Source organism: Conger conger, chromosome 14 (genome assembly GCF_963514075.1).
Source record: "Conger conger chromosome 14, fConCon1.1, whole genome shotgun sequence".
NCBI lineage: Eukaryota > Metazoa > Chordata > Actinopteri > Anguilliformes > Congridae > Conger > Conger conger.
Window position 1 is genome coordinate 28,053,980 of NC_083773.1, and position 72,089 is coordinate 28,126,068.

The window sequence follows — 72,089 nt, forward strand, 5'->3', positions numbered from 1 at the left end:
AGGTACTACTGTTAAATCGTGTTACTATCTGTCCTCACAGGACACACTGGTGGCATTATAGAACGATTTTTATTATATTTTATTATATGATCTGCGGTCGGTTACAAATAAAAAAATAAAAAAATGTATATAAAAGCCTACGTGTGTACACAAATGTAATTAATAAACGTTTTATTAAAATCATTAATTAAATGCTTATGTGGGAGTGACATCAAATTCGCTGCACTAAATTTTTCATGTGAGGTAATACACAAAACAAGAAACGTTTCGTTAGTCTTGTTGTACATACATAGGACCGATAGGTAGCGCTGTCTACACAAAACAGATTCGGTTTGCTGGTCGTTTTGCCAGGACATCCTTAGAAAGGATCATGGTATTTGTAGTGTTATGACAGAACGACAAATCCCAGAATGCCCGTCACCATTTTGTTGCCATTTTGTCCAAGATGTCAAACAGAAATGAAGTCGCACGGTAAGCGGAGGAAAACACGATTTAGCTATTTCTGAATTGGCACTTTTACGATCTGGTGCGGTAGATCTAAACTGCGAGTTTATATGTCTTCACATGTTTTAACATGAAAGAGGTAGCTGCTTGCGTGTTTGCCAATTCACCTTTGCTCAGTCCCAGCTAATGGCTAGCTAACATTAACTGTCGAACCCCGAATGTAGCCCCACTATTCATTGATTGAAAAGCAGTTAAATGTATTAGTAAGTCAATTTAAAGTAACTTGCCGGTATAATTAACGTCAACTGGATCTACCAAAGTAATCTTAAGTAGGCTAGCATCAAGATGAACTGTCCCATGGGTCTGGCTAAACTTCTGTCTGCGTGCCATGCTATACGGCATTCACGTCTACTTGCACGTAGCGAATGACCACGACATATTTTTAATATTCAACAATACGTAAGATTTGATTGGTCTGCGAGGGTTTGAGACGCAAAACATATGCATGATTTTGTCAAAGTGAATAAAATTGACTCGGTATTCTCCCAACGCTGTATTTTTCTTTTGAGTTATGTGATATATCAAACAAGGGAAATTCTTGTCAAGCCGCTCCAATGATTATTTATTCAGCATTAATTATTACGAATGGCTCAGTGTTCAATCAAGTTGTGGTTATTCCATTCAAACTCGATATGTGCCGTTGCCTGACGCTGGAAAAATAACTGGGGGACTTTTGGTGCAATTAATATGAAAGCACTGTGCATCAGTAATTTTGTCAAACTCGGGGTATGGCCTATACTACAAGCAGAATACCGATTTTTGTATATTTCCTTTACAAAAATACCACTAACCCCTAATTATCTTTTTCCTGGTTGATAGGCAAGAGAAAGAGACTTTAGGTTGTTCTTTGCAAGGTGAAATTTTAAGTAATTAAATAAAACCTGTCTGAAAACCTGAGAGGGGCAGGGCATAAAGTCCCTATCCTAACCATTTTCCCGAACAATTTCAATGCAGGTTCATGAAGTCGATTTCAAAAGGGTTCTCTTCCCTTCATTTTAGTCACAGTGAATGCTCAGAGATTACTCATTCAAATGATACACAGCTCAAATGTACCTATGAACATTTCCCTTGACTTGAGTTGAGTTGAGGTGGGTGACTAAGGGCGTATGCCTCAGGGCAATGCAGAATGTCCTTCTGCAATGCTTTCCCCAGCAACTTCACCCAGCCAAACAAGCCCAATCCCTCCATTATCTGACCAGCATCCTTTTGAAAGTTTTTCAAGATGTCGTTCCATTTCCATCTCATCAATTGAAACTAAAATAGAATTATATTGAATATATAAATTACGATTAGATCAAGGTAAGGTGATTAGTGGGAGGCAGTCATTGAATTCTGTAAATTTGGTAAAATGCAGCAATTCATGATAGGTTCGAGCTGAAAGATAGCAGAAAACATGGTTATAGAAAGTGGAAAAATTTCATTGGTAATAATGGTTGTTATTAGTTGAATTAGCCATTACAGTTTTTAAATGAAGGTAATTATAATCGATGGGCCAATTTAAATGCCATGCTGCTCATCCTCCTGCTTTTATGAGGGAACATGGCCTAATCTTCGAAAAAGTATTTGGTAGGGCAGACAAATTGATTTGCTTATTAACTAATCCATAAAGAATAAAAATTCTACTTCATTTTAACAGACAGAACACACATTGGTATACAGTTAAATGCAAAGTGATAGACTTAAGGGGTTAAATGTGTTTTGTTTTTTTCTCAGACATCGAATTGTATTACCACAATCACTCTTCCTTAAACGTTTTAATATCAGGACCCGAATTTTGAGTGCCAACCCATAGTTTAAGAAATGCTGATGCCATTCATCTGGACAAATGGCCTACACATTAGGGATAGTTGCCCAACCATTCTTGGAATGTTATGGGAATAAAAAGTCCCACTGGTTGACAACAAGCAAGCCCAGCAGTGGTGTGTTGTTGCTGTTGTGAATCTGCAGGCCGGCGGCGCAGGGTGCAGTGGGGGACGCCGTCCAGCGGAACGGTTTGGGCGCAGCTGCGCAGTTCCTGCAGGCGGAGCAGTCGCTGAACGCGCTTCTGCGGCAGCTCTCCTTCGAAGGGCAGGTGCGCTACATCTACAACCCCCTGGAGTATGCCTGGGACCTGCACAGCCGCTTCGTCAACACCTACTGCCGTGACGGGCAGAGTGTGCTCTTCCTGGGCATGAACCCCGGGCCCTTCGGCATGGCGCAGACCGGGGTGAGGGGGCCACGGCCGTGCGCTTGCCCTTCATGTGCTTCACTGTCGTCTCATCTTCTGTCATGCCATTCCCCTTATGGACACAAATAAAGTATGTACCTGCACACACACACACACACACACACACACACACACACACACCTGCACATTTAACCAAACAGAGAAGCTCATAGGCAAGCCTGTTCATATTAGAAGTATGCACACATGCGTGCAAACACCCATTGCCATACGCAAACACACATGCATGCATGCACATGCTCACATACTCATCATGTCGCGCACACACACTGGCACTTTCCCAATCCCACTCAGGGAGTTCAAAGGTCGTTAGATCAGCAAAACAAACGGGTCAATAAGAGGGCCGCGATTGGTCCCTTGCGGCACATCCGTCTCGGCCCTGACTGGCAGGCCTGTCGAAGAGCACAGGTGAGGTAATACTGTGCATATGGGAGGTGGGGAAGGGGGGCCCGATGGAGGCATCGATGGGGGGGGTGGGGGGGGACTTATGTCAATGTTCCTTGCTCTGCATGCCGATCAAGACCAGCAGCAATTAGGGAAGCAATTAATAATGCAGGAGTTGACAAAAAATATTAAATTATTATATCAAGGCTAGACCTGCAATCTGCTGTCATCCAGGAATGAGTTGATGCCTTTGTCCTTGCTGGGGGCCTTTGTTTTTTTTCTTTTCATAGGAAGTTTATGGCATTTTCTTCATCTTTTGCTCCCTTCACACAATAGCTCTGAAGCCTGGAAATATTTGGCCAATCTGGTACAGGAAATGCAAAAATTCTAAAATCGTGTCAAAGGTAGATCTACACTGCTAAGTCTTAAGCTCCACATTTGTACAGTCACAATCTCTGAGCACCGTCCTACTGAGCGATCTTATCGTGAGCATATGAATCACGTTGAAGTTTTTGCGTCCTTGCAGATCAAAGATAGAGGTGTCGTGCCGGTGGCAGTGCTCAAAGTTTGCATGTAGTATAGATATAGCGATATTTGCCACAGCATATTTATTTGGTTGTCAAGCCCCAAAAAGCATGTTTTTGGAGGAAGTGCAATGAACCAGAAAGCTGTGTAATTATTGTGAACCCAGTAAAGGGCAGTTGACAGACACACCAGGAAAATGACTGAGGAGAACAGAAATGGGGAAATTAAATTAGATGAGATAAATGAAAATATCCATCTACTGCAGGAAACCAAACTATCAATGGGGAATATAGAGAATGGGAGCCTTCAAGTAGACAGAGACTTGGTGCCGGTGTTATACTCCAATTGAGTGTTAGAGAAAATATAAAAGTGGTAAGGGAGAGAAGGAGCGGAACAAGAGGTGGGCAGTACACAGACTCGGATGCAGCTTGGGATAACCTGTGCATGTGAAGCAAGATGGAACAAAAGGTGGTCAGAGTCTCTGCTGTTCTTACCTCCATGGGGAGGTTATTCCACCACCGTGGGGCCAGAAAAGACAGCTGTTGTGACAGGGAAGTGCAAGTGTAGAGAGGGGGTCGCGTCCTATAGTGGCAGAATGGAGAGGTCTGGCCGAAGTGTCTGATGATCGTCTGGAGGTAAGCTGGGGGCTCACCTCTTAACTGCCTGGGGAGCTAGCACCAATGTTTTGAATTTGATGTGAGCCATAACGGGTATCCAGTGGAGGAAAGTCAGCAGGGTGGTGACATGGGAGTAGCTGGGGAGGTTGAAGACCAGATGAGCTGCTGCATTCTGGATGAGTTTCACTGATCGCAATGTTCTCAGAGAGGGACAGTCTGTTGACAGTCTGGGTGTTGGTCTCACCGGGGTGTCCCCTAGGGAAATAGGGAATTCAAGGGGAGAGGTTAGAGCAGGAAGGTTAGTTCCGTCTTACCTGGAATGAGCTTTAGATGGTGGTTGTTCATGCAGCTCTGTGTGTCCCTCAGGTAAGCAGAGATGTGAGCTGAGACCTGTGTGTCAGTCGGTGGGAAGGGGAAAAATAGTTGGGTGTCATCTGCATAGCAGTCATAAGACAAACCACAACAGAGCCAAGGAATTTAGTGTAAAGGGAGAAAAGAAGGTCCGGTGACTGAGCCCTGAGGAACACTTGTGGCAAGGGGACAAGGCACCAATACTGTACCAGCCCAGGCAACCTGGAAGGAGCGACCGGCGAGAGGTAGGACTCAATCCAGTTTAGGGCTGTGCCGCAGATCCTCTTTGCTGACAAGGAGGATAGGAGTCATCCACAGTGTGAAAGGCAGCTGAGAGACCAAAAGAATCAGGACAGAGGAGAAGGAGGCTGTTTGTGCGCCATGAAGTGACTCGCTGAGGGACAGGAGTGCAGTCTCTGTCAAGGGGCCAGCTCTGATGTCATTCTAGTGGGAGTCTAGCAGGTTGTTAAGGGAAAAGAAAAGAGAGTTGGTTTGAAACTAGAAGCTCATGTTTTGGATAATAAATGAAGAAATACCGGGTAGTTCTGTATGATGGAGGGGTCCAGGGTGTTTTTTTCAGCTGCGGGGTGATGGGGGCCCCCTTGAAACATGAGGTGAAATATCTCAAAGACATTTACCCACTAGCAATGGCTGCTAATGATTAAATGCGCTTTGACCTGGCCAACGTACAAATATGGTCCGCTCAATCCGAGCAGCTCATCCTCTCCCACTTTAAATTGGCTTCAAAATGTCCCTCCACTCAATCTCTACGTTACTGCTAAATGACTACCTACTACAAATGACTCATTGCCTAAGTTTACATGTACACCAATAATCAGACAATTGGGAATAAATAGTTTATGCCAGATTGTTGTGTACACATTGATATACACTCAGTGAGCTCTTTATTAGGTATTTCTTACGTACTTTTTGGACTATTTTTTAAATCTTCTGCTGCTGTAGCCTATCCACTTAGATGTAACAGTGAAAAGCTGCCCATCGTAATACAGGGTGCTGCACATTGGTAGTTGAGGTTTCATTTACACTGCATTTACAATCCAAAGCGATTTACAGGTACATAGGTTCTTCCACAAGTTAAAGCATCACATCCATATCTAGTAAAATGCATGAAGTGCTGTTCTAAACTAAAAATACAGTCATCGTAAGTGTACTTTCTTTTTTTGGGGGGGGGGGGGGGGCTTAGACAAGAGGGTTATCGGAAGGGAGGGGGGATTCTGCTGTCCTGACAGTGGTAGGCAAGTCATTCCACCACTGAGGAACCAGAACGGAAAACAGGTGTGAATGTGCCGCTTGACCGCCAGGTGCTCGTAGTGAGGGAACCATAAGGCCACCAGAGCTGGCAGACAGGAGTGGTCTAGCTGGGGAGTAGGGAGTGATCAAGGATTGTATGTAAGGTGGGGCAGTCCCCTTAGCAGCCTGAAATGCCAACACTAGGGCCTTGAATCGGGTGCGTGCGGCAACCGGAAGCCAGTGGAGGCCAATGAGGAGTGGGGTGACATGAGCCGACCTGGGCTGACAGGTTTAGGTGGGCTGCAGCATTCTGTACCAGCTGGAGGGGCTTGATAGCACAAGCTGGGAGACCGGCTAGGAGGGAGTTGCAGTAATCCAGGCGGGAAATGACGAGTGCCTGGACTAGGAGCTGGGTGGCTTTCTCTGTCAGGAGATGACGGATACAGTGTATATTGTAGAGGAAGAACCTGCAGGTTCTGGCAGTGGAGGATACATGTGGAGCCAGGCTGAGGCAGTTATCAAGAGTCATCCCTTCACCTCCTTCACTGCAATGCTTTGAAATCTTGGTATAACTGGTATATAAATGCAATATATTGTCCTCATTAGCATCACAATACTTTGCAGGTCACACTACCACTGCCAACATACATTTTGACTATACAATGGACTGACATTGTGTGCAAGGCTCAGATTCTGAAGGCTATTCCATATGTGTATTCCACAGGCTATTCCACTTCATGTGTATTTTACTAGTTATGGATGTGTTGCTTTAACTTGTGGAAGAACCTATGCACGTGTAAATCGCTTTGGATTAAAAGCGTCTGCCATATGACTAAAATTTAATTGTAAAAATGTAATTCCAGCATTCCAGAACAATCAAATTGCCAGCCCCTTGTGTACGAAACAAACTCTTCACAAACTGTGGGACTGGGACTAGTCATTAATTACCAGGTACAAGTTCTTTTAAAGACTTGTAGGTTAAGAACAATCAGCCTGGTATTTTATTGGTTGCCAGTGCAGAGACAATGAATCTGATGTGATTTTCAAAGATTTTGTTGTTTGACAGGGTTTCTTTTTCTGTGAAGACATTAACTGGATAAATGGATGCCATTTTCCCCCTTTTCCTCTCAATTTGGTGTGCCTAACTGTATTTATCAGCGCTTGTTGCTGCAACCTCTGCTATCAATTGGGGAGACAGACACACGGTCTCCTCTGAAGTAGCAGAGGTCAGCCTCCCATGGCAGTTTACAGGTCAGGCTCCAGGAATGCACTTCATGTGTAGCTCAGACTGCCAGTGCCCGATTGACCAGCAGGGGCCCAGCAATGTGTAATGAGACACTGGCGCTGTCACTCCCGCCAGCTCCCTCTCCGGGCAACGCAAGCAGCTATTGTGCCACGTCCACTTCTGTGGACAATAAAGTTCAGTTCACATCTGACCACAGTTGGCACTTAGGCATTCCGGATTCAATTGCAGGCCAGTCTGCTCTCTAGAATAGTGTTTAAACAGGATTAAATATCCGGAAGCCATGGGATACTCCCATTTTTTACTCTTGAGTGTTAGGCTTTGAATTAGACCAAGCACTGCTCCAAAGGGCAAACCCCTGTTCTGATTAAATTCTTTGCCTGCCATGGTGCTGTAAAGTGAGGAACACACAGGCCACAAAAATGGATTTAATATTTCATTAAATTCTTAATTGAAAATGAGTGGAGCAGCAAAATATTTATAATGCTGCCATATGGAGCATGTGCATTTGTTAAAACCATCTCATAACCCTTTTTAGGGACAAAATCCATGTCTTCCATTCATTCTGTTCTCTTTCTGTGTATTATTCTTTTTCCATATTCCTCTGTTATCCTCCATCCTCCCTCTGCATTCCTCTCTGTAAATTCCCTTGTTTAATTACTCCCTGTCACTCTGCATTCCCTACTTGATTACCACTCTTAATTGTTTTGCGGCACAGATCCCCTTCGGCGAGGTGAATGTTGTTCGTGATTGGCTGAAGATCAGTGGGGAGGTGGGCCATCCGCCCGAGGAGCACCCGAAGCGGCAGATCGTGGGCCTGAAGTGCACACGGAGCGAAGTTAGCGGCGCCCGCTTCTGGGGCTTCTTTCGTAAGCAGTGTGGCGAGCCGGACGTCTTCTTCAAACACTGCTTTGTGCACAACCTCTGCCCGCTCATCTTCATGAACGACAACGGCAAGAACCTGACCCCGGCCGACATCCCGGCGGCCGAGCGGAACGCCCTGCTGGCTGCGTGTGACCAGGGGCTGTGCCAGGTGGTGCGGGCGCTGGGCGTGTCTACCGTCATTGGGGTGGGCCAGTTGGTGGAGCAGAGGGCGCGTCGGGCCCTGGCGGCCGCGGGGCTGGAGGTGCGTGTGGAGGGCATCTTGCACCCCTCCCCCAGGAACCCTCAGGCCAACAAGGGCTGGGAGCCCATCGTCCAGGCCAAGCTGGTGGAGCTGGGCGTGCTGGAGCTCCTGAAGCCGTGACCGCCTTGCCTTTTCCCCCCGCGGCCTCGCCCCGGGTTCCACCGGCGTGCCCTGTGTGGCTTCTCACTGAGATCTCACGCAGGTACGGGCATAGCATTGTTGAGATGGTGGCTTGGTCGGATTATAGACGTTTGGACCCCTGCAGGGCCATGAAAAACAAAAAGCAAAGGCAACACTAGTACATATTTGAAGGTTTACATTCATAACCTTTGCCTTAGACTAACACTACATATCGTAATCTTGACTTGTGCAAGCTCATACTAACAATGAAAGTGAAGGGGGAAATCAAAGACTTCTTCACACTGCTCTCTTTTTCTGTTGTTCTACCTCTATTTGGCTGCTTGTGGGCTTCTGATTGCCTATCTTTTCCAGCCCATGAATGCACACATTAAAATGGTTCATTACAAACTCAGTTAAACTAAACAAAGAATATTGGTCCTGTAGTGATCAAATGTACTCTATCAGAGTAAAATGTACTCAGTGAGAGTAAGGATTTTTACTGTGCATGCTGAATCTAGACCACCAGGGTGTACTTAACATTTCAGATTGGATCCCATATATGCTAGCTGACCGTGACTGGGAGTCCACAGCTAGGCCAAAAGTTGACCTTGTGTTCTCTGGGGTGGGGAAGGTGTAAGTTGGGCAGTGTTCCCTCAGTTTGCCTCTACATTAGTTCCTCCTAGTGGTTTTCTTAGCACCCTCAGGCTTTGGATGTCATCCTTAGGGAGAGCTTGGCACTATCTCCCCCATTTTCTTGTGTTGTCTAGAATAGCCACAGTCTTCAAAGTGAGTGCATTTAGAGCTAACATTACTTAACCAAAAGGCTTGAGCCGTGTAGCCATTTACTAGACTGGCCTAGCTACTGCTAGCTATTTAGCAGTCACAGTTGTCAAATGGACAGTATGGTTGAAATACAGCAGTTTATATGCTGTAAGAAGCTTTCAAATGACCATTCAGCTCAGAATGACTGGTGTTCAATGGGAGGAGCTAATGTAGCTTTGACCTGAGAAACCCTGGCTGACCCACCTTTTATGCTAGTATATTTACTGATCTTTATGATGTGCATCATTTGGGGTTTTTCCCATTATTGCAGTGTATAAAGCTAAAATTTGAAGCTAGTTTTCAATATTTGCTATCATTGAAACTCATATGAGCTTCAAATAATGTATCCATCACAAGAAAAAATTCAGTCCATAGGAAACTACATATAATTTACCAAAAATCAGATAGCATGCAACACTTCACTATCCCATTTTCTAACTTGACAACCATCTCCTGATAAATAAACAGGATATACATATGTAATATTGATAGATGTAAAGTGACATCTTAAAATGTACCAGTCTGGCATGGTATGGTTCAGGAATAAATAAGCTAGGCCATTGGAAAGAAGACTTTTAAACTGCTGTTTTTATTATTTTATTATTATTATTACAAGAATAAATTAAGGATGGTTCTTATTTTTCATTGGTCATTTGTTTTCTTGAGTGGAGTAATACGACTACTGCTGTCATTACTTTTACAATGATTGTATGATTACTAATTCTATTACTAAAATTATTTTGGCTAATGATTTGAATTGCATGGTAGCCATTTTGTGCCACAACGCTCATCACACAGGTATGAAGAGGAGCTAATCTTGTAACAGCCAGTTAGTTTGGGTGAGTGGAATTGAATCAGGGCTGTTGTATACAGATAGAACCACTCTTTTTCTCACAGTATTCCTTTTTTTTGTCTGATCCCTAGTGAGCAAAGCAAACAGGAAATCATGCGCTTGGGTGCACAAGTCTGTGTAGACTTAATGGTTTGTCCTAATTACTGTTGAGTGGAAGCTGTAAATTTCAGCGGTGTTTGAATTGAGCTGCTGTTAGGGGATTCCACGAGATCCCCTCTGCTCCAGGATCCGAATTCTGCAGAGAACCATCGTCTAAACGTGTTTTTGTCTGCAAAACGTGTCTGGCAAGTGTGAAATGAAGCGGGACGTGGTGGCCCCCCTCCCGAAACGCACATCCACCCGCCCCACCCGACAGCACAGACCGAACACAGCCGTAGAGCCTTAATGACGCCCATTTCTCTCTGTGCCGCGTTATTAATTAGCTCAATGATCCTTGCTGACGGGACCCGGGCTGTTGCTCCCTGGCCCCCCCTCCGTCTCACCCCCCGCTCCCTCGCCCCCTCAGAAAAGCCTGCGGCAGCCAGACCGCGTTTGATCAAGGTGAGAGGCAGTGCCTCCACTTTGTTGGTGGGAGCCTGTGGTCGCTGAGCCAGAGATGTAGCCGACCTGCTGAGGCTTGAGAGAGAGCGTATGGCCATAGAGCGGACAGGCCCCAAAAGCACTCACCCCGTATCACACTGGGCTGTGTTCATCTAATAATGGGGGTTGTGTTTAGAGTCGTAAGTGCTGGTGATCGGTCAGGTGGGTGGGGGCTGAAAACGGGTGGGGCTATGCGTGGGCACCTGAATGCTCGAGGTGGGGTGTTTAATTGTAGTCAGATTATTATTTGGCCCACGGTTGGAAATGCTCAAAGATGCTAAAGAATGCTAAAAAACATGGAATATACTCAAAATTATTCATTGTGTAGCAGTGTTGCTTATCTTTTTGGCTTCAAATCTAATTATTGGAATCCCAACATTTGCATTTTAAAAGCCTGGGGACTGTGTCTTGGTTGCTTGTGTTTTTTCAGCTTAATCTAGTTTCATGGCCTCAGATTCTGTTTCAGTTTGGGAATAAACAAAACAAAGGAACTTGTTTTTTAACCACCGAAAAGCTTAATTTTGACATAATTCTGAATTCTGAAATCCTTTTAAATATGTGCCCCAATGACTCCGAGTCCAGGTTTTAGGTCATTTGACTGGGAAACTCTGTCTCCTGAGGTCAAGGGTAGACGACCCTACGCTCTCACTTCGGTCACAGGGAGTCTCCTCGCCTTTCCGGTCCATCTGCCCATCCAAGGGCTTGACCCGCCACCTGAACCCTAGGCCAACCCGGCTGGCACCACACGGACTGTCACAGCACAGCGCATCTGTCCCTGGAGCGTGCCGCCGTACGCACAGTGTAGCCTCTCCGCCAGGGCGTGGCACCAGGCGTACTCCGCCCGCGCGTCTCCCGCGCGTCTCCCGCACGTCTCCCGCGCGTCCGCACGGCCGCAGCTGCGCGGCGCGGTTATTGACTGGGGCCGACCTCCCGGTGACCCCGGCGGTGTGCAAGTAAAGGGCAGGGAGGGAGTGCGCTCTCCGCCGGGGCTGTCAGAGCCATCAATACCGTGATGAATGGAGGCGGCGGTTATTAAAGCAGAATTAGAGCAGGGAGGGGGGCGTGGGGGGTGATGAATGGCGCGGGCGGAGGCTTTTGTGGCAGAGACTGGAGAGCCGGATGGCACAGCTCCGCCATCATCGCTCTTTATTACCCTGCAGGACCGGCCCGGTGCTGGGGAACCAGGGAGAGACAGGCCCAAAAGCTGCCCCTCACACTATTACTTTTTCTGCCACCTACCTTTGGTATGCATTTCCTCCCTTTTAGACCATCATTGGCTAAGATGGCCTCTTCTTTTTTTAACCATTTTTAGAAGACATCGCACATATTTCCTTACATTTGACTGTAAGTGTGGTGCATCAATAAACTTGTATCATCAATATATACATTATGATTATACATATTTTCCTCCCCTAATCAACGCTAGTGTGCATTATGTAGCTTATGTAACAACAAACAAAAACTTGAATGAGAAAATCTGGTGCTCAAGTAAGATGCGTCTGTAAATACCTCTTAATTATCAAAAAGCACTTAAGAAAATTCATTTTAAATATTCTTATTCAAAGATAAGTAATCTTATAACGATCGATTTATCTTGGTACGCAAATGTAAAGGGATTCATTTGCTTAAGTGTTTTCTTATTATGAGGCATATTTTCTTATGCGTGTCCCATTTTCCTGTGCTGCACGATTATTTTTCTTTTAAGATTTTTTCCCCCCATTTTCGCTGCGCAGCCCATCAATCATACTGAAGCCGTGAAGCGTAGCAGTGTACGCTGGGAAATTAGTGGGATCAGCTGGGAGTGGAGAAATGGACGTAAGCTACACTGCCTGTTTACAGTGTGGTTAAATCTACTGTGGAAAAGGGTAGGCTACTGCTATTAATTCAGGATAGAGCCAGAGGCCATCCCCCTGAAAATGTCGCCTGAATACAGATGTGACCGATACAAGAAGACAAATTGCATTTATCGTTGTTGTTTCTCTGCATTCTGTATTTCAATTAATCGTTTCTCTCTTTTTTGGGGGGCACACCCATTTTGTTTATTTGTGGGTTGATATTCTAGTTAATGTTTTTCCTTATTTCTGGAAGGTTCTATCTTCATTATGCTATGAGGGTCATTCACTGCAGTCCCAGTGCATGTTGCCAGCTTATGCCTAGGCACCGCCTGGATCACTGACTGCTCCACTTCTTTGCGTTCCTCCTCCTTGGATTTGCTCCCTGCTGTGTTATCTCCCACCTCTGTCCTCCTTAAATATCTGAGATGGTTTAGCCTGCAGTGGTCTGAAAACAGATATCTCGCTAGCCTAATTTGCCCTAAATATCAAAACTCTCTCATGTTCATGCCTTGCAGTCTGTTGTGCAGTGCATCCTCATTACCATTCCTGCGTGTCGCAGAAAGCTGAGAAACATTTGCATTAAAGATGGCAACAAACTGTGGACGCCATGATGTTGAGGTAACACCGGCTTCAGGAAAGCCTTGGGTCATGAGCTGCCGCACCAAGTACATTGTGATTCAGTCTGGCCAGATGAAGTAACCTAGTACTGTTAAAACATCAGATTAGGATTCGGGGTGGGGTTCAGGTTCTTGCCTCATGCCCGAATATTTGTAAAGATTTTTAGCTATATTAGTTGTACCAGACCTTTTCTGTATTCCATAATGAGGCTCTGTACTCCTTCACTCATTTTATTTGATCATAATACCAGGGAACCTTAAGCTGTATCCTTTCAGCAGTGGAAAAACCGCCGTTCATTTTGAGCGCTTGCAAAATGGTGCATGAACAAAAGCCAATGAAAGTGATAGCCTGTCTTTTCTTCCATGGTTTGTTTTGTTATTTGCAGATGGGGGACTGACACTTTTGTTGTGGGTATTTATGCCAACATAATTACAAGAGCTACTCTACTGGACTGTGTATTTTATATTGAATATCAATAAACCTCATTGCTACAGTGCATTGTCAATGACATTTAAGAAATGCCTTTGTTTCATTATGTATGGTTCTAAATTTTTGGTATTTTTACATGATCTAATAGAGATTCTTAAAAAGCTTTTGTAGCCAGCTTTTTTATTGCAGCTTCATAATGGTAACAATTTCACAATGTGATGATTTTATTATTTATTCATACTCTGGTCTTGTCATAAAAAGCATGTCACTGAAGATCCTTGAAAATCATTTCTACTTTTATTTCTCATAGAGCACATTCAGTCAATGAGAAGACTACAGGCCCAGTTATAGCTGGAAAAGTATCTTCCACAGGCTAACACAAATGGATGAATATTGACACGCCTCCACTATTGTAACCATGAAGACGAGCTTGCATGAGTGGCTACATCAATACTCACGTTCTTGGTCCTCTCATGTTCTGTTCTCTTCTCTTGATCTGGAAAATGAAAATAAGACTTGATTGACTAAGTGTATTGAAAGCAGAACCGTTTACTGGAATGTTATTTACCATGCATTTTGTCTAAACTAAGGACTGCTCGTAATTATAGGAATTATAGGAATGTCAGTAGTCTACGGGGGCTTACGGAAACACAAGGCAAAGTTTTTATTTTATACAGCTCTAAAGCACCCTTACTACTCAGGCTCAAATCACCTGCTTTCCCTGCTAAAAAAACAGCTCACTGGTAACTGGTTGACCAGTTCAGACCAGCTCCATACTCCTACATAGGAAAGGGAACTGTCTGGGAATGTTTAGTGGAACCTACCCAGCATATTCCACAAAAATGCACGTTGCGTGGCCGATTCCACAGGACTCACGCATCCCAATGAAGTCCCAATGAGATTTCTGTTCACGGAGGGCAGTTTCCGAGTGGCTTTTAAACGTATCAGCGTGCGAACGGGAATCGCTTTCAGCGATTACTCACACGCTCGTTTCGGCAAGCGTCCTCGGCTCTCCATTGTCTCCGCTATCTCCCCCGAACACACACCCCAGCGGAAAGCGCGTCTGCCGGGCCCATACGCTCGCAGTCAACTGCGTGATGAAAAAGACTCCTCCAGCACATCAATCTGGGTCTGCTGTTTATATATAAAAAGAAAAGGGGGGAAACCTGACAGTGGAGTTTATTGACTAAACATTAAGCTGACATTATCAGGCAATAGGGAACATATTTATGGGCCAGTAGTAAAGGCGTTGGGCCTGAATTATGTGTGAACCAGCCACTGTATGGTACCCTAAACTGATACCACTTCCCCATTCGCCTGCATCTCTGTATTATGAGCCAGTTGCATGTATTTAGTATTCAACGTGCTTTGGGGATTAGTTAAAAAATGTAACCTAACATTCTGATTATTTTACCTTTAATGTTTGAGCCAGAGCTTGAAATTGTTTGCCCTGAAATTTGTACACAGTGCGACTCATTGAATTGTAGGTAGAGGTACCAAGTGTGTGTTAATCTTAAGTCTGTTTAGTTTAAGGTTTGCTTCATGTAGCATTGTTCATGTACCTCTGTTATAAATGGTATGTTCAATAGTTCACTGTTGATCATTGAGCTGGTCATGCTGTTGAACAGTAAAGCTGGATGGAGTGTGCTGACTTGGTTAATGGCCATGGGGCAGAGTTGCAGGGAAAGTGAATTGATCCCCCTCTTTCATCCTCGTAGCTTTGGCTGTTCGGCTGGAGTGGGGTTTACAGCAACGACCACCAGATCCTTTAGGGCAGTCCTTATGGACCGCCCTGATGGTCGTGTCACAGTATCCTGAGCGTGAAACTTCCCGGTGGAGCTGATGTAGAGGCGGCGTTAGGTTAAGCACAAAGGAAGTATATGAGCAGCTGTGTGGAATACTTTGACATGGTTGGTCATACACGGTTGGAGGGATAATGACCCTGCAGTGAGATGAAGAAGCACACTTTCCTCAACAACCTCTACCCACCCCCTCTCCCCCCCTGTCCTCCCCAAACTAACCCATCTTTCTCGGGGCTCAACTAGGTCAACAAACAAAAAGCAATTATGTTGGGCAGCTGCCGTCGGGGAGTAGGTAATTAGAGAGTGGTGTGGACAGCTTCATTCTAAATAGGTACTAAAAGACTCATCAATCATCTCTACGCTGATGGCTCTCCCAGGTCATGTGACGCGCGCCCCAGCCGCAGCACTGAAGATGAGCAGGGTGGGTGGGGGTGAGATGAGCAGGGTGGGTGGGGGTGCTGTGGAAGCTCGGTGGAGCTGGGATCAGGGGGGTGGGGGGGCGGGGGGTCTTGCCTGGGTCAGCCAGTCAGCAGGGATGCCCTGCCAGTGACCTTGCATCAATTGACTTGTGAGCTGTGGGAGGCCATACCATGGTACGAGATGAGGAGCCAGAGGGAAGAAGCAACGGAGGAATGGGGTGATGGAAGGAGAGAGAGAGGGAGAAGGGCAGCATACGGGGGGGGGGGGGGGGCTGCCACTTAACTACAGGTACCCAGAGTCCAGCACCTCCGGGGCTTATGTACCTTCCACTCAGACAGGAACAGGAAAATCTAATTCCGCTACAGTCAGCACTGGCTTGTATGCCACACCCCTCTATGCCACTTTCCCCCCTTCTGTGCAATTGCTCAACTTGTGCTGTCTGGTTGCCTGGCAATTTATGTCCTACCAGAGTTGGGGTCTGTTCAGACCAGCAGACCGGGCAACAGCCCCTGTCCTTAAAAGTTTGAGAAAAGACAGGCTTTGGTCTGAAAGCATTATTGGGCTGTTTGAGGGGCAAATTTTGGTCTGGTAGATATCAGAGATGTACTTCAACGAGCACAGGGCGGAATGAAGAGGGATGGTGGAAGAAAGATGAAGATAGAGAGGTGGAGGCAGTTATGGGGTCTGTGAGGTATAGTTCATGAACTGGCCTTCTATTCAGTGCAGGGGGTGATGGAGCGAAGGCCACACAAAGGCCTACGCAAATCCTTGAACTGTGCCTCCCTCTCCCCGGCCCTCCTTCCGCCCTCCACATATGCCTGGGAACCCGTCACTATGGCAATCTCTCCCAGGATGAAAAAAAGATGGGTGGATGGGGGGCAGGGAGGGGAGGGGGAGGTTGGGAAGCCTCTCAGTGCTTATTTACATGTTGGTTGTTAGAACAAGATTAGGGAGATGAGGGCTTAGAATGTATTTATAATGCGCGTACACGTTTGTGGGCCCATTCTAGCTGTAGGGTTAAACAGATGGATGTAACCCCAGAAAGCACAATCCACTGGGACACTGGTGATGCATGGACTTTTTTTGCTGAATTTTCTACAGGGATACTCCAGTTAGTAAAGTGTGTGCGTGCATGCGTGTGTGTGTGCGCGCCCGCACGTGTGTGTTTGTGTGTGAGTGTGCACGTGTGTGTGTTTGTGTGTGAGTGTGCATGTGTGTGTGTTTGGTTTATACAGTTGTATTCCATTTTTTTCTGACTTTTTTACTGGCTGTACCAGCTTTTCCTGTCTGCCTTTCATCGAGCAGCTGTAAACAGAGTGCAACACCCTGAGCAAGGTTAGGGTTGTCGGCTGCAGCAGTAACCCTGGAAACGGTCACCTTGCTTTATCTAACTGCCACCGCTGCTGACCATGGGAAACAGGAAAATCTGCCCGTTTTGCTAAAAAAAGGCCACTGTGTAATCTCGAAAGGGTAAAAAAAAAAAAAAAAAAAACCAAACTGCAATAATTGCTGTATAGAATGTATCGTGTCAGAGTCTCACCTTTGAAGAGCACCCCCCACCCCCACCCCCCCCCACCCCCCTCCGGCCGCCTCCTCCTCTCTGGCACAGTTTGATCCCCCAATCCAGCCTTTTTTCTCCAGGAAGATATTCCCCTCAGCGCCCAGAAGTGCTGAGTGCAGCTGTTTGCTTCGCACACACGCATATGCAGACACACACACACACACACACACACACACACACACACACACACACACAAATCCGCTGAGGTCGTAAGCCGTTTGTGAGCATCTGTTCTCTGGAGCAGAGGGAAAAGATACAAGGGCTTTGTGCCCATGCCCGTGTGTGTGCACAGGAGAAAGGAAGGCAGACAGAGGGCGAATGATCTGGATGTCCGTTCTTAAAGATCGTGACAGTGCCTCTGAGAATACCCCTTTTACTCACAATTCAATCAATTCTATCGACTCTACAGTCTTTACTGTCCAACTCTAATTCTCAGTGCATTCAGTGTATGACTTCTCTAAAGAGCCCTAGAACGAGAAAGCAAACAAAATAATTTGTAGGATTTTTTTTATCGTCATATCGTTTTTCTAGTTCTAGAACATTAGAAAATATACTGATTAGAGGTGCAATGTGTTTATCTGTTTTGCATGTGGAAGTAATATTTTAATGAGCCTATTTGGTGGCCCTGCTTTATAAAATATTATGAGAGAGGTCAGAGGAGACCAGCCTGCTATTGGGCAGGTGGCTCTGTGGCGCAATGGATAGCGCATTGGACTTCTAGTCAAACACACTGAGGAGTGATTCAAAGGTTGTGGGTTCGAGTCCCACCAGAGTCGGTGTTTTACCTCTGAAGTATCAACATGAAAGCGCTGTCTTTATGGTCATCTGTAAATTGTGCCATTGAAAAACTGTTTCACAGCCTTAAAATTATACAAGTCACAAGCCAACATTAGCTACCACTATGTAGGGTATGACCAGAGTATATTGATACTATGCTACACAAAATGGCTGTGTTTTCTGGATCTAACTCCAAACAAGCTTCACCAAATCTTATTTTTTTGCCATGTAATGAGAAAACAAACAAAATAACATCTGTGATTTCTTAAGTTGTAGAATATTAGAAAATATACTGATTAGAGGTGCAATGTGTTTATCTGTTTTGCATGTGGAAGTAATATTTTATTGAGCCAATTTGGCAGCACTGCTTTATAAAATATTATGAGAGAGGTCAGAGGAGACCAGCCTGCTATTGGGCAGGTGGCTCTGTGGCGCAATGGATAGCGCATTGGACTTCTAGTCAAACACACTGAGGAGTGATTCAAAGGTTGTGGGTTCGAGTCCCACCAGAGTCGGTGTTTTACCTCTGAAGTATCAACATGAAAGCGCTGTCTTTATGGTCATCTGTAAATTGTGCCATTGAAAAACTATTTCACAGCCTTAAAATTATACAAGTCACAAGCCAACATTAGCTACCACTATGTAGGGTATGACCAGAGTATATTGATACTATGCTACACAAAATGGCTGTGTTTTCTGGATCTAACTCCAAACAAGCTTCACCAAATCTTATTTTTTTGCCATGTAATGAGAAAACAAACAAAATAACATCTGTGATTTCTTAAGTTGTAGAACATTAGAAAATATACTGATTAGAGGTGCAATGTGTTTATCTGTTTTGCATGTGGAAGTAATATTTTATTGAGCCAATTTGGCAGCACTGCTTTATAAAATATTATGAGAGAGGTCAGAGGAGACCAGCCTGCTATTGGGCAGGTGGCTCTGTGGCGCAATGGATCGCGCATTGGACTTCTAGTCAAACACACTGAGGAGTGATTCAAAGGTTGTGGGTTCGAGTCCCACCAGAGTCGGTGTTTTACCTCTGAAGTATCAACATGAAAGCGCTGTCTTTATGGTCATCTGTAAATTGTGCCATTGAAAAACTATTTCACAGCCTTAAAATTATACAAGTCACAAGCCAACATTAGCTACCACTATGTAGGGTATGACCAGAGTATATTGATACTATGCTACACAAAATGGCTGTGTTTTCTGGATCTAACTCCAAACAAGCTTCACCAAATCTTATTTTTTTGCCATGTAATGAGAAAACAAACAAAATAACATCTGTGATTTCTTAAGTTGTAGAACATTAGAAAATATACTGATTAGAGGTGCAATGTGTTTATCTGTTTTGCATGTGGAAGTAATATTTTATTGAGCCAATTTGGCAGCACTGCTTTATAAAATATTATGAGAGAGGTCAGAGGAGACCAGCCTGCTATTGGGCAGGTGGCTCTGTGGCGCAATGGATAGCGCATTGGACTTCTAGTCAAACACACTGAGGAGTGATTCAAAGGTTGTGGGTTCGAGTCCCACCAGAGTCGGTGTTTTACCTCTGAAGTATCAACATGAAAGCGCTGTCTTTATGGTCATCTGTAAATTGTGCCATTGAAAAACTATTTCACAGCCTTAAAATTATACAAGTCACAAGCCAACATTAGCTACCACTATGTAGGGTATGACCAGAGTATATTGATACTATGCTACACAAAATGGCTGTGTTTTCTGGATCTAACTCCAAACAAGCTTCACCAAATCTTATTTTTTTGCCATGTAATGAGAAAACAAACAAAATAACATCTGTGATTTCTTAAGTTGTAGAACATTAGAAAATATACTGATTAGAGGTGCAATGTGTTTATCTGTTTTGCATGTGGAAGTAATATTTTATTGAGCCAATTTGGCAGCACTGCTTTATAAAATATTATGAGAGAGGTCAGAGGAGACCAGCCTGCTATTGGGCAGGTGGCTCTGTGGCGCAATGGATAGCGCATTGGACTTCTAGTCAAACACACTGAGGAGTGATTCAAAGGTTGTGGGTTCGAGTCCCACCAGAGTTGGTGTTTTACCTCTGAAGTATCAACATGAAAGCGCTGTCTTTATGGTCATCTGTAAATTGTGCCATTGAAAAACTGTTTCACAGCCTTAAAATTATACAAGTCATAAGCCAACATTAGCTACCACTATGTAGGGTATGACCAGAGTATATTGATACTATGCTACACAAAATGGCTGTGTTTTCTGGATCTAACTCCAAACAAGCTTCACCAAATCTTATTTTTTTGCCATGTAATGAGAAAACAAACAAAATAACATCTGTGATTTCTCAAGTTGTAGAACATTAGAAAATATACTGATTAGAGGTGGTATGTGTTTATTTGCATGTGGAAGTAATATGCTTGTGATGTGGATAGTGTATTGGACTTGCTAAGGAGTTATTTCAAGGTTGTGCGTTTGAGTCCTACCCAGAGTTGGCATTTTACTCTGCTTTAAAGCAGCAACAACATGACAGCACTGTCTTTATCGTCATCTGTAAATGGTGCCATTTAAAAACTATTTCACAGCCTTAAACTGAAACAAATCACAAGTCAATGTCAGCTACCAAAATTGTGTTTTTCCCCCTAGATATTTCCAACAGCACACAAAAACAACTAGTCTCTGAAATTGCTATGATTACTGTATTGTGTCCCCCTGTTGGTATAGCAGTAATTATTATGTAGACATGTAATTTATGCAATTTAATTTGGAGGACATCATGTCCATGATTGTCTTAAATACTTCAATTAGGAATTGGACCTGATCCTGTCAATGTTGTAAGTTCTATACTACTCTCCTCTGATTATGGATATGTGCATTGTGCGCCATATAGTCATACTGCCATAGTACTCATCATATTAATTTTTACTCAATGAGATGAACAGTTTGTATACTAAGGACATTGCTAATTTCACTTAATTTCTCTATCTTTTCTGATGTGTGTCCATCAGTGTCAGGGCTCATGAAGAGCTGAAGACCAGGTTTCAACCACACCCTGAAGCCTCAGTTTTGGACTCCTTGGGGATGGTCAACATTGACTTTCTCTGTCATTTGTATGACCTTGTCTGGCCCAGCCATCACTGGGGACCACTTGTCAGGCCTCCATAATGGCTTGGTTCCACCCACTGTACCCATATCTTAGGAATGTGGATTTTTTCCATGCAGATGTAGTACTGTCTTGCTCCCTCGGGATATTTGGTCATCTGACTCACCCAAGGGCTTCTGCTGTATTCCTGGATAGTGCCTCAGTTTTGGAAAATGACACAATATTGACTACCTTACATGCTCTGAACTACCTTGGTCAATTTGCCAGTTTAATAATGTGATCAAGATAATTCATTATCTCCCTTATTTTGTTATCTTTGTTACTATCCCTCCCTTTTTAACCCCAGCAGGTTTGATTATAGATTGCTGACACTACAAATAATTCAACTAGGTATTTTCACATCAGTATTACTTCTTTGGTACTGAAGATGTCTTTGACAACTAATTATATCTCAAATGAAATTATCCTGACCTGGCACAGTATGTGTAAATGTGTAATTATCAATTCATATATAATGTATGTATATCAGTGCTCTGGGCCTGGCATATGTGCATATATCTACATTAACATGTAAGAAAGAAAATGCAAGCAGGCATATGGTACAGAAATACTGTATCTACAGTTATTCTATATATTATTATATTGTATATATTAATATTATATAATAATAATTTTATTTCACTTTCTTAGGTATTTCTTACATTTTATTTGGACTTATTGGTCTTCTGTTGCTGTAGCCCATGCACTTCAGTGTTTGACATGTTATGCATTCAGAGATTTACATTTACATAAGTAGAGATGCTCTTCTGCATACCACTGTTTTAGCACCATTTCCTGTAAACACACTGTAGAGACTGTTGTGTGTGAGATCAGCAGTTTATGTGATATGCAAACCACCCACCCTGGCACCAACAATCATTCCATGATCAATCTCACTTAAATTACATTTCTTCCCTATTCTGATGTTTGGTCTGAACTACAACTTTATTAAGATGTTAAGAGAAAACAATGAATGATATGTCAAATTAGTCTAAGACCCCCTAACAGCCCCAGCTGCAGTAACTGGCTCTGTGGCGCAATGGATAGCGCATTGGACTTCTAGTTAAGCACGATTCAAAGAAGTGATTCAAAGGTTGTGGGTTCGAGTCCCACCAGAGTCGAACTTTTGCATTTAAAGGAGTAGCAACAATATTCTGCGTCATCTGCGAATTGTGCCATTTTAAACCAAGTACACAGCCTTAAAACAACTCAATGGACAACATAACCAACCACTGTTTAAGGTAAGTTGATTTCGCTTAACTTACATAATAAGCTGCAGATAACAGACTTTGGATTTGTTGTCGCTTATCCTCGTCTTTATAATGTTAGTGGACACCCACTTTCCCGTCGTGGTATTATATCTCATTTTAGAAGTAACATACCGTATTACTCGGCTATGAAGCTTAGTCTATTTAAGTTATATTCAGCTCGCAAGCAATCAAATTAACTACGTAGCCTAAGCTAAGGAAAGTAGCTAGCCAGTTAACTGCACTTGTGAATCGATTTAACGGTGAGAAAAAGTAACCGCTTCGGGCTCAGATTTAGGTGACGTCATTCGAATGAAATAGAAACTCATTTGTGTAATGTTTCTAGGAAAGCCGTTCCTCAAACGAGCTTGCCAACACTCCGTTTAGACAGATAACGGATTGCTTGATAGAAGTAATGTGTGAATCGCTTGTTGCTTTCAACGCGCTCGCTCTCGATCACGCAATGGCAAAACGTGCGTGACTGTGCACGAGGTCTTCTCGGTGTTTGGTCAGTGCATTCTGCTCACAGAGCACTGGTTCGGAAAGATGTTGATTCCAATCACAACATACGGCGTTAGTATGCGTTCATCTGGTATTTTTGGCAACACTAAAATGACAAACTAAACGAAAATTATGAAGAAAAAAAAAGGTCTACATTCCATTTATTTAATGGCAAAAGGTATCAAACACCAAAATCACCCCTATGGAAAAGTAATAGCCCTCTTTAACTTAATATCTGTTGCACCGCAGCAATAATTGCAACCAATCGCCTCCTATAGTTCGATATCAGTCTTTCACATTCCTGTGGTGGGATTTTCTTCTTTGCAGAATTAAGACATATTGGTAGGTTTTCGAACATGAGCTGCTCATTTCAGGTCCAGCCACAGCATCTCTATTGGGTTCAGGTAAGGGCCACTCCAAAACTTTTTTTTTCTCAGCAAGCCTTTGTCTTTTGGATAATTGTCTTGATGCATAACCCAGTTAGTCAGTTACACTTCAGCTTCAGCACACAGACAGATGACTGGACATTTTCCTTTAGAATGTTCTGGTCCAGAGCAGAATTCATGATTCTTTGTAAAATTGCAAGTTGACTGACTGTTGGTATGATGTTCTTTTATCTCAGAAACTGCTGATCTCCTGGGATTTCCATGCACCACAGTCTCTAGAGTTTGCAGAGAATGGTGTGAAAACAAGAAACACCCAGTGAGCAGCAGTTCCGCAGGCAAAAAATGGCTTGTTAATGAGAGATCAGTGGTGAAGGACCAGACTGATCAAACAAGATGACAGTAACACAAATAACCACACATTACAACAGTGGTATGCAGATAGGCTACAGCAGCAGGATACCAATAAGTCTAAAAAATATGTATAATACCTAATAAAGCGCTCACTGAGTATATTGTGGAGTCATGGACACTGACATTAGCTGAGGTTAGAGAGGCCTGCAGTTCTAGGGACGTCCTTGTGAGATTTTGTGACTTCCTCTATTAGTCGTCGTTGCACCCTTGTAGAAATGTTGGCAGGCTCCAATCACTCCTGGGAAGATTCCTCACTGTTCCAAGTGTTCCCCATTTAGAGATAATGGATCTCATTGTAGCTTGGTGGAGACCCAGAGTCTTAGAAAAGGCTTTGGAGTGGACTAGTCAAAATCTTTACCTGAATTCAAGAGATGCTGTGGACTTGAAACGAGCAGTTCATGCTCAAATTCATGTCTGAAATAAAGCAGCTCTGCAATAAAGAGTGGGCTAAACTTCCGATTTGTCATATTCTTGTGTTCTTTTTGTCTAATATTAATTGTTTTATAAAGATCTGAAACCTTTTAATGTGACAAATGTGCAATAATACAGGAAATCAGGAATGGGACTAATACTATTTATGGCACTGTAGTAGTTCTCAGTTAAAAGACTCACTCAATGTCTGTGTACATACTGGTTAACTAAATCTCTTCTCTGAATACACTAAAATCGTTAGTCTGTTTGCACACACCCACACACACACACACACACACACACACACACACACATAATTGATATTTGTAACTTCAGTTCAGAGCTTCAATTATGGGTTGTGTTAAGAATGAAACAGCAGTATGTTTCATGATAGAAATAAGCCTGAGAAGTGCAGATGCAACATGTACTGTATATTAAATATTCTTGATCAAAATTCCCACAAGCTTTCACAGCTACCAATGCTGCCTCATTTGAACATTTTTGTGTGTGCCGTTGAATGGCAAAACCTGCATTTGAATTGTCACAAAAGGTACATTTCAGTTAAGGGATCAATGCTGCACACAGGCTGCTCTCAGCTGATGATGTCTCCAGAAAAAGGGGGGTAAGCAAATGTAGCAGGGTGTTAGAGCGTCAAGTAGAGCTCGGCATCCAAGGCTAACCAGCAGACGTTTCCCTACAGGAGTACTGTGTGCCAAGCCAGCTGAAAACAGCCATTGAAGTAAAACAAATGGAGGAGTGCTGACTGACAGAGAAGGGCATTGGGACCACTGGTCATCCCTCAGTGGGCTGGCACCACCTAGACAAGAAATGTGAATAACACCATCTCAGCACCCATAGCTCCTGTGAAAAAAGCAACGCCATGCTGCTTTTGCAATGTAATGTCATTTGCATTGTGCATTTGTGCATGAATATATTAAATGACCATATGTTGTGCTGTTAGAAATAGAGTAAATGCTTTTTAAGACACAATTCTGTTTTCACCAAAAAATAGCATAAACTGTTATAAACTGCTAAGCTCTTCAGTCAACTAGTGTCGTCTGCACAGCACAGTTGCGCAGCTATCATGATAATAAGAACTCAATAATATGTTGTAAAATACAGGCTGTGGTTATCCAGCATGATAACCAAATCACCACAATGAATAATAATCAAAGAAAGAATTGAGATGGTGAATTCACTGCTTTATTTAATTTAATAAGTCTTTTAAAATACTTGTTGTAAGAACCAGCCTGCATGCAGTGCACCTGCCCATCTCAGTTTTCATGCCAACAATATTTGATTTGAACAGTGCTTTCCATTTGTGAGTTAATTAGCTTGCAGTAATCTGCCCTTTCAGCAACAAAATGGCACAATTCATTTGATGAATATTTTCAAACGAATATGACGAATATGTGGCCAGAAGAGGCATGACGTAATCTTTACATTGTGCTCCTGCCCAAATACATCTTGATTTGTTCTCTGTAACAATACAGGAAGGAAAACGCCACTTATGTATCTCGTGACTGATACAGGTTTAATATTTTTTATTATAGATTAAAATCAAATTATTCTGAACCAGTTTATTTGAAAATGCTGCAAATACAACGCGCCTTGTCGTTTTTCGCGTTCAAGGAAATTAACTCAATATGAGGCAGCCCGAAACATAATAGCCTACTTTCTGCGCGTTACACAATTGCCATGCAAAATAATGTGCTCCCCATATCTGTTAGCACAGCCTAACAGTACGATTAAATATACTGACATAGCCTAAATAAATGCAAATTAATATACTAAATGTTTATATTATCACTATGGATGTAACTTCCTGTTTTATTTGTAGACACCGAATTATAGTCTACATTGACTATGTAACGTTGTTGATAAGGAGCAGGATGAAGGCCTTGCGCTTCGGTATGATGTTCGAGCATGGAGTTTTTAACCTGCAACCCATGTCACCGTGTCTATCACAACATCTGCTCAGAAGATTTCTAGCAAACGTCCGCACGAAAAGGCCCATGATTTGGGGACAATCAATGCCATGCTTAGGTTAGGAAATGCTTGCTCAGCTCGCCTTCGATTGTTAAGACACCAGTTCTGCCATCACAATGACAGGCTCCCGCATAAAAAGGTCGTTTAATCCCTCATTTAAAGAGAACAGCACAAAGGGCAATTCTGTGCAAGTGTGGGATTAAACTGGCAAATATCCGTCATGTTTGTTAATGCGCAGACAAAACTACACACCTACCTGGATCTATGCTAATTCCCACCGAAATTACGATAACCTTAAATGTGAGCTGTCTTTTCATATTGGCTGGAATTAGACTGTAAAACCCGAAATACTTATATAGGCTATTACGTATCTTTTTAAAAATAGAATAGGAATGTCAGAAAGGTCATAATTACGCATCTACCCAAGCCAACTGACTAGATTTTGCATTTAATATATTTCAGGAATTGTCCCTTAAAGTATATGAGCACGTAAGGAGTTTCAAAACATTTAATCTAAAATAAGTGATTTCCCCCGTTTATTTAATGAAGTGTCTTTCATACACGATTAATATAATGCGCAACATCAAATCGATGATCTTAATGTAGCCTAGCAAGACTGTCACGATCCGTCAAATGGGACTCCAACATCGATTGGCTCGGACCCGAGCGAAAACGTCTGTAAATAGGCTAGCGTTCTTCATAGTGATTTGTCCTTTAACAAATGTCATATAGAGACAATTTATTTGAAAGTAATTGATATTTGTAGACATACCTTACGTGGTTACCAGTACGAATCAAAACTATAGGCTAAGAAAGACAAAACCAAAACAGCAGACTATGGGCAGATTTATGACATCCGTTGCAAAGTTGGTTGACACTGTATAGGCCACATAACCAATCCTCATTTTTAAAGCAGGGCCTGTCTGTAAATGAGAAAAGGCTACTATTAACAAAATAAAAATAAAATGCTACACTATGGTACGCTTAAGACACATAGACAAGTAATATCCAGTTGGAAAGCTGCATTCATCATATCATTCATGCTAGCGGTTTTGGGACTTTCACACGCTGGACAGTTTTTGTGGTGTTTCCGTTCATTTGGTCTATTATAGCGGACATATAATATATAATCCTATCGCAGGTGAATAGGGCCAATTTTGCAGACACAGATTAGTCCCAGACTAAATATTATTTTAAATGGTGAATCAACATACACAACTGAAGTTAATGCGCAATAGTGCGGCTTCTTCTTCCTCTGTTGGTTAATGTTATTTTGTAGTCACCGTCTTGAAACTAACAGCTACATAAACGATAATAGTAATAATGATAATTATAATAACAACAATAATAATAATGAGAACAGCTATTGCTATTATTATTATTATTATTATTATTATTATTATTTTTATTATTATTATTATTATCTCATTTAAAGATTTTTATGTTTATAGTAACAAAGCAAATAAACGAAAAACCATATATATTTTGGTGTTGCAGTAACAGAGACTAGAATATAGCTCAAGCCTTCTTGAAGCAAGATGTGGCATTTCGAATCTTTGGAAAGTATTGGACCTGGCCTGTAATGAAAACAAATGTTACCTCAGAGCCATTCGCTAGATAATTGATTAAAAGGCCTCCTGAATTTCTGGAAACTTAGTGCAAATGAATGCAGACTCTTGACTCCCCGACAGCCAGTGACCGGGTCAGCATTGTCTCCAGGCGAGTGAGAGGTCAAGAGGTCAAAGTTGAACTAGGGAGTAAACAAAATTCGTTATAGCATAGGCTATAAGCCAATGCTTCATTATACAATCATACAAAGTTGGAGCTCTAACAGGAAAATAGGTGGAAGACCTACTTGAGATATCATGAAACTGAATGAAATAACCAACTGGGTAAATATATTTTATATGGGCTTTAGAAAGTGGTGAAAGCAAATAAAAAGTGCACTCATGCACACATTCTATGACGTACATTCAGTTCACTTTCTCTTTACACATCACACAGCTCCCTCAAAAACCGTATCTTAATCTCTTTATGCATCTGCATGGTTTTAGGCTATACATACATTCAGAGTAAGGGGTGCTGGCATTTGTGTTTGCTCATCTCTCAAGTTTAAAATCCGGGTTAGGCTAACCTATTTGTTGAGGCTTTGTTTCGTAGGGCATTCACATACGGTGAATAAAATGTTTAAATGGTCTTTAATATTTGTCATCAATCTCATGGTCGAAATTGAGTAAAAAAAGCAAAGTGGACTAAAAGCTTAAACGAAGAATAAGACAATTTAAGGTCAAATCGGTCGGACGGAATTATTATAATTTGTATGGATAAGTGTCTAAATGTTATGTAATTAGGAATAAGTCATTCATCCTTACAACTACTTGCGATAGCATACAATGCATATTTATACTTTTTGATTGGCTATCACATGCCCTTATTTAATTTAAATCACATTTTCCCTTTGCTATATGACACAAGAAGTATACTCAGAAACTGTGATTTAGAATTTTGGGCACGATGTTGAATAATTGTTGATGCGTTAAATCAAGAAATTTGAATTAACATATAGATCAGACTCAGACAGATCCACACCAGTCGGCTACACCTTTTCTAATTCTTGGTTTTCTTTGATAACTAAACAGTCCCAAGAACGAAATCAACTTTCCTCTATGGTAGTACACCAAAATATCCAGTGATATTGGCCAATGATTTAAAGAATGTCAATAAGTGAATCAGAAGATTGTGATTTTTGGAAACCAAAATAAATGAAATACACCACATTTTACCGGATTGGAACCTGGAAATGGAATAATATTTGTCTGTTCTTAGACGTGGCCCTTTATTTAAATAATGTTTCATAAGTTAATTTCATAAGTCTTTCACAATTATCGCGCAATGTGTTATTTGTGTTTTTATATGAACTTATTTTGCTCAAACTGGCTTTCAGTATTGTGGTCGTATTTCAACTAAGGTTGTAGTAGGCTACTAGTGGTACTAATATCTTTAAGTGTGCACAATCAATCAATTTAGAGTAAATCAAATATGTTATTCATTCTGTCAAGATAAGTGTTTACATGCCATTGACAATAAAACATCACCATTAGGCTACTGATAATAAATAAAAAAATGTCTTCAGAAGCAAACGGGACGAAATATCAATGTAAAACAAAGAAAAACAAAATAAAAAAGACAATTTATTCGAGAGATCTATCTCATTAATGGTTTGCTTTGAATTATACATCGCACAGAAATGCGGTTCTGTGGCTATATATATATATATATATATATATATATTTATAGTATAGTAGTACATAGACTAAAACACGATTATCTTAACCTTATAGCCTAACCGTTCCAACCACAAATAATTATTAAGAACCATAGTTTATATAGACCAACCTTGGCATATCTATCGAAATATGCAAATAACCTGTTTAAAAATACTGTTCTTTAATCCCAATTTAATCTCCCCCAAACATGTCACAATGTTTTATCCTTGTGAAATTCCCTAGCAGTAATTTTGTCATTTTAAAAATATAATATTTGTTGTAACAATTATGAGCATTGGCTCAGTTAGCAGAGCAACTCTACGTTTGTAGAAATATTACATTTTCGATCTCATCATGAACTTTTTGACTGAAAGAATGGAATAATGTCACAATAACGTATCCATCAACACTAAAGACACGTTTTAATTTAGTGAACTCCAAGTCACTCGAACTGATGAGAAATGTCCAGACATAGACACATATAAATGTCACATGTTTATATAAAACATTCATTTTATTTGCATTCAACATTTTTGCATTAATTGATTTCAGGGAATTGTTAGAAAATGCAGTTTCTTTAAAAAAAAAGGTGAAGCAGGTGATGAACTCGAGATTTACAAAAAAAAAATCTTGAATGACATTTCTTTTCATTTAGGACATTCATTCAGATCTCGATATCACACTCAAGGCTCTAGGCTTCTATCTCACGGCATGCAAGCGTTCAATTTATTTTTTCTTCATAATTTAATCTCTGGAAGGAAACTGCGGTGTTACTTGTAGGCCTACGTATTTGCGATTTATAATAGGCCATAAAAGTTATATAATACAGAAAGTAGTAAGTTACAAGTTGTATCTCTATCGCTAATGTCTTAGGTTTAATTTCAAGTGATCCAGGCATATTCAAAAACATATCACCACATTATGACCTTATGCAGTGAAGACACATTTCAAGAAAATTGACAGCAAGTAACAGTGTCTTTCAGCGCCACAAATAGGCACATCGTTTGCACCGTTCTAGCGACATTTGACAAGGGCGCCCACAGTTAAATCAGTTTTCATCCATTTGAAATTCATTGTATCTGGGCCTGAAAAATACATTAGAAAAACGCATTAGAGCGCATTAAGCGTTGAACAACTAACTTCTGGGTTAAATTAATAGTAAATGGTCTGGTTTATTTTTGAACACCCAGTCCTTTCAAAAAAGAGGTACAAGAGTATAGGCTACAGTTAGCCAATATATTATAAATTAAATAAGTCCACTCAATTATTTATTTTAAGAGACTGTGAGAACAACGCATTTGGTTAATTTATGGGCAGCCTACTTGGAGCAATAACATATTATGTTTCTTTTTTCGTCATTGACTGTAGGCTATATTTCAAACCACTTAAGACTTCTTCATAGGCCTATTGTTGCTGCCTATCCCCAAAACAGAAACCGATTAATACGTTGAGGTCATGATATTTTAATTACGCATAAGGACGCAAAAACATGTGTACGCAGGAAACGTCCAATTGTAAAAATATGCCAATTGTGTGCCATTTTAAATCACACCCAATCCTGTCTATCAAACACACTCTAACAATGATAATGAACAGTTTTATAGCACAACAAATATGAAACACAAAGGGCGAATAGAAATAGGGGAAAAATAATTAAGTGTTATCCAAGAAAATGAGATTGCTACAAACACGTCGCCTTTTGACGTCGAAGGAAATCATATTAACGGAATGATCTGACGGGTGGACTTCAGTTCTGGGTCATGATATATTGTGATCGACTTTCAAATCGTGAAGCCAAATATTCCCCAATTTATATATATATATATATATATATATATATATATATAAATTGGGGAATATTTGGCTTCATATATATATATATATATATATATATATATATATATATATATATATATATATATATATATATATATATATATATATAATATATAATATATATATCTGTATGTTACAAGCACGGATGCTTCCAAATTGACAGTGCATTGTGGGAATTTAGTCCACTAGGGCGCTATAATCGACTGACCGCAAAAACGAACTTTACCGCACTGTTGTTTCTTATGATATATGGCGAGCATCTTATTAAGAGAGCAAATCTCCAATTATACGGTATATTGTTTCGATTTAGTACATAAATCTGCCACATTTCGTGGAAAACGAACGTAAACTTATCCAGACTAATCAACTAGCGAACCCAAATAAACATACTTTGGTCCGCGCTATAGAACTAATTGTTGCAACATTTTTGTATATTTATAGGCAGGTGGTGTAGGCCTACGGTGGATATAGACTTCAATTAACAACCGAGGGAACGAAATCACTTGGAAAATGATGTGCTGGGAGTTTGATGGGAAACAGTTCAAAGTGTAGCCTGAAATGCTTGTGCATCAATGAAAGGTTTTCTAAATCGACTTGCGCGTGCAGTATAACAGTATTCTTTTTCAACAGTAGTGTTGCTCTATGCACTTTGATGCCAATTAATTGCAAACGTGTGTGTCGCTGAAGGGCAATTTCAAGGCACTCCTTTTAAACGGTTAATGCTATAGACTCCTGAATAGACCATACAAACGGTTCACCTGCAGAGGCATTTTCTTTCGGAACATAATTTACATTAGCTGACTTGTGCCTAAATAGATTCACACTTAAATCAACACATTGCAACACGTTTTTTGCAGTTTTAGGTAGGGGAGACCGGAGAACAACCAAACTCGTTGTAATTAAAAAATATATACACATTATAGCAAATATGTTTAATCCAGAAAGAAGATACATGTCTTTGCTATGACTATAGACCATCGGTACAGTTCTAGGACATTCCTGGCGATTACAGTTCAGTCGAAAGCAGCGGGAGTGAAACTGATCCAACGTGCCTCGGCTACAGGGCAAGTTTAAACAGCGTCCAAAATGTCAAAAATGGACTGGACAAAGCTCGTGAATTCAACAATTCTTACCGTTTACATTTTTAATCGAAAAATGGTCTTGTATAAATTGTGTATAATGTTGTATGTACCGCATATGACACAATTTATATGAAATTGATGTCTCGGAAGAAATTGATAAGAGCGAGTGCTAAATCGGACCGAATAAATGCATGGTCTACATGGAATAGACAACGTTACAGTAAAAGTTATTGTGGCTGATGCATTTAAAACAGGTGGGGGCATGTTGGAACACAGCATTCCAACGTGCCCCAGCTGCGCTAGTTGGACTCCAGCAAGGCTCACAGTTTCTGCTTGCTCGTGACATGTGTAGATCTATAGTCTTTTAACCCACAAGACAGTGATTTAAATGATGTACATTTGAAGCCTGTGGCGGTCACATATCATCCGTAATTCTAAAAATATTTTGGTGAAACTACATGTGCTAAAACACAGATTTGTTAATAACTTGATGGAAGTTTTCAAATCATCCAGCCACTCACACATGAGAAGCGCGTTGCTACAATACATAAGTGAAAACAAACCCATCATTCTTGCAAATGCAACTATTCAAAATCTCCATGTTTCAACATGCCCCGTGTTTTGTTGTGCCCCGGTCTCCTCGACAAGTAATATTTTTCACTACTGAAAACTGCAATCAAGATGAGTTGTAATAAAATACTGAAAAAACAAACAAACAAAAAAACAGCTAGCCTAACTGTTTCTTGCATAAATGCAATTGTGACACTCAAAACGTTAAATATTAAATTACTTTCAACAAAAATACATAAAAATATAGCATGAAGTAAGAACATATATACATATATCCATTTCAACCCCCCAAAAAATGCTAGTATGTGCTTGTGCTTGTGTAACGTTAAAGGCTCAACCTTAAAAAGGAAAACATTTTCCGACGGTTGTATTGGTAAATCGATAGATTGTGCATAGCATATTCCATTGTCTGATAAGAGGCACTGATAAAACATGCAAGTAATTAAACTTGTTTCTCTTTTTTCTACCGTTTCCACGTTGGTATAGAGGAAAACACTGAACAACCCTGACATTAGAAAGTGCACATTAATATTAATTTTACGTTAACATGGTTGTTGGTTGTATCAAATGATAATTTTCTACCTAAAGTTTGTAAATATTGCATATATATGTATGTGTATATATATATATATATATATATATATATATATATATATATATATAGATATATATATACACATACATACACATACACACACACACACACACACACACACACACACACACATACATTTACGCTGTGAGTACAACATGCAATCTGCCAGTAGCATAGCATACAATGAGTTAATAATTATAAGCTGGTATATGCTTGGATTCAGTCAATATATGCCCTTTACCTTTAAAAAGAAATGCAAGTATACACATTCTTTTTGGTCTGGAGCACAGTTTGTAGTTCAATACATCGTTTTTTTGTGAATGCTGTTTGTGAAGGGAAGAAAATGCACTTGCACTTACATGCAAGTCAAAGCTAAATACAAATGTTGATTCCATACAGAGCACACAGAATATATTTCAAAAATCACAATGGCATGGCAGCAGCAGAGGCAAGACAACAGACCTCGGTTTGTATGGAAGGTGCTGAAGCACTAGTTAGAGTGTCCGGGGGCAAGGGTTTGGGCAGGGGGGGGGGAGGGGGCTGGAGAGGAGCTGGCGTCTGACTTTTCGGACGGCGAGTCCTCCGGCCCGCTTCCTGATGAGGCCGGTGGTGCCAACACAAGCCCCTCCCTCTCCCTCTTCTTCTGCTTCATCCGTCTGTTCTGGAACCAGATCTTGACCTGAGTCTCGTTGAGCTGCATGGAGCTGGCGATCTCCACCCTCCTGGCCCGCGTCAGGTACTTGTTGAAATGGAACTCCTTCTCCAGCTCGGTCAGCTGCTTGGTGGTGAAGTTGGTCCTCGGAGCGCTGCCGACGGGAGGCTGCCCTCGCCGCACAAAACTCCTGCCGCCGTCACAATCAGCGTGGACACCAAGCCCCAGGCCAAAGTACTTCACCCCCGGGAATGACTTTACTGCAAAGATATTTCCATTGAAATGTGTGTAAACGTTTGTGAGGAATTACATAAACATGCACTACTTTCATTAAAGTCATTAACACGGGCAACTGGGAACTGACAGAAGGATGCAACTGGAAAATGCTAAAAGGACACATTTGTAAAATAATAGAATTCTTTATTAGGCCAGTTCCATTCACAGTCAGTTTGGGAGGGCAGCACTAGGAGGGGAGACTAGGGAGAATTGTAACACATTTTTCTCCAACATGTATAACTCAAAGAGTGTTTATGCTAGAGCTCTCAAAAAAGCTTTGATATAAGCTACCCACATTTGTCTGCTACAAATACTAGTCATTTAGACACCATCTACTATATACTATGTGAGCATTCAACCTACCCCGCCACTGGGTTGAGTTGTAACACTAGCTGGGGATGGATGTAACAGGAACAGAAAATTTGCTTAAATCATACTATTACACTTACACAAGAACTTGTACATGGGCCTAAAGTGCATTCTTATAAATAAAATAAATGAAAAGTAAAGACATTTATTCTTAAACATGAAATATAAAAAAGCCTATTTCCAACATAATTTGTAAAAAACAAAACAAAAAAAAAACATTTCAAAAACCATTTCAAATATATATATTTCAAATAAAATAAATGATGCTTTTTAGTCTTTAAATGTAAAATCTTTCTAAAACAATATACTGCAATAGTGTGTCTGCGTGTGCATGTGTGAGTGATTATGTCCACTGATTGTCCATGTAGTGCTTTAGTGTGTCGACTGGGACACCCCTGTCTGTTTTCCTCTTCCATTGCCAGGCATGCTAAGAAATAAATGAATGAGTTTCAATCTGACTTAGGTGTCACAACCATCCCCAACCCGGGAAGGCAGTACAGAGGCAGCTATTTTAGCATGTAGGTTTGAAGCTAGCATGAATTTGAAGCATCACATTTCACGAGAGAAAGTGTTACAGCTATGCAAGTTAAACCATTTTACCTACAATATTGTGACTGCTAAACAGAAAATAGATGAGATGATAATTATTACTTCTGTACCTCAAAATATTTAGTTTAGGCTTAAAACAACAAATATGTAATACAGAGTCATTAAACATCTCCTGTGAGCTCAAAAGGGTATATCGGTCTGGACAAAAGTGATCACATTGCCACAACTCATCCCTTAATATTCAAATTGATGGCGTTACACCTAACCTGTTGTTTCAACCATAACCGGTCTCCCCTTCTTGTGTCAAAAAATACTCAAAGTTGTTATCATGCTAAAGAGTATACTATTTACCCTCATAACATGTACATGTACGAAATGTTTGGAATTAGCTGCTATTCACGTTTCAACTGAACTTTCTATTCACCAGCTGAGGTGCTCAATAGCTGACACAAACACAGCTGGCACAGGAAGTTCACCAGAGGTGTCACTATTGAGCAGTGAAGCCGAGGCCATCCTGGTGACCAAAACCCTACCTCCCTGTGCCATAATACTGCCGATAATTTGCTGCCTTGCAGTCTCCAGAACACATCATTATTTTACAAAGTGAGTTAGAGAAACCTTCTGAGCTACACTATCTGCAAATAGGAAAGGAATTGTCACTGTCATTCAAACGCAGCAAGGATTGGACATTATTCTAGACAGCTGTACCTCCTGGTTGAAAAATTTGGGAAATGCATGAAATAGACACCTTTTATAGAAGCAATACCTTTCTATCAGATGTAAAACATACTACTGGTTAAAAGAAACAAGTACAATTTTCACAGATATCAAAGGAAGCCCTGAAAACACATTGTTATGCCAAAAAAAGAATGATGCTCTCTCTTGCTCTCCCTGTTTGAAGAAAAAAAACAATTAATTAACATAATTACTTACTTATGCCTGCTTCTCCAAAAGAATGGTTCAAATCACCAAAGGTGCCACCCTTCCCCATTCTTCACTTGTATGTTGTTGTATCTGGCCACAACTACACCAAGGGCAGAATAATGAGGACAGTTGACCCTATTCATAAACTGGGCTGCAAACTGTCTGTATTATGGAGACAGACACCCCTCATGAGCATTAGTAACTCATAATGGCCACCTGACAGTGTACATTGCCATTTTAAAGCCTTTATGAGTGTTACGACTAGTTATAATCTGCCACAACGGGGATAAAATTATTCTCTTCCAAGGCGTTTAATGTTTATGTTCTACAAAGGTGCTTAATGGGAACACAAGTTATGTGCTGATGCCGACACACAGGAATAGAAAAGTCTACTAGGACAATCTAATGGAAATATAACAAGCTGTCTTTCAACTGCCTGCCAAAGTGAGAGCCAGTGGCTGTTTCCATCATAACATTTTCATTTGTGGCTCAAGACTTTTGCTGGGAGAACAAAGTGCTCTCATTCAGCCCCATTGCATGCTCATTGCCCAAGGAAGCAGATGACTATGAAGAAGGCCAGATATTCCTCAATGATATATGAACTTTTGTAATGATAAATGTCTGTTCTCCCTAATCTGAATGTAGACCAGGTGAGCAATTTCCAAATGTATACATGTGCAAAACCAAATTATTTGATGTCTTGGAAATATTGGAAACACCCACGCACACCCACTAACGCACAGGATCAATAGAAATTAGAAAAACTCTGCCTTTTCTTTTGATTTCATTTGAAATGGCCAGAATGAGATCATATTGTCGTTTTAGAATTTGCACAAGGGAGAAGCAGAGAGAGATGGAGTGAGGGAGTGATCGAGAAAGGGGGGGAGGAGGGGGGTTTGATGAGGTCGATACTCATTCGTCCAGTCGTCTGGGCATCCAGCCCAGTTATTCAGATACTGTCAAGACATAAATGAGCAATAGCGCCAGGAAGGCATGGCCTAGGCACCGAAAAATACCGGTTAATTGGAAGTTCGATTATTGAGTTAAAGTTTATTCTTACACGAATGTAACCTAATTGTAATAGGCACATTTCAAACGTAAAACGCGTTTGTTGATACGGATTTTCCCAACTGGTGACTTCCAAAACGTCAGTTTTCAAACGAGCGCAACGCTAGGCAATGCGCAACAGCGTATTCGGCCTATTTACCTCAGGATTATATCTCTATGTCTATTTGGTTAACAGGTGTGAAGTCGACCAGTTTTGTTTGACATAACGTTTAATATGCTCGCCATAACTGATCAGTAGGCCTACTTCTTTCCATACAATCTACTCATGTTGTTTAAATAGGCCTACCGTAATTTTAGAACTAGGTTTTGTAGCCTAATAGAAAGATGAGGCCAAGCGATTATAATGTTAATTTATTAACACCCTAATTCTCATTGATCCAGGGCTGGGCCTTGGGTTTTTTTTTTTTTGAAAACGTTAAAACTCACGGTCTGTATAACATATTTTAACATTCCATTGCTTTAGCGACAACACTTCCTTATTTTGTAACATGAGGGTGGTAAAACAAGTATGGGGGGACCTCACCTTCTCTGTATTTTGGAAATCTACATCCTACAAGAAATAAGGCAATGTCAGTTTCCTTTTTATGACAAGTGTCCAGTGGACCAAATGCATAATAGTTTCTAATATATATATCTTCTGTTGTCGGTTTCCCCTTCGTATACTTCTAATAAAGTTATATGTTTACGATCTCTCGAACACGATGAGCCTAAGTACAACCGTCTCTGGACAGTATTTGTAATTTAGTTGCAGAGAAAATCCGTTACCCCCATCCTTGTGTAAGAAGATTCAGTATAATTTAAGCTCATCAAAGAACCGATAACGGGCATGTTGTTGAAGTGACGACTAAAAAGCATTTTAGCTAATGACATTACGTTTCCAATTGTGTATAATTTGTTATACTTGCACCTGCCTAACGAAACTGTAGCATGTTCAATAAGCACACAGTGCCCTTCGGCAAAACCGGTTTTTGAGATTTTATGCCAAAAAAGCGTGATATTAAAAAAATAATAATAATAAAATAAAAATGTCGATGCCCACGTCTAAATAGAGGGCTTCCTCTGAAGGAGTTCCAAGGAATCTATCATCTGAGTGAATATTTCTGAGGAAGACAGTGAAAATACCCTTGACAACACAATAGAGTGAATTTTGACGTGACCCCATTTTATATCAGTGAGCATCTAAAACATTATTATTATTCCGTATGCTTCTAAATAAAAAGCCAGCATGCTTTTGAATAATAAATAGCATGTGAAAGCATGGAATGTGTTTGACTTGTTGATGGGGGTTGGGTATTTGAAAAACTTAAATCAATGGGCCTCAATTAACATATTAGTATACAATATGGTATTATTGTGATTATTGTACTTATGATTTATGATCTTCTTGACCTGTTGCTGTCTGAGGATAGTTGCAAAGAGAGGGAGTTTGGGTGGATGACAGGTGGGAAAGTGCAAATGTATAATTTAGTAAGCAAAATGCTGAATTTTACACCTCATAAGACCCATAATATCATTTAGTTTTCATGTGTCGTCTTGGAGTCTCCAAATGTCCTTTTTGGATAACCACCTAGACATAGCTTAAAAAAACTATGCAAAATGCTCTTTTTTGGTGATATTGTCATCAAATTTGAAAGGGTATTTGTCCAGTGTCGTGATTTGGCTCCATTATGTTTCTATGCAAGCCACAGCAACAATAATCTGTATCCAGTCAAAAACAGAAAATCTTTTCAATGCTTCCGTAACTCAAATACAGTGAAAGTTGGAAAACAAATCGAAAAGGGTTACCTTTCAGAAGAGACCAGGATAACGCCTGTAGTCAAAAGGGTTCAGGAATAGTAGGTTTTTGATTTTGGGTATGTCATTTTTAAACATTAATGTGATTTACGTAATTAGCAAATAACTTAAACCCACTTTAACTTTTGCTTGAGACTAGGCCTACTATACTGCTAAACTTTGGGTAGTTTAAGAGACTGCCTTAAATTCATTATCGATCTTTGGCTTAACTTTTTTGATTGGCCGCCAGGTTTATAGGTACATCCATCTACCCATCCATTAATCTCTGTTAGTGCAGACGTATGCAATATCGCCGTTATTACAATAAATCAATCAAATGTCCTAAACGCAGCGCCCTCAACTGAACTGCATTTGAGCATGTTCAGAAAACCATAAATATATAAAATAGAAAAGAGAAAGGGTATTTTTAAAGAGAAAAGTGCCTTTTTACGAATATGACTGACGGCTTTCCTTTTGCTTGAACTTGGGCAAGGATCAGAACTGATATCTGACTGGTACACAGGACAAGTCAGCGGCCTAGCCATGCAGCCGCGTATGCAAATGAAAAAATACACATTGAACAGCACCGCTTGTATTGATCTTTCACACCAATGACCATAATATCATATTTAACGTCATTCTGGTCAGGGGTGGAGTCATCACATTAACAACTTAGTCCAATAATTTAAGGAAAACATAGATTCACGACCAAATATAACCAATTCCACATCAGCATTATGTAGCTAAGGAAAACCACATTGGTGCATACGTTAAGTAAGTAGGCGAAGTAAATATATAAATACACAAATAAATTAACTACTATTGGAACGTCATATACACCTGGGTTCATTTTGAGGAGGGTACTGGAAAAATAAATTGGCTATGTTTGTAGGCCAATCACTATAGTGGCGCAACTGTCACAAGTGCGTGACACTGACGGCACCGTGAGTGTAAACTTTTCGATTGTTCAGACCAATTTCCTGTTCTTTCAGTAACTGAGACTATCGTCTGTTCATACAAGTTGGCTTATTAGCAAAAAAGTGTGCTGTGTTTTGCAAGACCCGTATACATCTATTATATGAAATGGAGACAGAATAAAAGCTTATTTATGTTTCTTCAACACGTGCACGCGCACAGAAGTGCAGAGATTAATGGAAAGGTTTATTCTGCTTTTAGAATGTTACACACGTTTTGAACTCACCTGCCCTGTGTTGGTTGCGCTTAACTTTCATCCACTGGAAAGTTTTGTTAAGGTAACTGTTGCCAGGTTGAGGTTGCTGAGTGACGTCGCTCGAGTTACCGGGACTGCCAGTGACTGTCAGGTGAATCTTTGTTATTTCCTGAGTGTGTAACTGAGAATGTGTTTTAATTGACCTCAGTCCGGAGTGCTGCCCGGGTAAGTTCGCTGGAATCTTCTTTGTGGATTGGTATTGATGTCTGTTGAAGTCCTGATCCGGGGCGCCGGGGTAAGAGGTTGCCGGGTGAGAGAGGTGACTGCAAGTCGCCGTGGATGAGTAACCCTGATTTTGCGTATAGGCGGATGTAGCCCCGAAGGCTATGTGCAGACTCCCGGCATGGAAAGCATCACTCGCATTCGCAAACCCATAGTGCTGCGGAGGAGCTTGGGCGGTACTGGGGAATGAAGAGACGCGGTGCTGCAGGGGAAACTCCGTGCCAAGTGCATAGCGCCCTTCTTCGCTCCCACAGCTAAATTTTAAACTTGTCCTCTGGTCCAAGTGTGGCAGCCTGGCCTCTGTTGGAAGGTAAGCACCTGAGTACTGTGCGTTGCTCTCTCCGTTACAAATTAACTCTTGGTAGGAATTCATTTTCTTTGCTTCTTTCGCGTCCCTTTGACGCCCAGTCCTCACGGCACTTATTCAACGCATCACTTGGTCAGTGCTACCGGCCGAAGGGGAAACAAATATTGTCTGGAAATTCGATCCGCGATTGAAAGGGATGACGTGCCCTCTCAGTTTTGGCCAATGGCACTCTGCCCCCCTCCTATGTTAGCGGACGGGATATTTTAATGGACCAACGGAAGCTACATGTAATTTAACTCACTCAAGGCAAAGCGAAACAAACGACTACCGTGTTTCAAGACACGTGGACGAAACCGCTTATTTCACTCTGTAATTATTTTGCAGGGTATCTGTTCTATGTCGGTTTCGCCCAGGATGGACCTTGTGTCTCTGTTTCCTAACAGGCAGACATGGTGAGTATATTATGGTAAGTGGCCACGCTCGTATAATTAGCCAACATGTCTTCGAACATAGACAACTCAAATAGAAGTCACATTAGGTCCTCTGCAGGCCTTCCTTTAGATAGTATTCAAAATATAGAGACAATTTATCGAAATGAAAAAAGTAAAAGAGCCTAAAGGCTCTGTCAGCACATTCCAGGTCACATGCTATGCTGTGGGCTAGCCTACAATATGTCTGTACAGTATATATATAACATATGCAATGGAGAATGCCAAGAAAATGTAGGCTGGTGTAAGGAGAATAAATAAGTAGAGCAGTTATTGGGCTATCTGCCCATTGACAAATGAACTCACAGAGTTCTTGCATTATTATAAAATGTTTTACATCACATCGTCTACATCATACCTAAATGACGTAACTTTCATGTAGCTAAATTTTGCAGGCTAGTGTTGTGATAGAAAACTTCATAAGCATGAACTTTTAAGCATACTCCGCGCTGTCCAATTTTAAGCTGATGAGAAACTGAGGATCCAGTCCTATCCCAGATTTAAAATCTATATCAAAACTGATTCACAGCTAGTCAGCAGTATTTCAAATTTCAAGGTTTTCAAGACGTCAGAGTCGATAAAAATGCTTTACGATTTAGCCGAAAGCACATTGTGCTCTGTGGCTCTGAGGCCTGCAGCTTCCGTTATATTCGTTTTGTTATTTTAAATGTCTTCCGCTGAGGCAAGGAGGCTGTCATTCCATAAAACATATCCTTTGAAAAATACATTCGTTAGTTGCATAGTAACCTACTATAGGCTAACGGGAAAACATCTCCATTAAACTGGACACGCTGCTTTGTTTTGCTGAGTGCAAGTAATACAATTAAACGGGTTATCAAACAGTTCACTTCCTATAATTTGTTGAGGCTTCAGAATTAAGTAAAATATCCTCAGTACACTAAACAATGTGTTGGTTACTTGTTAATCTGGCTACCTTTACACTGTAGTTGGGAGATATATTCATATTGATAAACGTGGGGTTGTATACAATTTACAGACTCACCGCCTTCAAACCCACCGTTCTGCACAGTTTACCGTTGAAGTCACGGCTCATTCGCTTCATTAAGGTAACTTCAAAAATGCAACCATCAATACATCCGCCGTTATATTTTAAACAGTGGCTTTAAGGTCCATCTAAAAAGGCGTGGTTTTTAATACTCCACAGATTGCGGACACGGCTTCCGACCTCCTGCATTAACAAGTTGTGACTCATAAAATATTAAAGCTCTTAGCCCAGTATCGATTTTATGCGAAGTCAGTCGATGGTGAATTTGCTTTGCATTTTAACTCCCTGGATCAGACTCAAACACACAGGCACAAGGTCCCTCGTATATTTAATGTCATCCAACTCCAACATCGTATGATCATATGTATGATGCCATTCCTCATGCATATCCCTTCCCAGGGCAAACCAGCACACACAGTGGTAACATTCAGTTGATCTCAAATTAGTAGTTTTCACCTGATTTTGGGTTCAAAGGTTGTGAATTGGCACATTGCTTACTGAAGTGAAGAAAGAACAGAAAAAAGTAATCTCGTACACTTGCAGTTAGGTGGTAACTCCTTATTGGGCCTTGCTGATCATCCTGACTATGAGTCACTTTTCCATGTGCTTAATGCTTGCACGGGTGTGGTGTCCATTTCCGACCCAAGTAGTTGGTCTTTAAAGTGTTCACACTGTTAAATCACTGCTTTCATGACAGTGTATCCATACTAAAACCTGCTCAATGAGATTTCAGTTAAAATGCCCCACTGAAGTTGTCTGTAAGGGCCAGCGCTAGTAAACAGACATGTACCAGAGAATAGCTCTTAGGCCAGTTATAACTTTGGAAAATAACTTTGTTGAGTCACTTCAGACTATCAAAAGTAAAGGCAGTAGGTAACAAAAGGCTCCAACGTGTAACTTGGGACATGTGCTGTCACCTGCAATGTTTTCTTCTGCTAGAATAAATGTCATTCAAGTCTGTCTGCCCTTAAGAAATTGATTATTCTGAAATGCGTGTACATGTCTGTTGTCTTGTTTTGACATTTTTTTCATTTCACAAAACTGTTATAGAACTATTATATAATATCATCATCATCATCATCATCACTCTCATATGTCTCATTATAGTCAATGCCAGCACACTACTGACATGAATTAAATCATTTTTGTAAAGAATATATAGATACACCAAGCCAGTGAACTTGTTTTTAGTGTTTAAGGTAATGTCTGAGACCATGCACTGTTACGTTGGTTATTTGGATTTTAATGTTATATTTAATTTGATTAATTTATGTCTCATAAAAGCAATCAGTATTGGCACAATTCACAACTGTCAGCACAACTGTGAGCATTTTCTTTGGCCTATCACGGTGACTAGCAGGGCAGGAATTTTAACAGCTGAAATTCCATTCAGTGGTTATCCTTTTCACTCACAAAATATTTTCATCACATTCATTCATTCATTCATTCATTCATTCATTCATTCATTCATTCATTCATTCATTCATTCATTCATTCATTTATTTATTTATTTATTTATTTATGTATTTATTTATTTATGTGGCTGTGTAATCACGTTCTTGTATTGGCACAATGTATTTCACTGTGAGGTACACTCAGTGATCATTTTATCTCACAAACTGCTGATCTCCTGGGATTTTCATGCACACTAGTCTCTAGAGTTTGCAGGGAATGGTGTGCAAAACAAAAAACATCCAGTGAGCAGCAGTTCTGTGGGCTGAAACACATTGTTAATGAGAGAGGTCACAGGAGAATGGCCAGACTGATTGAAGTTGACAGGAAGGTGACAGTAACTGAAATAACCACACATTACAGCAGCAGCAGCAGAACACCAATAAGTCTAAAAAAAGAAGTCTAATAAATACCTAATAAAGTGCTCACTGAATGTATGTATTCCAACCAGTGTAATTTTTTAATTACTGTGGTATTTTGTGACCAAATATGCTACCATTTAACTGTGGTTTAAGTTGTATGAACTGATCTTGTTCTAGAGATTTCCATTCTTACTGACTCCAGAAATGATCTTTTCTGGAATGCTTTACATTGTAAAACAATACCTTTCAGCACATTAGCTGACCAAATGATTTCCAAAGGAAAGCACAAGCACATACAAAGAAAAGTATGAAATTAAAGTTTACACTGAAAATGTCACGTTATTTCATGCATAACATAAATCATTGTGAAAGTAGAAACACAGTTCTTTATATAATGTAATAATTTGTTCATTCAGGTAACACCTACTATGGATTTAAGCCAATTACTTTCTGTATAGGACAGTGCCACTGAAGTTCATGTGCTGTCAGAAAGTTGAATCATATTACCTGTAAAAAAATAATAATGATGTAACTGTCCAAGTGTTACCTTTTCAGTATTTGCACATTTTGAATCGAGGTATTTTACAATGGAAGCAAATCAAAAAAGCAACAATAGAAAACTTGAACGCTTGCCGCAAGCTGCATAAAATTCATTACTCAAATCAAGGATAGTGTGCATTATTAGTTGATAAAGAAAGAGGCCTAGACAATGAAAGAGATAAATGCAACCATATGCATTATTCATTTAGATGTGGTTTTTTAATAAGTGCACCAGGACCTTTGTTACATTATGGACAGTTGGGCAGGGGTAGCACTTTATTTGGTACTGTGTTATTTTGCATTGTGTTGTTTTCCAGTCTAACATAATTCAGTCATTGAATGGGAATGATTAGAATTTTTTAACCCATGGTTATCTCGATACTTTGATTTGTTTCGGAGCCAATTGTTTTTAGCAACAACATTGCTGGTTCCACAGTATATTTCAGTAGTGCTTACATCTGCCATTTGATACATTATATAATGCAAACAGGACATTTTGGAACAAATTAATCTGCGTAACTTGGAGTACATGGTTGCGATAATACAGCAAGTTCAATATTCTGATCCATGAAATGGACATTGGATAATACATTCAAAGAGACTGGATAATATATTCTGGGGCCTGTCTCAAGAAGCTAGATTACTGAATTAGCTAGATAACTGCGCTGAGTAAAACTCGGAACAGCTCTTTTTACTGCAGGCCATGTTCCAGGTTTTTGAGGGTTCTGGGTTTTACTCAGCGCATTTATCCAGCTAACTCCATAATCCGGCCTTCTGATACTGGCCACTGAGCACCAGTGGATTGCTCTGTGTTGCAGGCAAGTCTTCTCATTCATATGTGCATGTTAGTGTCTTCCTTGGTCACATATGACTGTATGTCAAGTGGGTTCATATTTCCATTACTACAATTTTAGGGAAGCAAACATAGATAGAAAAACAACAATACTGTCAACAACAACAACAACAAAAGTCATAATTCATTATCATCATCATTAACTGATATTGGTTGGTTTATTATTTGCTGCAGGGAACTGCAGAGTGATTTGAAAATACATTTACAAATTATTATCAGTATCGTATAACATATGCTTACAACATATAGAGCTGCGCGTTTGGTCCCAGCTGGGGGAGTTAATGGAATTCTGCAGGCTGCAAGGAGTGAGCGAAATAGCTTCCTCGGTACATTTGCATGATAAACGTATCCATCTTTATGTCAGCTTCGGGGTCGTACAAGGTTCACCTGCCTGCTTGTTTCTCTCACTTTGGTTCAATGAATAAATCTCTAGCTCTCTGTTTACCGGCTGAATATAAATTCGTTCACAGTCGATGCAAACACGCGTGAAGACATTAGAAACGAGATTTGCTGGCATGTGCGTGCATCAGCTTATAGATAAAAAATAATTAAATAGTCTCTGCAGACTGAACATTCTTGTAACCATAAAATCTACCATATACTGTTATTCACTGTTTGGCTATATTCGATATAGTGTACTGTATATGTCGACACATAGCCTATTCACTGTTATATATGCTATATTATATACAAATATAATGCATGTCAATCATTCAGAATAGTGTTTATGAAAGCCATGGTATAAATTATGTTGTACATTCTATACATTCTATAGTATGTGCACTGCTTATATGCAATTACAACCAATAGGCTATATGTGTACTTAAGAGAAAAAAATGAAATGTTTTTGTACCTAAATGTTTAAGGTGTTGCTGGTAGCCTTCATATCAGATGCTGGAGCGAGAGGAGTGGTATTATCAGTCTTGACCTCCCGTTGCCAAGTGGCCCCTCTTTGGCACTAAACAGCTTGTATCACACCAAGAGACATCGTTTCTAAACAAATAGTCAGTGCTCGTTCCAGTGTGAAAACAGCTGCATATTATTAAAGTCCTCTGAAAACGCAAATAAGCTTTCTTATAATTATTCTTCAGCCATCCTAATATGAACACACCTGCTCCTACATGCTGCACCACACAATTTGGCACATTTTCTCAGCTATGCACATCAGATTTTTGGGAGACAGGCATTGCTCCTGCACACCGAAATCTTTACCAGCTGATAACTACTCAGCAGCCAGAGATAAATCAACTCTAATGTTCAGTGGAGAGAACGTGGTTTCCCTCCTAATCACTTCTTAACGACCATATCTATAGTCGAATCCAAGCCAAGCTGATGCTTTCTTTTGTGCAAATTTCTAAAGCCCAACAGTGAGAAAGGTGTACTTAACTAGGGGGTAAAAGTCACCAGCACACCCAATCAGAGAGCAGGAGAACTTTATTGGATCTTTACTAATTTTGAGTGACTGCAGTAACTACATAGGTTCAGATATTAAGTGGTCTCCAGAATTATTGGCAGCCTTGATATACACTCAGTGAGCACTTTATTATGTATTTATTTGACGTATGTTTTAGACTTTGTATGTGTGCTTATTTGTGTTACTGTCACCTTCCTGTCAGCTTTGACCAGTCTGGCCCTTCTCTACTGACCTCTCTCATTAACAATGCATTTTTGCCCACAGAACTGCTGCTCACTGGATGTTTTTTGCACCATTCTCTGCAAACTCTAGAGACTGTTGTGTGTGAAAATCCCAGGAGATACTCAAACCTGGCACCAACACTCATTCCACAATCAAAGTGACTTAGATCACACTTCTTCCCCATTCTGACATTTGGTCTGAAAAACAGCTGAATGTCTTAACCATGTCTGCATGCTTTTATGCCTTTAGTTGCCACATGATTGGCTGATTAAATATTTGCATTTACAAGCTGGTGTACAGGTCTACCTAATGAAGTGATTACTGAGTGTATATGAGCAAAAACCTGTAAAGTAAAAAATAAGACAGTTTTTAAACTTTATTTTCCACCCTGTGTTGAGTGTATGAATTATTCAATGGAATCAACCAAAGTCTTACATTTTTCAAATAAGAAATATACAGTGGGCTCCAGAATTATTGGCACCCTTGATTGGTTGTATTTAGTAAACAACACAGTGGAAAAGTGGAAATTTCCATCTTTTATCACTTCATCTAAGATACATTATATGTACTGGTTATACCATGCAATGTCATGTCATTTCTTTCAGAATGAGGATGAATTTACTGACTGCTCCAAATTCATCCTGTTATACGATGTCACAAACTTAAAATGTACATTAAAAAGTCTGCTGCTAATTTTAATGAATTATTCTGAATTTTTTAATCAAATAAAATGTGGATTTATTAAATGTAATGAGAACTCCATGCAAATTTAATCATATGAATTTGATAGATTTTTTAACGAGATTATATAAACCCTCACCAGCAAAATATCTTGGATTTTGATTGATTATTCATATTATTCTAAATTTTAAGCAGACAACAGTTGTTTCAGTTGTGATCACATCGTTGCGAGTAGTTACTACCACTACTAAATAATAACACCTGTAATCATAAATAAATGTACAAAATCAATGTCACAAGCTTGAGAAATAGCTTGAGAAGTGTTTACCCTGTGCCCCATAATGTTTTGGACTTTGTATTTTCTTTTCTTTGGCAATTCAATTGTGGTGCCTGAAATTAGTGACTATGTATATACAGTGCTGTGAAATCAAAAGAGACAAATATCCTTAAATATCCTTTTAAAGCCTTTAACTTCTGTCCAATGTTAATGCACACACAAAATGACATATCTTGCTGTGGCCTTCTGTATCTGCACAATTGTATCACTACAAATGGAAATAATATGTTTAAGTTTAATTTTAAAATCGTAAGAAGACATGTACATTAATTATCTCACTATTTATTGTATTTGATAAGAAGTGTCACCAACTGAAACAGGCATTTTAAAACGGTACCATTTGTTTTGGTTGTGATTGTTTCTGTGGTGACACTTTTGGCTCATTTTGGGCCTCAAAACAAAGGTTTTAGTACTTCTCTACAGATACACCTTCCTTTTAATTCATTCTACTGCTATGAAATTATTAGTATTTTTGTCTAATATGAAAACTTGGGTGTTTTGGTGTGACTTTTATAGTCACAGACTCATTTTCAGATTTTGAAGGGCAATTATGTCAAAATGGTAAAACCTGGCAACTCACCATTTGGTCTTGATTCAGATAAAGGTCTCATTTCCTGGCTAAAAAAAGGGTGTGTGGCTACTTCATAGAGTCAAATAGTGTGTTTCAGCTGTCCACTTGCAGCGGCAATACAAAAAATGTAATGGTTAAATGGAATGGTTGCAAACTTGCCAGGAAGAGGATGCAGGTGCACGTTGTCTCCATGGACGGTGAGGAAGATGGTGAGGGAGGTCATAAAGAACCGAAGGATCACAGTTTAAGAATTTCAGAAATTGGTTGCATCTTGGGGTCACCAAGAACCATAAAATGGCACCTCCATACCAACTCTTTGGAAGGATGGCACGAAGACAGCCCGTAAACAAATTATACTGAGCACACTAAACAAAACAAAGCATCTGGAGTTTGCCAGTCATTGGAATTACGACGGGAAGAGAGTGATATGGCCAGATGAGACCAAAATGTAATGTTTCGGCCATACTCACCATTGAGATGTTTGGTGAAAATTATGATTTGGAGGTGGGTCATTGATATTTACACAGTATACAGTACACTGTATTCAGTATATACAACATATACACTCTGTATAAAATAATGTATTGTGTTGTTAATTTAATCAGCCAATCATGTAGCTGCAACTAAATGCATAAAAGCATGCAGACGAGGTCGAGAGGTTCAGCTGTATTTCAGATCAAATGTCAGAATGGGGAAGAAATGTGTGAAGAAATTTGGAAAGAAAAGAAGTGACTTTGACCTTGGAATAATTGTTGGTGACAGACAGGGTGGTTTGAGTATCTCAGAAACAGCTGATCTCATGGGATTGTCACGCACAACAGTCTCTAGAGTTTGCACAGAATGGTCCGAAAAACAATAAACGTCCAGTGAGCAGCTGTTCTGTGGGCAGAAACACATTGTTAATGAGAGAGGACAGAGGAGAAGGGCCAGACTGGTTGAAGTTGACAGGAAGGTGACAGTAACGTAAATAACCATAAGTATAAATACTTAATATAGTGCTCAATGAGTGTATGCAGGAGAAATAGTAAAATAGCAATGATGAGCAAAGTTAAATAATTTCCTGTTGATGTTCACTGCTGGCTCATTCAGCTTTTGATTATTGTCTAATTTCTCAAAGCTTCTACTTTTAGCACTCCTTTGGAACCCGTCTCCTCATTGCATGTTCTGCATTTCTCAGCTGTGTCTTACAATGTGATTCTTTACATAAAAAATGTGGACTAACAGTTTACTTGCTTTCATATTATTATTTTGTATATATTATTTTCTGCTTTCCACATCAGAACAAAGGTCCACATCATACTAAGCTGCTAAAGCGGTCATGAGTTCAGAGCACAGACAGCAGACTAAATGTCATGAGTCAGTGTGAAATTTAGCAAGAGCTTGGTAACCTCAGCAATGCATTTAGGATTGTAACATTAAGATGTGTGTGTGTCTCTTATGTTCATAAGGAGGTTTGTTTAATATCCACATGCTTTTGGGTGTTCTCACAGCACTTGGAAAGGTTGTAGAACATACCTCAAGTAAACGAGAGTGTAGAAGACTAAAATGTGTTATAAACATGCACCAAGAATACTTATTAAGCGGCAGTACTTTCAGGTTTATCTCCAAGAAAATACTGATCCTCATGCAAACAATGTACCTGAAACCCGGCCATATTGTTTGTGTCATTTCTGTGCTTCAAGGCTCCAGGCATAGTAATGACGTGGACATCACATGGCCTGAATTGGATAAATTAAGAGACTTTGTATTTATGCTGGTTACCCAACAGTGAGACTCTAGACTGTTATAATGAGGTGTAAATTTCTCTTATATTTAGTTCTTTAAATACTGTCCACATTATGGTTAAATACATTTGTTGTATGCTTGTTATTAATTCTTATCATGTTTTTAATATATCAAAGTCTATGTGATAGAACATAAACAGAACATAGTGAATTCTAGTGAACACCCAGCCCTACAACATTTTGTGATGTAGCATCCCTCTGTGCTTTTCGTAGTCACTCGTCAATCTTCCCACCCATTTCTGTCATTGGGGACTTTGTTCAGAATTGTACATTTCAGCTCATACATTTGTACTGCTGCAAGGTTGGGAAATAGAGCTGACATGATCAAGGAGGTTCTCTGAACAAAACGTACAGGAACTCAGAAGGAAAGCCTGCTTGCATTCTTACTGTTCTGCAGGGTTTATGGCAAAAAATAAATCATGAAATAAAATAATAAAATAAAATAAAAAGAATAAATTCAGGGAGAAAGAATGTAAGTACAATTTCTGAAATTCTTCCAAAATGGAAAACTCCAGAAAAATAACCTTGCAAAAGAAGATATTGTGTAAATGATGGACCTTAGCAAGGCTTTTCAGTAGAGTTGCCCTGTGTGGGTTTTATTTTATGATCACAGAAATAAGTTAAGGTTTATAAGAAACGCTGTGGGCTGGTTCTCTCCCATTCGAGGAGAGAGGGAGGGAAGCAAGGAGGAGGGGAGCGGAAAGGGAAACAATTTCAAGAGGTGGAGACTGAGCTGCACATGATGACTAATTCTGAAATACAGAGGAAAGCATTGTGCTTCCTGAACCTGCAAGAAATCTGCCCTCAATTGTCGATCCTCTCAGGGATAAAAAGACGGCCAAACCCTTTGGGAGAGGGAGAGTGTGTGGCTTTGGAAACACAGTATGTTACCTCATACTGTCCTTGCAGTGATTGATACAAAAGCAAAATGTTGTCTCATATCCTGGTTCTTTGTCCATGTTATTCTTATAGCTAAATTTATCTGGTACTTATTGTTTGTATGTTCATACTTGGCATGCCAATAAAGCAAGTTAAGGCCAATTTCCATAATGGTAGTTAGTCTTGTGAATTTACTGTCTTATCCCGATGGTTAATATTATATGATAACGTACATTCTAATATATTGCATTTTTCATTTGTCTGATAAATTCAATCAATAAAATGAATTTAATTTCATTGTCATAGAGAGCCATAGTGTCTCACTGCCAGTTGCTTCCCATGCAACATTCAGTGATTGCATTAAGAGAGAGCGATTGAGCGATCAGCTAAGGTGAGGGGATGCAGAAGCAGCTGTCTCTTGGGACTGAGGATGACCGAGGATCTCAACGGGTTGCTGTCCATGGTGCTGACAAGTTGACCCTTAATGTATAACAGCACTTAGACAACTCTTTGGATAGCGTGTGCCTCATTATGTATACGACACGCAGTGAGTACAGGCGAGGCCACATAGCTGAGGCACTGGTCATAGGTTCAAGCCTTGGCTGTTTCACTTTCTGACAGTGACTGAAAGTTCACAGCACCAGGCCATAATTGAGGCCCAAATGGAAGAGGTAAGTTTGGTTTTAGTTGGCCAATGTTATTTACTCCTGCATAAATTACCCCAACAATATGCTAGACACACTCAGCACAGATATGGTCAGTGAGAGTAATTCCTGTAGGGCAGTGTAGCCTATAGCGTGTAATATAGTTTAGGGTATTTGGGGTAAAAGCAGCAGAGGAGTGGAAATGTAGGGGAAAACACCTCTGAACTAATGTGTAAATAATACTACATGACGCCCAAATCATGATTGTGTCTAGATCCTACAATACAAGAAATTGTAGGATCTTTACATTCACTTAATGAAATATATTTTGGAGATTGTGGAGAGATCGCTAAAAAATAAAATGACCCAATTTTCCAAAGCTGATTCCCCTGTTTGCAAGTTGGAGATCAATTTAGGGAGGAACAAGACTCCATAGGGAGAGCTATCCTCAGCTCGAGGTGTAGGTTCATGGTGGCCAACACAGTCTGATCTTTCCAAACAGGTGAAATCAGTGCAAGTCCTTTTGTGTGCAGGCAGTTGGTGGCGGTGGTCCTTTTGAACTTGTCCAGTGGCATCTGTAGTCTAGCTTGTAAAATGTATGGCCTCTTATGGCCCCATCGTGCCTCTTTTGTGTTTCACTGTCTGTCTTAGCAGCTGGCCAATGCTTTAACAAGTGAAGTGCTTTCAACCCATTCTGCTGCCACTCTTCTGGTCCTCACAATATTCACATTTAACTTTTATCCCACTGGTTTTAATTATTTTTCTGCTTCGGTAATTACATTACATTACATCACTCAGCAGAAGCACTTCTCCAGAGTGATGTGCAGAAATGGAGAACATTGGATGAGCTGCGGAGACAAGGAGGCCAGCACGGAGGGAGTTGCAGCAGTCCAGTCAGGAGATGGCCAGGTCAGTTCCATCACTGCTACATTCACCATAAATTCATGGGAGCCTGCACTAGCATGTCCTCTGAAATGTGTGCAGGCCGCTCCTGCTTCTGTTCACTCTGCAGTTACCCAGCTGAGCAGCGATTACGCTGGAGGACTGCAGTACGTGCAGAGATGGTGCAGGCAGACAGCAGGTGCCTAATCTTCCAGAGGAGGAAGCTGATATTCCTATTGTGTGATGTGGTGTGGGAAAACCTGCCAACTGAAACCCCCTGGCTCATAATTGGCTGTCGGACAGCACACCAGCTAATTATGTGCCTCTTAGCAGCACTGCCGCCCACAGTCAGCTCTGGCATGGTCAGACTCTCATTTTGGAACTATGGAGGTCCTTTTATTACATACAAGTGCTTTATCAGGACCCACCATGTGAGAGGCAAAACATGCTGACCCGGTAATTGAAAAAGAAGCATCATGCTTGTAAAATCTATCCCCTCCTGGGTTTAAATGGAATATATGTATATATTTTTACAGATTTCTAACTTTGTTTACATAAAATAGACAACACTGTAAGCACACTATGTGATGTGTATGTGATATCTGTTGGGGTGGGCTTGTTTGATTGCTGTGCAACGTCTTCATTGTGTTAATTGTTTTCATGTGGGTCAAATGCCAGCAGCCATAAAATCAGAGGGTCAAATGCCACCATGTTTCCTGCTCCTGCTCAATGGCTGAGGAAACATGTGGCTTAGTTATTACTTAGATGGGAGACTTCCTGGGAAAAGTTGTGCTGTGCTATCGGAGATGCTGTTTTTGAATGAGATGTTAAACCGAGGCCCTGACACTGGTTATTGAAGATCCCATGACACTTCGCAGACTGTGTTCTCTCCACTGTCCTGGCCAAATAATTTCAGTAGTAGACAAACATGCTGATTCGGACATGGCCCTAGCTTTCGTAACCTGCCATATAATTCCCCTGTTTAATTGGAAAAAAAGCCATTATCTCTCTCACAATGTCAGCTGATCAGTGTTCTCCCACATCACTTTAAAAAGTGCTTTGAGAAAAGCACTGTGTAAATGGAATTGGAAAATCAATAGTTATTGCATGCATATTATACAGTGAGCGCCATAACATTTGGAACAAAAACATGCAGTGAGCTTCATAATGTTTGGGACAGAGACATATTTTTTCTTGATTGCAGGACTGTGAATGAAAAGAGTGGCAGGTTCAAAAGGGATGTGAATTCATTCCAAAGGTGCAGAAAAGTAAGCTGAGAAAACAGTCTCCACAATGGAGGAATAAAGCTATACGTAAGAGTTTGCATACTAAAGTTGAAGAAGAACTAAGGTTAGCCAAAAGGCTATTTGAAAGGCAAATTTCAAAAGTTGCAAAATGCAGTCCCAAATGTTTCTTTCAATACTGTAGTAAGAAAAGGAAAGTTAAAGAGGCGGTTAAGTGCATTAAAAATAGCAAAAGAGAACAGCTATATAAGAATAAAGATGACTTAAATGGCTTTTTTGAGAGCTTTACCAGGGGATTACGAATAGGCCGGAACACACTTAATACTCAGATATGTTAATATTTGGGTAATTGAAGTCTCCCATGATAATAGTCTCAAATCCCTGACAAGCTTGTTTTATATTTTTAAAGAGCATTGTATTCACACTACTGCCTTAGGCTGGCGGTCGGTAACACACTCCAATGTTACGACCCTCGTCTTGTTTCCCAATAAGCTGAATCCAAATGTCCTCATTACCATGGAGGTTCTGCTCCTAATATTTTCTGCAAATTCCGCAAATCTGTCTTGCAGAGCCTCAAACCTGCCCTTACCTATGTCATTGGTCCCTCCATGGACCATGACCACTGGATCCCTCCCTGCTCTGGCCAGGAGCTTGTCCGCACGCTGATATGAGGGTCACAGGAGTTATAATTCAAGGGAGCGGTTCCCATTTTAGCAATTGTCCTCCATCATAAGGGTGTACGATATAGTAGTCATGCGCCAGGATCCCGAGTGGGAGCTGTCAGGAGTTCATTTCCCTCAGTCACATTAAACCCTAACCCCCGTGACAAATCCCCCCAAATTATACCAAGCCCTGTCGTGGTGCTGTGGCCTTTAGTTAACCCTGCAGGACCATCAGACGGCATTATCTTTTCATTCCTCTGCCCCCACGTGCAGGGGAGGGAAGTGCCTCTGACGAATGACTGTCGATGCTGGTGAGAGGGGACAGCTTTGCTAATGTCGCTAACGCTGCTAACTGCACGGCTGAAGGCTGGTGAGGTCCGTGGAATCAGTGCACTCCATGTCTGTTCTACTAATCCACAGTAGCTCTGTCACCTGGCACCCGGTACTCGAAGGCAATCTGCCTCGTTTAAAAAGAAGCTGGAGAGAAGAAACTCAGAGTTTCAGGGCAGAAAATGCTACATTTTTAGGGTGTTATACAGTGCAGCTAATATCACACAAACCATTATTGCTTACCATTACTGAAGGTAGTTCACCCAATTTTCAATAGTTTTCTGTTTATTTCACTATCAGCAGTCAATCCAACCATTTCTGTTTGTCTGGAATATTAATAAACCAATAACACAATTATACTTTAAAATAATTGTACAAACAGTAGGGCAAATAGTCATTGAACTTCTAATGGGCATAGAGGTTGTGTTGAAGTGAATTGTTGGGGAGTCTTGAACAGATCACAGGTTCATCATCAATCAGTATATTATCCTACAAGGGAAATCAATACAAGGAAAGATGGCTTTTAGGAAGTATGCTGAACGGAAATCACACAATTGATTAGATTTTAGCAGACCGTATGTAAGATTTGTTTCCAGTGACCTACCTTTGCTCTAAGTGTTCCGCTCAAAAGTGACTAAATATGGTGATTTGGCATTTCAGTTGACGGGAGTGTCATCTAGAACTCAAACACTCCTTACCTTGACATTTTGTGGAAACTGCAAAATATTTAGCATATTTAGACTAACAGGATTAAATCCCAAGACTATAGAACTGCCACTACAACTGAGATATCTGAGGTATTGGCATAGACAGCCATATTGTCTCAGTGCCAGTTGCTTCCCATGCAACATTCAGTGTTTGCATTATTTTTAAAAGGAAGAGTGATTGAGCAATTGGCTCAGGTGAGGGGATGCAGAAGCAGCTGTCTCTTGAAACTCCTCACTCAATAAAATTACAGGCCAGCCGGTTTGAAAACTGGAAACCACAGGAATTAGGGGTAAAATGTACACAAGAGCCAAAACAATTCCCTTTCACTTGTTCTAAGTTGTGTGTGAAATTTAGGGTGTGCTTCCTATACCACTGCTTCTCAACCCTGGTCCTGGGGGCCCATTCTGAGTTGGTTTTTGTTCCAGCCATAGTAACACACTCTACATTGTAATGAGCTGCTAATTGTTCTTAATTACACACTAATTGTTCTTAATTACACTTTCTACATCTATTGAAAGATGATTGTTGATTGATGAAATAGTTATGCATGCCCTAAAATAAATGTCCCAGATTCACATCCCGGGAATTTAAATCAGTCAGACCAACTTATGCTTTCATTTACTGAGTAGTATGTACAATAAGGAATTAGGTTTAATTTAAAATGTATTCTATTGCAAACTGACAAGTCAGCTGGGTCCCATTCATTGAGAGTGTGGAAACCTGAAACCATCTGTATACTGTACAATGAATGAATTTACTGACAGGAGATGGCTGCAAGCCAAATCTGCATTGTCCTTAATAAAGGAAACTTAACCACACAAGTATGGTACAATTTTAACAACCTTAATTGTATGAAAAAATCATGTTCCAATATAAGAACAAAAATATACAATTCAGAAGTTGCATGAATAAGCACATTGTTGTTTATTTCCGGCCAACACATTTCCGGTTTGGTAGAAATAGAAGTTTGTTTTTCATATTATTCAATACAGACATATTTATGGAACCAAATATTGCACCTGCTTATGAAGCTATGACTGTTTTCTGTCTAACGTTGAAGTTCATTTGGTAATCCGTTTGGCCATTCTCGAGAAAATGATTTTTTCCGGGACTATACCTGAGCAAATGCCGTCTTGAACTACTTCATATTGTTGCGTAAAGGCAAAATGGAAAGGGTTAACCAATTGGCATGCATTTATGATTTCACATTGCTCTCAAAAACTTTAACTTTAACTATATTTAGTAATTGAATAGAGATGCCATTTTACTGTGCAACAAGATGTCCTGGAATACAGTGAAAAAATGTATGAGCAAACAAGCTCATGCCCTTGAATTCTGTCCAGCATCAATGCCATGACCTCTGCTGTGTTATTCTCAAGGAATACAAATGTTGGAGTTCCACATATTTAACAGCCCAGAAGTGACTCAGCAAGCAGAACCATAAAACACCATGGCAACAAAGATGTGTCATCTCTCTGCTGGTTGCTTATGCATCACTTGTAGTCTGTGCTGGAGGAGTAGTTTGATTTAGGGATAAGTGCTCTCGCCACCAAAGCAGGGCACTATCAGGGATAGTTTTTATGGCTTTCCCCTCTGTTTCTCACAGTATTTGGAATAGCCGGTTGTATTCAACACCCACGCTCATTGTTACAACCTCTTCTATAAATTTGTAGGCAAGTATGTGCTCTCCTCCAAAACATGTGCAGTTAAGCTGCTGCTTCTTTTCACCCCCACAGTTCAGGAATAGCTTGCACAGGTGAGAAGGAGAAAGACACTTGTCACCTGAATGACCTGCAGGGGTTGCTGGTGAGCGGTGAGACAGCCTAGTCAAACCAGCTCCAACTGATACTGGTCCTACCTTTGTGAAACTACAGGCAATTATGCTTTGCCCAGTGAAGCTTCCAGCCACAGTTAGCATTGACACAGGTTTAATGTCAGACCATGGGGCAAAATGCTAGAACAGTGCTGTAACAACATGAGACACCCAACAGAAGAGAGGAGGAGGAGCAGAGACAAACACACTGTTGATGGGGGTATGCAAACCCCCTTTAATACTTTGTGTTGCATCCTCTTTTGTAGAAGTATATACACTCAAGCAGAGTCACCATATGTTTGTAACCACAGAAAAAATGGATGGAAAAAGGTTATATCAAAAACATTCAAGCCTCAAATCTTCATGCTACCACACCATATTGCAAGTGATAATCACAGTATCTTCATAGCAATGCCTAATTCAACAGTAAAACTTTCAAATGCCTTTGTGCGCCATTTTTAGCCATTGTTTTCTTTTTTCTTTTGGATTCCATTTGGAAACTGCATTTCCAGCCCATTCTATAAAAAGGTGGCTTATAATCAACAGGCCCCCCACACTGGTATCAGCAAGAACGACCCGCTGGACTATGTCACCATCATCCTTCAAAAGGACCAATAAAATTATTTTGTAAGGTCACTCATTGTACATTGACAAAATAATGATTTCAGGACCCTGCCCTGGATTCAATCAATATTACTCTTTAACTTTGTCTCACAATTGAATTGCAAATGTTAGTTTTTCTTTTCAGCAATAGTTTTCTAGTTTCAGTAATCACCAAAATGTATTGTAAGCCTTATTGCTCCAAAGAAATGATTGTGATCCACTGGAAGCCATAACAGCAGCTCTAATCCTGCTAATGTGTCCTGTCTTTCATGGATGTAGTATATATGGAACTATCTATGGCAAGAGTACATGTCAATGCTTTCATTGAAAATAAAGTAAATATTTCATTAATCTACTGATCAGACTTTAGTTATAGAGACAAAAAGCAAAACATTTAAGGGCAAATATTGATTGAATCCAGTCCTTTGTTTTGCTTTTCTACTCTACCAATCGCTTTTCTGCTCCACCAAACTCCTCATCCCAAATGCTCTATCAAGTCAAAATGATGGGTGAAATAGACCTCAAGAGTCCGTGGTATACTGTTTACATGCAGTTAAGAGTCAGAAGTAGAATTTGTTTATTTCTGCTAAGCTGATCAATTGAAAAAGTATGAAATATGTATTCGTGTCCACAGTGCTGAAGCTACATGATAAAATCAATAACCAATCTGAGATAATATTTCCATTGAAAAGTGTTTTAGAAAGCACTAACAACGCACACTTTATTCAAAGAATTATTGATCAATTATTAAGTATTTACTGTAGCCATTCTAGCGTACTGGCTCCTTACCATATTCATCATTTTCAGATTCCACAAAAAGAGTCATTATATTCCATTACTTTAATTGACTTGTGTTTTCATATCACATGCACGTTGGCCTACAAACCTGTGCATCGAGTGCTGTGGGCACAACCTAAGCCTGACTGTAGATGCTCTATCCGTGTCATGTGTTTTACTATCACCAATCACCTTTAACTGGAGTGCATTTAAAATGCCATTCATCTTTATAATGCAGCGCTTTAATATGACAGTAACACTTGTAAGTGATACAGGAAGTCAGATTCTCCAGATTGATGATTTCTAGGTGGTGAGTTAAAATCCATCTATCTGAGTGACGCCCATACACTGCACCATTATTATAAAGCAGACAAATAAATACAAAAACATAAAGGTGACAAAATATATTGGTGCTTAACAATCCGTCTGAGCAACGATTAGTGGCAGAGAAGCAGTCTGAGGATGCCAGTGCAGTACTGAGTGGTGAGTTCCCTGTTCTTGACAAAAGCAGTGATTCAATCTTATTTCATTAGACATCTGTTTCTTAGCACAATATTTTTCAAAAAGTGTTTTTTTCTGCATGGTTTGGTGTTGCTGGTAAGTATGGTCAGTAACAGGAAGGCCAGGCCAATCATATGCGAAATGATGAGTCCACATACAGCTGTACTACCACATATCTGAGCAGAAATTATATTTAAGTAAGCAGCAGTTTATCTGTCTCAAAGTTGATTGTATGTTATATATAAAAAGGATGCTTGCTGAAGTTGATCAAAGGTTTGGTGTTTGATTCATTGGACAGCGTCCTACTTGTATGAAAAATTTTGATGCAGTCATTTTCAGTATGATTACCTTAGCATCAAGTGAGTGTTTGTCTTTTCTTTTCCGACTTTCAATAGTTGAAAGACCACAATTCCTACAAAATAATATATAACTAGATGAAACATTTGATATTTGTCCACATAATCATGACATGCTCCCATGGATCCAACAAAAACTTGCCCTGAAGGAACAGCTATAGTGCCTTGATACCCTGCAATTATAATTTCGTAATGTTGCTTGAAGATCTTCTTGTACAAAACTAAAATTGCCTGAGACCTGAGACCACCTCATACAAACAAACTAAATAAAAGTACTTTTATTGTGGTTTTTGGTTCAGAAAAATCATTTAAACCTGTCAGATTAATCAAAATTAGAAGGCAACTGTATTCCGATTCTGAAAAAACACATAGGTCAAAATATGACATTAACTGAAGAAACACTTGGATGCTTTATTGCTATTTCAGATTTTGTCATTTTTATGTGAAACTCGGCACCTTGGGTCTTTTGGGTAGGTGGTAGCTTAATTTGGAGAAAAAAAGGTTTCACATCACCACAATTAGAAACAGATTTTAAAATGAATGTTTAAACAAAAATTGTTCTTGTTGAAACTTTAAATGTCTATGGAAAGAGTCACTACACATCATAATTAATGCACTGTAGTGCAGATGCATTAATGGGTTAGCCTTTCATTTTTAGTAAAATGTACTCATTCAATCATTGTAAGCTTAGTTCCATGAATTGAAATTGCAGCTGGTGAGCCTAAAAAAATAAGCCTGAATGGTCCACTATCTACAGTAAACTGAATTTCATTTGTATGCAGACATATTTGTTTCATTAAATTTATTCTCTTTTTCAAAAATTTAGATTTCAGTATAATTTTGTGTTTTCCAGATTACAGCTTTCTGATTCAGTGGAGGGATGAGAGGGAGAAATCAGTGCGGCTGTGATAGCTTGACAATTACTATATTTACTGAATTTGCACAATTATACTGTGTATGTTAAATGATACAAAAAGCCAAGTGGATGTACTATGTGTATTTAAAACAGAATTATTATGTAAGAACATTGCATAAGTAAAGAGTTTTGAGCCATTGTGTGCAAGATGTTGGTTCCTAAATGATTGTAAATAGTACTGCACAAAGCCTGTAGGGGCACTGTAGCTTTCCCAAAGCGTGTTGTTGCTCTTGTGTTCAGGTATAAGTGCATTTTCACCCTTCTCTTTCTATGTTAAGTGAAATACCAGGGAAGTGGTTTACTGAGTTTCAAGTTTTATGGCAGTTTATGTTGTGAATACGGAATGTTAACATTAAGGGTGAAGCAGAACAAATGACTTCCTTAAGCACTTTCTGTGGTTATACGTACGCACATCATGTGGAGTGCCTCTTTCTTTTTTCTTTCAGAGCTGTTGGAAGTAGGGCCCAGTCCCAATTGCATGCTGCAGGAGAAGACATTCACAAGTTTAGCTTTTTTTCCATTTTGCCTTTATTTTATGTGGTGCTGTGGGGAGATAAAATGCAACACAAATGAACAAACAAATTAATCTTTATTCAGACTAAAGAGGCCAGCAGTGTAAATTAACGTGCCAATAAACACGGTTCATTTGGTCAGGTGGTTGAAGTTCTTTGGCAGCAGCCAAGCTTTTTTTGTGGGGGCAGCCTTTCACTCTATTTATAGCTATGAGGTATTTCCATGTGTTTTGGGAATGGACTATACCCTGTGTGGTTTCCAATATTTACATTTTGTCTGAGTGGAAAAAGAACAAAGGTAGCCATTCATAACAGCTGACACAACAGTACGTGCTCAGGATTTGCAGTAGTGTTCCTCATAAACAATGCCCCTGCAGCAGCCAATGTGCCCTGGGGCTGAAACTAGCCAATTCTGTATCTCAATAATGAAATCAGAAGTATTCTATAGGCTGATAGTGTGTTCATATTCATTCTCAGTGTTATGATTTTCTGACTCATTCATGTCAGGGGTGCAGTTAAAAATGAAACGACATTTTTTACATTTTGTAGAAAATGTTCAGGAATGTTCAGAATGTTTGGGGCCAAGCCACACTGACTAGGCAACTCTAACCATTCAAGTAAGCCATGAAACTTTGAAGTGTCTGCCAGTTACCCTGGCAACGTTCCGCCCCCCACACTATTTTTCACACCACAGGTCACCAGTGGCAAATGGTGCTTCTTGGGGTTACATGCTATGAGGGCTGCCCATTGACTACTTCAATTCAAAGCTCAAGCAGTACAGCAGTAACTACAGACAAACTGGACAAAAAATGCAACCACCACTATTATCTTAATGCCGACATGTTTTCAAGCACAATTTAACCAATGGCAATAGAAGAGCGGAATTGATTCTTCAGACAGGAACTGAAAAACCATGTTCACCTGAAATGAAAAATAAATGTTTCAAAGTCTGGATTACAGTTTTTTGCAAAATCCATGCAAAACGGATCAAAAGCCTAAGGTTGAGTTTGGGCTAGGCCCACAGAGCCAATTTGGAGCAGTGGTTCACTGTGGCACCAGGCATTTACTGTGACACCCCATTGTATCACTGGCCTGCTGTGAGAGCAGCAGAAAACACAAGCCTTTTGGTTCAGAGCTCTGGGGAAGCTTGCTTTGGTTTCCATTTAGGCTATTCATCTATCGTTAAAGAAAACCAGCTAAGTAGATGTGTTCCTCACCATTGACTTCAAAATATTCAAAATCTACCCTCTGCCCCATTCTTCAGACAACGTTCCAGAACAAGATCACAATATACAGGTTTTACCTTGAATCCAAGAGGCAGGCCTCCCCCTAGGGAAAGGATGACCAATGATGAGAGCCAACTCACTGAGGTAGTGTACCTGGCGAACATTTTATCTGCTTCAGATCAGAAAAGCGGCGCTCCAGTGAAGCCACGGAGAAGGAAATACATCAGGCAGGTGAGGTTGTACAGCTGTGACAGTCTGTATGCCTTTCACTTCAGTGGGGGTGATAAACTGCAATAGGTCATTGGGGTTCTGCCTTTCAAAATCACCCATGGAGTACAGAATGATGTGCTTATGTTTGACCCACGTATAGGCATGTGCTATGCACATTGCAAAATCAAAGTACAAATGCTATCATCATTTAATTTTATTATTAAAAAAATATTATAAAAAACGATCTACATTTCATTATTGGCATTTGGCAGACGCTCTTACCCAGAGCGACGTACAGTTGATAAGACTAAGCAGGAGACAATCCTCCCCTGGAGCAATGCAGGGTTAAGGGCCTTGCTCAAGGGCCCAACGGCTGTGCGGATCTTATTGTGGCTACACCAGGATTAGAACCACTAGACCTTGCGGGTCCCAGTCATTTACCTTAACCACTACGCTACAGGCTGCCCTACATTCAGGTCCATGAATGCAATTTTAAAATCTGTTCTTATACAGGTACTCTCTGTGCACACATTGATGTGAATATTGTAAAATAAATGTGATAGATTTAATGTGATGTAATCCAGTTCAAAATATTGGAATTCTGCAAAGGAGGACCCATATGAAAAAACACTATACTTCAGCATAGTTAAAGACATATATTATCAAATTTAGCTATATGTCAACTATGCTATAGTATAAAATTGCCAACTTAAAATATAACTCCACATGCTGCTTTTTCACACAGGGATTTTAATGGATTTTAGTTTGTTGCCGATCATTGAGTTTCCTTGCTCTCTTTTGGTTCCACACGAGCCGTTCTTGATCATAAGCGGCAGTTCCGTGCGTCTGTTTGTTATCGTCCATGGGATGTGATTAATGGCAACATGACAGTAATAGCGGCATTAGAGTGTTACAGCGCGGGCGAGGATACTGTTGCCGGGCTCCACAGCCGTGTGCAGGGGCCACCGGCAGGCCAGCTCCTCCCCACAGAACACCCCGTGACCCCCGGTGATGAATGTGAACTCTGTGATGTGTACAACATAACTGGCCTCCTGGAGAGCATTGGAGATACTTAGCAGGACACTGCAGCGGTGGTAGCAAGGGTCTTGTCCCTAAATGTCACTGTGCTCGTATATCGACCAAACATCATTAAGTGCCTGAGACCAGGGCGATGATTTGCCTGACCATTAAAATTCAAGTAGATAATATTTGAAACTAGGGAAAGCAACTTGGACTGTTGTCTTTCACATTGAAAGGTTTACATCTCATTAGAGGAATGAGAACGGTGTTAGCCAATCTGGAAATTCCATTAATGCTAATTTACCTGATGATTATGGAGCCAATACAAGCTTAGCAAGAACAAAACAAGATTTTCCCATGCTCTTAATTCACATGAAGGGTATGGGCTTCAATTTATGATACAGGAAATGAGTATGGAACTGACTAATGTGCGGCACAGGCGAGGAGAGACAAACAAACAGCCATTGATCACTGGAAAGATAATGAACTAGCTAAGCACTGAAGCAGCAGAAACATGCAGCACATCTTGTGGTGTCCTATTTAAAGCAGCCGTGCCGGCATAGCTAGCCCGGGTCTGCTGACGAGGCAAAGAGGTGTGAATCCACACTGTATGCTTCCAATAGGGACTCCAACCTGCAGAATGCCTGCATTGCCTTTACTATGTGTGTGTTTGGGGGTGCGGGTTTCATGGTTTGTGTGTTTTTTGAGTGTGTTTGTCAGTTTGTCAGTGAGCTCATGTGCTTGTGTGTGTTTGTATGTGGGCAATGCATGTGTGTTGGGTTTTCCATTCATGCATGTGTATGTATACATTGCGTATGTTTTATATGTTTGTATGACTGTGTTTTGAGTTTGTATATGTGGGGAGAGTTTCTTGTTTATAAATGAGTACATTTATATGTGTGTATGTTTGTGTGTTCTTAAGGGTATGTTTGAACATATGCGTTGGTGCGATTTCATGTTTCTGTATATGTGTGTATGTGGGCATTACATACGTGCATGCGTGCAGACTTCAGCTTGTATGTGTTTGTGTGTGCCTCGGCATTTGTTTGCTTTTCGTGGGCAGATTGAAATGAGCATTTTGAACCTGTGACCCACGGAATAGTAAAGGTGACACGGAGCAGTGAGACCGAGGAGTACTGCCACCAGACCGAATAGATTATCTCCCTGGGCTTTGATTTAATACTGGGGATTGGACAGCAACTTACTCAAAATAAGCTGTCACTCTCAGAGGGAAAAGGGGAGCACTGATAATGTTCAGTGAGAGGAAAAGGGTGGGGGAAAAGAGTGCAGTGAGAAAAGAGAGAAAGAGGATTGTGTGTATCGTATGTTACAGTATAACAGCAATGCACAGAGCCCATGCTACATAAGCAAGCCATTTCTGTTTGTTAGATAAGCTGTAATGAAAAAAATAAATAGATAAAATAATGAGTAGTTATATTCTCAATACGGTTTTCTAAATCAAATGCACATATCTATCAGCTGTGTTTGAATGGCAATGCTCTTCCGAGCACCTACTAGCTGTGTAAAGATCAACCTGGATTTCACTAATTCCTGTTCAGAGTCAGGTTTGGTAGGGAATTGTCAGCAGCAATGATGGAATATGCCTTCAGTAACTGTACTCTGTTTCATGTCAGACTGGAGGAAAAACCACAAGAGAGACACAAAATAAGAATGAAACAGTGGGAAATGCTTCACCTGCCAAACAAAACAACAACAAAAAAACCTGCTTTGAGATAAATGGGGTAAATTAATTTATTGAGCTGTAGAATAATGGTTTAATTAATTCAACAGAGAGCTGCAGCTACCTGCTATGCTAGCTTCTATAGTACCATGTCAACACCTGCAGCGCAATCATTAGATTTTTGCTAAAGCTGCAGCATAAAGTTCCATACCCCTTTCCCCCCCACCAGTCAACACGTGTGTCAGACAGACCTGCATACCTTGTGTGATGTGATTTCTACATCCATCTTCAGTCCCCACTTCTGTGAATTCAGGTTCCTGGGTTTGAGATTTGATGGCCTGCAGTCCAGGCCAGCACTCTTCCAAGACTCAAAATAAAATACTACAATGACACTCCCACTGAATATACTATCTCCAGGATGCCCCTAATTGTTCATCAGATGGTGTGCTCACCACATGTTACTTGTAATGAATGTTCTCAATGATGGGCTTCTGAATAGCTCAGGAAAAGCCACTTGCCATGTTCTCAGGCTAGACTGACAGCCTAGACCAGGGGTCTAGCCTATGCCATTAAATAATTGGCTTTTTAAATGCATTGCATAAAGCTTCCTTGGTATGGTAGGAGACTTTTTAAGAACGAGTTGCTGAAACTGTTTTGGCCATGCAGGTTGAACATCATTTTCTATCCCTTAACTGGGCCCTCCAGGGTGCATTCTCTGCATGCCCCAGTAACTTGCCCGTACACAGATTCACTCAAAAGCCTACCTCCCTCACAGGAGAGTTACCTTTTTCCAAACACTGCGACTCATTTCCAATTCATCATTTCACACCTTTTGGCAGGCTTCTGTCAAAATCATGTAGAGGAATATTTCCTGCAAACCTTGATTTGCAATTTTCAGTTTCATTGGATGAATGTCAAACTCTGAAACTGCTACTCTGACACCACCACAATATACTTTTTAAGTCACATGCTCTCTTCTTTGCCATGGCAACTCTGGAATCTTATTGTAGCATAACATAACATAACATAATGGTGAGAACAGGCCATTCGGCCCAGCGATGCTAGTCTTTTCCTACCCCTAAGTGTCCCGACTGCTTAGTTTGCCTAAAAGCTAAATAGTATCTAGCACAGTATCAAGCCTGGTCTTGAAAACCTCCAGTGTTTCTGCCTCCACTACATGTCCTGGCATGCTATTCCACACAGTGACCACTCACTGTGTGAAAAAATACTTCCTAATATCTGTATGGAATTTCTCTTTTGCCAATTTCCATTTGTGCAATTTCCTGAAGAATTGTCTATAGTTCACTTTGTTTATCCCTTTAATGAATTTAAAATCTCCCCTAAGTCTCATTTTACTGTGTTTAAAGAGATTAAGCATCTTAAGTCAATCTTCCTAACTCTTTATCTGTTGGAATCAGATCCATGGAATCAATCTATTTGCCCTTCTCTGAACCTTTTCTAGTGCCTCTATATCATTCTTATAGTGTGGTCCCCAGAACTGCACACAGTACTCCAAGTGTAGTCTAACAAGAGTATTGTATAAGGCGAGTATAACTTAGACGCAATACTCTTGGCTATATATCCTAGCATCCTGTTGGCCGTACATTGACTAGAACCTGAAAGGCTTTGGTCAACTATTACCTTTTTTTCAACTGTAGCTCTTTCCAATTTTGTGCTACCCATAAAGTAATCCTGTCTTAAATTCTTATTCCCCACGTGTAGAACTTTGCAATTAGTTGTATTGAATTAAATTTGCGTGTTTCCATCCACCACTGGATTCTGTTTAAATCTTCCTGGATTACTTTATTAGATTCCTAACTGTTAGCTAAACCTCCTAGTTTTGTATCATCTGCAAATTTAACTTAAGTACGTTCAATGCCTCTGTCAATGTCATTTATATAAATGAGGAAGAGCAGTGGCCGTACTAAGCCCTGTGGGACTCCACTTCCCACAATACCCAGGTCAGATAAGATCCCTCCTACCACTACTCTTTGTGTTCTATCCCATAGCCAGTTATGAAGTCACTCTGAAATGGCTCTGGTAATTCCTACCATCCTCATTTTGATAATGAGTTTGGCATGAGGTACATTATCAAATGCTTTTTGGAAATATAAATATACAATATCATAAGCCATGCTAACATCAAAACACTTGGTAGCTTCCTCAATGAATGGCAGGCAGATTTGTCAGGCAGATACCCTTACGAAAACCATGCTGGCTATCCCTTAGAATGTTATTATTTTCAAGAAATAATTCCAGTATTGTATGTGTGAAGCAAGTTAAACTTACAGGCCTGCTACACTACAGAAAGAAACATTTGGGATTGCATTTTGCAGCTTGTGATTTTTTCTTTGCAAACTCCTACATATAGCTTTATACATCCACTGTGGTGATTGTGTTCTCAACTTACTTTTTTGCTCCTTTGGAATGAATCTACACTACACATCAAGTATAACCCTTTTGAACCTGCTGCACTTTTCACTCACAGTCCTGAAATAAAGAACTTGCTCCCAGTCTACATTACTTAAATTTGATTGCATCTTTTTAAAGTTGGTTAAAATCCTGGACTTCTTAAGTCTTTGGTTATAAGGTTCTTTGCCTTTTTGCGCTGGCCTCTGAAGGACTCTGGCTAAAATGAAGGTGAGTATGGAAGTTCTGGGCTTATGAGAGAAATGCCTGAGCAGTATCCTCTATGACAGATAAGGTCGGTTTGGGTTGGCCCCTCAGTGTTTTATAACCACCAGCATTATGTTGCACAACCTATTCATCCAGCATCCAGATCATCATGCCTTATTGTCTGCATTTATGATCGATTTAGAGATTGTTCAGTGTTACTGGGAACAAAAACAATCAAGACTGATACAAAACAAGTGATGAATGAATAGTGTAAGTTATGGTAAAAATACTAACTGGTAGGGCAAATTTGAAGGACATTCTCAGAAGACTCTGAATTTGTATACTTTATGAAAAGTGTTATTTTTACTTTTCAATTAAACCAAACAGGCATTACTATTCCTGATGCATGTGCATCCTCTGATGTTCTTACCAACAAGCTAATGACAAAGCTCCACAGGTTTCAATACTACAGAAGAGCCAAGGCCAAATGGAGAAGATGCATGCCTCTCATTGATGGGCACCAGTAGCCAGTGGGCACCTGGTGTGAGGTTGGGCGGACTTACTGCCTAAGTAACACAAGGAACCCTAGCCAACGTTAACATATGCTATCTTGGAGGGACAAGGCCAACTGTGTCCTGCCAATGCGGACTGCCAGTCATATTCCCCTAATGATAAAGCCATGATCAAACCTCTGACTTAATAGGCAATAGGAGAGTAATTTGCATGCTAATTAGTAAAGAGTTAAGGACAGGTTTCTGGGAACTGTATGTAACTTGTAAGAATGTGGGTAATTTTCAGAGCCCCACATTCAGCAATGTCATCCAGTCCCTGTCAAGAGCATAAGGGTGGATCACATGACCGAAAGAGCCGCAGGCACGTCCCATGACAACCGCAGTTGGATATTATAGGAGAAATGGAACACATTAGCAGTTCTTTAAGATGTCAGGTTTATTGTCCTTCAGGTTAGGATACAGATCACCACAGTTCAGAATAAACAACAAACAAATATAAAGTGCTCAACAAAAGAAGAATAGGGCTGTATTTCAGAATGAAGTTGGGTTTACTGAGATGTTGGGGCAGCCATCGTAACTAAACTCTTGGCAATAGCTCATGCTGCATGTCATCAGCGATGGCACGTACGTTACAGATAACAGCTTGGCTGCTAATGTTCAAAGTGCTGCAACGTGGATGCCTGTAGTGTGACTGTATCCAATGGGGGAGGACTCGTATGTCCTACCAGAACAATAATCCAATCATAGTCCTGTAGAGAAAATAGAATCCTTGCCATGGACATGGTTGGTGTTCTCCAAGGGTTAGAAGTGCTTCTGACCACCATGAGGCTTATTGAGAGACCTTGGAACCAGACTTCATTTGGCATGGAGGCAGGGCCGGAAGGCCTTCTCCAATGGCTACATTAACAGGTAGCATTGAAGGGGGGGTATCCTTTTCCATTTTCAACAGTTCATTGCTGGAATGATCTTTTTTGATGTGCATCACTCTGCCCGTTTCTTTTGATTGGTTCACCTGGGGAACAGATTGAAAATAACATGGATACATGAGTCGCACATTAAGACAACAAAGGTAGAAGAACTAACTGCATGCCTTAGCCTACCAGATCCAGCTATTTTAATAAAGGGGTTATGCTTTTATGTAGCTATTCATTTTAAATAATTAGTCTTTCTTATGTGAATAATGTGCATGATCACAACACTTTGACCTCTCTCTCTGTCTCATTACTAATGCTCCATTGTCATAATCCACCACATGCATGCATATTCAACCAGTAGACAGCAAAAGTGATCTTTCGGCAGTGCAGTGATTTCTGATAATTTTTTTCTTAAACCACAGATGCCCTTTGTGATTGCAATTAACTCACCGGTAAATGATTGCAATCCCCCCCAGTTAGCGACTGCAATCTACCCTCCTCCAGGTGTGCAATTGAACCCACACCCCTCAGTTGGTGATAGCAACAACTCCCCAAGCCCTCCTTGCCTCATTTTCAGCATATGACCTCCAAAAGGTCTGTGCATGGCCCCTTAGCTGATCACAAGTGATCACACAATGATGTTCGGCAGCATTTCACACTTAGGCAGGTAATACCAGAAGCATGAAAACAGAAAAGTAGGGAAACCATTCACTTTATTTTCATATTGCAACATGTATCTACATTGATTAACAACACTTCACTCACATTTAGTGATTTACAATAACTTTACATATTTAAAAACTCAGGATATTGGGATAAACTAATTGAAATAGTATATCCATTCCATACTCTTCAGTCAACGTATGAAAGCAAACCAAAAACACCCTGCCTGAACAGACATTTATACTCAGACAAAAACATATAAAATTGAATATTTGATGTTGATGCTGCTATTTACTTTTAATTTTTTTGTCTGTTTGGTAAGTCCAAATGAACAATATTAGTTGACTCCATAATTCACTTATTTGCCATCGGAAAATACATATTTATTGTGTCATCTGCTTGAAAATGAAATGGAAAATGTGTTTTCTCTTCGTTGTTTTGTCTGCTAAGTGAGTCCAAATTATAGATTACTGCATAATTTACTTATTTGCCATCAGACAATCCAGTTAAATTTGTTGAATTTAAGCCTAATCTTTCTTGTGTCTCTTGATTGATGTTTTAATTTTATTTAGCGTGTATTTAATAATAAAATAATAATAATAATAATAATAATAATAGTAATAATAATAATAGTAATAATAATAATACATTTTATAGAGCACTTTTCAATTTGTCCAATCTACTGTCTTCTAAAAGTCTCAGGTGAGTCATGAAGTACGTACGAGAATAGAACAAACCTCATGGCAACAACTTTCAGATTAGTATTCAGTGAGGTTACATTTGAAACATTAGTAGACAATGATAGAAACGCTTCACTTCAGCTTCCACAGGCTCAGCACAATGTTATTTCTTTTGGACGATATTATATTAGAAATGAGATTAGAAATCTATGCCCAGGCCTTTATACAGAATCATGAGCTCTTCACTGCTTACTTACTAAATCATCTTTGTGACTATGTCTCAGGACTTTTCATTCAACGTCTTAGGAATACATACACTCAGTGAGCACTTTATTAGGTATTTATTAGACTTATTTTGGCATGTTGTGTGTTCACAGATGCTCTTCTGCATCCCACTGTTGTAATGTGTGGTCATTTGTGTTACTCTCACCTTTCTGTCAGCTTTGACCAGTCTCATTAACAATTAATTTTTGCCCACAGAACTGCTGCTCAATGGATGTTTTTTGTTATTCTCTGAAAACTCTGGAGACTGTTGTGTGTGAAAATCCCAGGAGATCAGCAGTTTCTGACGTACTCAATCCACCCTGTCTGGCACCAACAATCATTCAACATCAAGGTCACTTAGATCACATTTCTGACATTTAGCCTGAAAAACTACTGAACCTCTTGACCATCTGCATGCTTTTATGTGTTTAGTTTCTGCCACATGATTGGCTGATTAAATATTTGCATTACCAAGCTGATGTACAGGTCTACCTAATAAAGTGATCACTGAATGTATGTATTCTTTTGAACATAGTTATTTTAAAACATTGTATCTAAACCTTTCCAGTGGCACTATCCAACAATTGCCTTGTTGGTTAAAATATATTAATCTTTCATGTTATGATCACACTGCTGTATGATAATCTTAGGCAAGATAAAGAAATAAAGGATGGCAATCTTCTTTATCAAATGATACATGGCTAGTACTAATAACTTTTTTCAGGCCACCATTCATTGCATACAAATTTGTGTGAGTCATGCTGAAAATGGGTCATAGTAATATGTATAATAATGCAACAAAAGTGATGTGAAATTAGAAGCAACAATGCTAGATTTGTCACCATTCTGAGTGACCATGGGTTTTATGTACTGTTCAGTGTTATGTAAAAAATGATGTTATCGAAAAATATATAATTTGTGTTAAAGACATTTGAC

At 40.2% G+C, this 72,089-nt stretch overlaps 2 protein-coding genes, 1 long non-coding RNA gene and 6 other non-coding genes across 13 annotated transcripts in view; 7 read left to right on the forward strand and 2 right to left on the reverse strand.

Moving 5' to 3' along the window:
- The first annotated feature begins 422 nt into the window (after positions 1-422).
- Positions 423-21,712, forward strand: smug1 (single-strand-selective monofunctional uracil-DNA glycosylase 1). Of its 3 annotated transcripts, XR_009704851.1 has the most exons (4): positions 423-471; positions 2,452-2,710; positions 7,818-8,427; positions 21,032-21,712. XR_009704851.1 is itself a non-coding variant. In XM_061220613.1 (3 exons), exons 1-3 carry the CDS (start codon positions 446-448, stop codon positions 8,343-8,345), a joined length of 813 nt encoding a protein of 270 aa, XP_061076597.1. In that variant the 5' UTR covers positions 423-445; the 3' UTR covers positions 8,346-13,571. The 3 variants fall into 3 exon arrangements, 2 of the variants coding, with proteins under 2 accessions (XP_061076597.1, XP_061076598.1); XM_061220613.1 differs by lacking the exon at positions 21,032-21,712 and having other exon boundaries at positions 7,818-13,571; XM_061220614.1 differs by lacking the exons at positions 423-471; positions 21,032-21,712 and having other exon boundaries at positions 2,677-2,801; positions 7,818-13,571.
- Positions 17,948-18,040, forward strand: trnar-ucu (transfer RNA arginine (anticodon UCU)). The gene is made up of 2 exons: positions 17,948-17,984; positions 18,005-18,040. It is a non-coding gene; the product is annotated as a tRNA-Arg (tRNA).
- On the forward strand, positions 18,464-18,556 carry trnar-ucu (transfer RNA arginine (anticodon UCU)). Its single transcript has 2 exons — positions 18,464-18,500; positions 18,521-18,556. It is a non-coding gene; the product is annotated as a tRNA-Arg (tRNA).
- On the forward strand, positions 18,980-19,072 carry trnar-ucu (transfer RNA arginine (anticodon UCU)). The gene is made up of 2 exons: positions 18,980-19,016; positions 19,037-19,072. It is a non-coding gene; the product is annotated as a tRNA-Arg (tRNA).
- Positions 19,496-19,588, forward strand: trnar-ucu (transfer RNA arginine (anticodon UCU)). The gene is made up of 2 exons: positions 19,496-19,532; positions 19,553-19,588. It is a non-coding gene; the product is annotated as a tRNA-Arg (tRNA).
- Positions 20,012-20,104, forward strand: trnar-ucu (transfer RNA arginine (anticodon UCU)). Its single transcript has 2 exons — positions 20,012-20,048; positions 20,069-20,104. It is a non-coding gene; the product is annotated as a tRNA-Arg (tRNA).
- A 478-nt stretch (positions 21,713-22,190) lies between the features above and the next one.
- Positions 22,191-22,286, forward strand: trnar-ucu (transfer RNA arginine (anticodon UCU)). Its single transcript has 2 exons — positions 22,191-22,227; positions 22,251-22,286. It is a non-coding gene; the product is annotated as a tRNA-Arg (tRNA).
- An 11,663-nt stretch (positions 22,287-33,949) lies between these two features.
- Positions 33,950-40,898, reverse strand: hoxc1a (homeobox C1a). The gene is made up of 3 exons (XM_061218751.1): positions 40,272-40,898; positions 35,065-35,183; positions 33,950-34,348 (listed from the first exon to the last, which is right to left on the reverse strand). Exons 1-3 carry the CDS (start codon positions 40,894-40,896, stop codon positions 33,950-33,952), a joined length of 1,143 nt encoding a protein of 380 aa, XP_061074735.1. The 5' UTR covers positions 40,897-40,898.
- A 28,152-nt stretch (positions 40,899-69,050) lies between these two features.
- Positions 69,051-72,089, reverse strand: part of LOC133110586 (uncharacterized) — a 64,028-nt gene continuing 60,989 nt past the window's right edge. For all 3 annotated transcript variants that reach the window (XR_009704866.1, XR_009704867.1, XR_009704868.1), the window contains one exon: positions 69,051-69,644. This is a non-coding gene — a long non-coding RNA (uncharacterized LOC133110586). The remainder of the gene's footprint in view (positions 69,645-72,089) is intronic.

Coding starts and splice junctions, on each gene's coding strand:
- smug1 (XM_061220613.1), top strand. CDS start 446: ATGTCAAACAGAAATGAAGTCGCACG. Junction 472..2,451: donor AACAGAAATGAAGTCGCACG/GTAAGCGGAGGA, acceptor GTGAATCTGCAG/GCCGGCGGCGCAGGGTGCAG. Junction 2,711..7,817: donor TCGGCATGGCGCAGACCGGG/GTGAGGGGGCCA, acceptor TTTGCGGCACAG/ATCCCCTTCGGCGAGGTGAA.
- hoxc1a (XM_061218751.1), bottom strand. CDS start 40,896: ATGAATTCCTACCAAGAGTTAATTTGTAACGGAGAGAGCAACGCACAG. Junction 35,184..40,271: donor GCGCAACCAACACAGGGCAG/GTGAGTTCAAAA, acceptor TTTATTTCTTAG/CATGCCTGGCAATGGAAGAG. Junction 34,349..35,064: donor CACGCAGACACACTATTGCA/GTATATTGTTTT, acceptor CCGGGGGTGAAG/TACTTTGGCCTGGGGCTTGG.